This window comes from Drosophila nasuta, chromosome 3 (genome assembly GCF_023558535.2).
Source record: "Drosophila nasuta strain 15112-1781.00 chromosome 3, ASM2355853v1, whole genome shotgun sequence".
NCBI classification, from domain to species: domain Eukaryota; kingdom Metazoa; phylum Arthropoda; class Insecta; order Diptera; family Drosophilidae; genus Drosophila; species Drosophila nasuta.
This window is the reverse complement of record NC_083457.1, coordinates 35,036,537-35,097,781: the sequence shown is the minus strand read 5'-3', so window position 1 is coordinate 35,097,781 and position 61,245 is coordinate 35,036,537. Positions and strand designations below refer to the sequence as shown.

The window sequence follows — 61,245 nt, the reverse complement described above, 5'->3', positions numbered from 1 at the left end:
ATGTTCAAAATTATCAACAATGGGGACTAACTGCAGGCAACACGGCGAATACGCAATACGCTAAAGTAACTAATTAAAATTGGTGCATGCTTTTAGGCGCACATTTTTGTTATAGTTTATCAAATTCATTTTATTAAAGCCTCTTTTGGTTTACAACTCCGTCACAAAGAGCATACTTTAACTAGAGTACCCTGCTAGCCATTCTTCACATTTTTGGCGCAATGAAATTGCGTTGCTCACGCACACAGAGACCGTGAGTTCGAGAGCTGCGTGTGCTTGCTTTCTACTCGATTGTATAGCACATTTTTAGGGGCGTTCCGTCTGCGCCTTTTTTTGGAAGAGGAATTTTCGCTTTCATTCGCATTGTCTGAAATATGTTTTATTTTCTGGCGCTGTTTACTTTAGCCAAGGGCTGGAAGTTCGAAGAATACGTCGATGCGGCTGCTGGGCCCGCCATGGCATTGTGTTGTTTGACAGTCGGACTCGTTGTAATTAGAAAATCTCAACGGTTCCATTAATAATGTGTCAGTTTTTGAACAACGCAATCGGCGAGGCGCATCACTTGATTTATAGGATGTGTGTGCGAGATGCCTGGATGAAGTCAAGTCGGAGGACAGCGCATTTAATGCCCTGACATTTGATTACTCAATATGGGAAATGGCGTCGACTTTGCCACTTCCGGTTGTCTTGTTAGGCGACCCTTTTGCCATCGTATCTTGACTACTAATTGAGTAATTTATGCGTGTTTGTCGTTGCTCTTCCGTTATCCAAGAGCAAGTCCAAGTCTAATTCCCATTCCATGCTGACTTCAGCTTTTGGGCTCCGAAGAAAGCCAGTTGAGCCTCGTGGCGCGCTATCTAAGCAGACGCCGTTGACAATTTCGAGAGTCAGCTCAATTTTTTTTTTGTTGGGCTCGAAGGCAAAGTCACAGTCTGTGTTTGCCTGTAGGCAAACGCAGCAAATTCATAAAACGTGACAAGAAACGCCAAGCGCTCTTAGCATTCAGCTTAACATAGCCTGGGTGTGTGTCTCTGTCGGTGTCTGTCTGTGCTTACCTTGATTGAAAAGCCAAAAGACGCACGCGGCATTTTCCGGTTGCTTCCAGCGTGCTAAATTAATTTGACATTTCTGGCATTGTTGCGGCGAGCATCCTCTGCGGCAGCCTCAGTCTCGGTCTCTGTTTCTCCGTTTCTCCGTTATCCTAGTCGTGATTTATGCAAAAGAGTTGACTCCGCTCTTCAGCGTGCAACAATGTTGCCATCGCGGTTGAGTTGCTGTCGTCTTCGTCGTGATTTGTGTTCGCTATGCGCGTTAATAAAAGAAATTTGACACAATTTGTGGCATAGTTAATTTAAGATTAAGTAAGTTTTTATTGAGTGCCTTCAACAAACTGGGTTGCTTATTAAATCATATTTTAGTTTAGCAAATATTTCGCAATAAATTTATGCTTATAAATTGTTAGATCTTTCTTGTATACCTTTCATAAATAATTCTCTTTTTCAAAATTTAGGCTGAAAGGGTTGAAATTTCATCTACACACATCTTCTAATTTGCATTTGCCTTTGTTACTTGTTTCACTCATGTCAATATAACTCATAAATATTTGAAATCGTTACTTCCAGCAGTTAAATTAATCTATTACCTTATGCCAAGCTGGCACTTTATGGCTCTTTTGAAACTAGGGAATCGGTTTCTGATGATGCCAGCCAACCATCACAAAGTATTTCAACTACTCGACCCACAACTCCCGAAACAATTTCAGTTCTTTTTTTTCTTGCCTGGCAACCTTCCGTTTTATTTTATTTTATTTCGATTCAGCTCTATGCAAATTTTTATGCGTTGTCATTTGTATCATTAGCTGCTCCTTTTTTTGGTCCTTGCTTGTTTTGTTCGTTGTTCTCCTTTTTTTTTTGTTCTTTGCGTGTATGCCAAAGCAAAACAAAGCGCTGACGATGTCGAACTGAGTTCGGGGCTCCGATTTGGACTTTACCCGGGATCTGCTGATGCGTGGCGCGGCTTTATGCTTTGTTATGCATTCAAGTGATTTCTTCTAGCCGCTTGTTGTAGTTGTATTTTGTGTTTTTTCTTTCGGGGGGAGTACCCAAAAATACACTTGGAAACTTTTCTGTTTTTGTTTTATGATCAATAGCGTAAAAAAATTGAAACATTCACCGCCGTTTGTCTGGTCGAATTTTATAGCTCAGCTGACTTTTAGGGCACTTTGAGAAATGGTCATAAAACTCTTTCGAAAAATATAAAAATAAAAGTTGCAGACATCAGTTTTATCAATTTGGAACATTTTGATTTCGATATTTTTGTTTATCATTTTAATACTGAATTTACGAGTAAATCGCTTTTTAAATTGACATTTTATAAAAACACTTTCCAGCTGGCAAACAAAATGCGAGTATTCAAATTCTTGTGAATTGCGTATTTTGTTTGCCATTGTCCTTCGACTCTTGTATTATTTTCACGAATTTTTTTAGCTGAATTTTTTTGCTGGCGATATTTTGGTATTCATAGCATGCTAATGACACTTTTTGTAGCACAACTCACATGCGAATTCTCTCTCTCCTTTTCTCCCTTTTTTTATGTTTATACCCGATATTCATAGGGTAGAAGGGTATTATAACTTTGTGTCTCCAGGAAATGTGTGTCAAAGGCAGAAGGGGAATCTCCAACCCTATATATTATCTTGATCGGCGTCAACAGCCGACTATATTTAGTATTTAATTTTGAATAGTTTTAAATTAAAACCACAGTTCGTCTTTTATTTAAAATGAGTAGCGGGTATTAAACAGTCGAGCACACTCGACTGTAGCTTCCTTACTTGTTTTTGATGTGGTTGCCGATGGCGCTGCTTAGGGGTAAATGCTACTTCATGCTTCTTACTCCTTTGCAAATGACTTTCGTTTGCCAATTTTTTTCTATTGTCATTTTCAGGTGGGGATTTTCTCTCCAACTCTCTCGACTTTTCGTCAGTTCGCAGTTCACGGTCATTTGGCTAATGAGTTGTTTGCAAGTGTGTGAGTGTGTAAATGTGTGTGTGTGCTAATTAGAATGACAGGAAACGCGACATGGCTTTTCGTTGTGGTTAAGTTGAGAGCACGATATTTGCTACATTTTGTTCAATGCTTTTGTGGCGGTGGTAAGTAAAGCAGATTTTCCATTTCCATTAGCTACAGATTTAGCTGAATGGTTTCAATCGAATCTCGTGTCAGGGGAGAGAATCTATAATGGGGTTTTTCACTGGCCACTAAAAAGCAATTTTCAATGTGCATCAAAACGCAATCAATCATGCAATATGCATAATACACTTGCCACAGAGCTTTCGCTTCTTCTCTCAGCCGGGGCAGCAAGTAAACGCTATCCTTTGTCCATTTTGGCCGTGTGGGCCATTAGGGCAAAAAGGTTGGACAGTTGGCAGCCAGTTGTCAGGGCAGACGACGAGTAAATAATAATAAAATATTCTCCAAAGCAGCCACGGCACGTGTGTGTGAAGCCAAGGCGTGCCTCACAGCTTTCAGCTTGCAACTTGCTGCCCTCAGCATTCAGCTTTCAGGTTGCATTGTGTGCTTGCCTCAAGCAATTTGCCAGTTGCCTGCAGCAGCACTTTGGCTATTGGACAATGGACACCAGCGAGCCTTTGGCATTTCGTTTTATGCTGTAAATAAATGGAAACCATTTACAGATGGGAAATCGAATTGGTCTTGACATGGATGATCCAATAATTGTTAAGTATTTCACAATGCTACAAATAAATAATAGTATTTTCATTTCTTACAATTTCTGCATTGAAATTGTTTTACTTTGATTTCGACTTGCGTACAATAATATTTGTCTTCACAAGTGAAACCACTTGTCATCAAAATAAAACTTCATTTAATTTTTAATGGCACTTCTACTACTTATCGTGTATCGTGGATTTAAGATGACGATTAAATAGTATTTCAGAATAGTATTTTCATTTCTTAAAATTTCTTTTTGATTTCAACTTGCACAAGTGAAACAAGTTGTCATCAATATCCATCTTGATTTAATTTTTGATGACACTCGCACTTATCGAGTATCGCAGATGTTGACATCCTATTGTGCAAATTTATTAAAGACAACTCGAGAAGATTTATGCAAAATGTTCATAGCACAAAATGTCAAATATTTGCTAGCAATTTAAATTCTCTTTAAGCTGCTGGCCTCCCACTTCCTCGAACTTGAGTCCGAAGCATTTACATAGCTTATAAAAGTGTCGAATAGACACCATTTGCCATTTCATTTGAAAGCCATAAATCTACAACACATGCCGAGCTAAGGACGCATTAACCGACAGCAAACAACAAACAGCAAACAAATCCAAAAACTACTTTTAAGAACTTGACACGCACCACGCACTAAGAAAACCTTTCACGAAAATTTACATAACCACTCTAAGGGATAAATGTAGGATGGCGTGTGCCTAAAAATCTGACTAATTTTCTATGGCTTGGAATGCTTAATGAACTCTTCCCCTCAAATTGTCATCGGCAGCTGCTTTTCTTGGGTCTTCGCACAGATTTTTTAAAGAAATATTTATTGGCATAACTATGAGTTGTCCCTTTTCAGGCCTTTTTAATTAAAATGTTACTTACAAAAAATTGATTTATTAAATTTTCAAATTAAAATAATTCTTAAGCTGTTGGTTCCAAATTGAATTGATGACATTTTGTTGCGGACAATTTGTGTAATTTCGAAAATAATTACACAAACTTTGCTTGCTCGCATAATGTAAGCACAATGTAATTACAATAAATAAATGAAACCAAGTAAATTCTTTCGCACTTGGATAATAAGATTGACACTGACCAAAATTTCCAGGGATTGTACAAATTCAATTGCTTTGACTGCCAACAGGGAAATGTGTTTGTATTGAAATGAGAACGCAGAGTCGAGTAGAGGAGAGGGAACGTCGTTGCGTTGCTATCGATATTAAATTAAAACGATAACAAATTGTAATTACGCGGCACGACATGCAATTGAGGCCAAGAGCCGAGTCGCAGCAGCTAATGGAGTTTCGGCTGGGACCGGGGCAAGGCTGCTTCAGTTTGTGCTCGCTCTCGCCACATAAATAAACAAATTGACATAAATTAGTAAAGATTGAAAAAATGGCAAACGGTAGTATGGATGACCGGAGCAGCAGTTGGTCCTTAGCCCTGTGGCCAGTGAACAATGGATTCCGTGGACTGCGGCAAATTGCGAGTTGCCATCTGCCTTTGTCTTTGTTGCTGCTGGTTGCTGGTTATAAATGTGGCTTTTATGGCTGGCCACGTGTGTGTGTGTGTGTGTGTAAAACTGTCAGGCTGCATTAAATACACATGTACTTGGGGCTCCATGACTGTGTCTTTTGTGTGTATGGCATAAATTAGGAGCCAAATAAGGTCAAGAAATAAATTTCAATTTGATTGCCCCAGAGACATGAACTGCTGCCAGACTATCAACAAGTGGAGTGCAATCAATACGCTGGCAAAATTCCTTCAACCACACAACATGTAGGACAACAATTTCTCTTATTCTCGACATACTTTTGTGTGCTCAAGAATTAAGCGAAGTAATCCATAAGTATAGACATTTCGTAGTTTGGCTAACAGCTCACTTTATGCTCTGCTGCATCACTTGGCATTTGTTTTAGCCTCTCAGCTAGTACTTAGTCGCTAAGCTTTTTGGTAATATTCTATGACAAGTCAATTGTAAGCGGCAGCTGCATGCGTAATGCGCTTTTCGCATTAACACCAATTAGCAGCTGCTTCAACTAATTGTGCACCACTGAAACCACACGAACTAAGAAACTTGTCTGCATATTTGAAGATATAGATATAGAATTTGCATGGAACTTCTGTCTATGCATATATAATTGGTATTTGCGCAATAACATTTCGATGTCTCATCCAATATTGAAAATTGTGCTGGTGCCTCCTCGTGTTCGCCTGGCAATTAAGTTCAAGCTGCTGTTCTGCCTTGGCATTTGACATTTGATAACACATGCATGCACAAACATACAGAGCGCTAGAGAAATAGAGAAGGGGAGAAGGAAAGAGACAGGGCGTAGGAGCGAGACGAAGGGAGTCGGTTGCTAAGCCGCAGCCACCGGCTTGGCTATATTAGCGGTTATATGACAAACAGCGAAGTCTAAACCAAGGCAAAGCAAACACAAAGTGGCCCGTTTGTGTAAGCCAAAAGCAACAGCTACAGCCAACAACACTCATTAGACGAGATTAAAGCGGTTTTCAGATGCTCTCTTCTAAGGTGTAAAAAGAAGAAATAAAGATTATAAAATGCATTTACAAAATTAAATGTCTATTTAAAAATAAAACATGTAAAACTGAAAAGAATTTTTAATTTAATTTAAGGTGAACAATTTCTATTTTATTTGCGGTCTTTAAAGCAATTTAATATTAAAAAATGTATTTAAAAGATATGCCAAAGGTTAAAATTTGAGAGAAAAATAACTAGTTGAATAAACAGAAATTATTTAAATACTATTTTATTTCTATTTTATTTGAGGTCTTTAAATCAATTTAATATTAAAAAATGTATTTAAAAGATATGCCAAAGGTTAAAATTTGAGAGAAAAATAACTAGTTGAATAAACAGAAATTATTTAAATACATCTAGCATTGAATTAACATGAACATAGAACAAAAATATACGCCGAGTAAACATATTTGAATTGCAACATTTTATACACATTATAAATTTGCAAATCAATGAATATGTTGCACACAAATTACAAAATAAATGACGAAATAACAGCTCAAATGAAAGCATATGAGAGACGCAACACTTTAATATAAGGTATTAGAAAAAATCGAACATTGAATTGGTATGAAAAAAATTAAGTATACGGTGATTACGCATATTAAATGTCAAACTTTTCATATTCATTATAAAACTGCTAATCAAATAATATGATTTACACAAATTACAAATAAATTACAAAATAAGTGAAGAAATAATAAATTTAAAGTACTTATAAAAATCTTACATGGAATTGATATAAACAAAAATCAAATATAGGCTGAGGAAACGTGTTAAATATGAATCTTTTCATATACATACATTATAAAATTGCAAATAAATTAATATGGTTTACAAAAATTGCAAAACAAATAATGAATTATAATGACAACCATGTTAACATATAAGAGACGCAGCACTTAAACTTAAATATTAAGTATACGCAGTAACACGCCCACAACAACTTCTATACTTGTACTGTAGAGTATGACTATCCAAGCCACACACTACATGGCATTATCTCAGCTGAGATGGCGTCGCCATACGTCGCTGCCAATGAGCATTATGCGCTTTTGTGGGTTTTTAAGTTTAATTAGTAAACGTTGCTTCGCTAGCTTCTGTTGCTGCTTCAATTTCTGCTTCGCCTGCGCGCGCGGGGTCACGTGAGTTGACTTTGTGGCGTTGAGATTGCGTTGTCGATTCGGTTTTTGCGGTCTAGCAGAGCAACCCCAATATATGATGCTTAAGTGATTTTTACTTGGATGTTGCACAGCAGGGAGACACACTTTGATGACAGTTATCAAAACGAGGTTTACAATATTTTACTAAAAGTATTTTTGTTTAGTCTGAGAACTGAAGCATATCTTTGTTGTGTCTTCGTTCGAGTTGCACAGCTGCTGCTGCTTTTCTTAGTCTATGAAATTGTCTGGCATTTTTATTATTTTATATTTGCCCCTATCGTCAGACAATTATGGCGCTGACATTGAGCATTTTGGCATTTATTGCGCATTTAATGCAATTAATGTCAATGCTCAACTCTGCAGTCTGATGTCACAGGAAATCCATTTATACGTATTATATGGTGGGAGCTAACACACAGAGTGAGGCAACTTTTGCAGTTTTATGACCAACTCGAGGAAGCTGCAAATGCTGCTAAGGAAACGTGTTTGTTGCCAGGCGGCAGAGCTTTGCGCCAAAATGGCGTCGCTGCTGCTGTGAGAATCCAGCCAGCTTGCATATCCTGTATTCGCTGCAATCGAAATGCACACAGATTGAGAGCAAGTGAGAGAGAGAGAGAGAGAGAGGGGGAAAGAGAGTGGGAGACTGCCTCGTATCCCGTTTCGCTTTATACACAATAGCAAGTGGGGTCCTCTGCACATAAATTTTAAAATATATATTTCTTTTTTGTGCTGCTTGCCGCATGCAAAACATACAAATATAACGTATACGTCGGCAGAAGAAAACATAACTCATACGCCCCCGTTCATACGACTGTGCTGCATGCATTCCATCAGAAAAGTGCTAATCGGGCAAACGAAATGCTGCCTTCAGTGGGCGTGGCAAACAGGATCAGTCATGTGTGTGCACGAGAAGCATCCATGTGCAATTGTTTCGACAATTTTCGCATGGCATTCACAAGTGCGCAATTATTTATAAGTAGTCGAGAAGTAGGAGTACTCATTTATGAACATATATGAACATATGTAAGTACTTCGCCTGCTGAAGTATGTAAGGTATTAGTATTATTTTCCACATCTGAAGTGCTCGTAATTTCTTTAATGTGTGCTGCGTGCGTTGAAAATGTTTAATAAAAATTCTATAATTGCATTTCTACAATATTTATTATTATTATTATTAAATTCTCACTTGTTTTTATAACACAGCAAAAATGAGTGAAACAACAGCCATCGATTTAATTAAAATAGCTGCAATTTTTTCATATGATTTATAATCGTATTTATCATCCATGTATGTGTCTATTAACGGTTTTGGCTTTTGCTCTTTAAGTTAAATTCTCTATTACTCATGCAGACACTCCATTTGGTGTTCATTAATAATACACTGCGAATCGTTAATAAAATTGAGCAAGTAATTAATAATATGAAAGCGTTACGAAAGCATCTAGGTTAAGCACTTGATTTATTTGAATTTAAGTTAAGCTTAAAACTGAGCGGAACAAATAGGCAGACAGCCAAATAGACGAACATCAAACAGGCGCAACAGGAAGCACACTTAAGTATTTGAAGTACAAAGTTAGCTGGCTGCTTCTTGGGTCGAACTGAAACTTTTGGCATTGACAATACTTTCCAGTTTTCCAGTTTTTTGGCCCCAAAAGGTTTTCTCGGGTCTGCCTTTCAAAAATGAATTTCTCTTTTCGCATGCTTGGCTTAATTAGCACGAAAAGGCTGCATACACAAGAAAAAAAAAACAGAAAAGAAAACTCAAACAAATTGGTTTTAAATTTCAACATGAAATAAAGTTGTCCCTTTCACTGCCCTTCCTCATCCTGCTGCACTTAGTTACTCAAGCTTTTCGTTCGACTTGCCCAAATTTAGGCAGAAAAAGTAATTATGCGCATGAAATTAGGCATTGCTTTGTATTCAACCTAAACCGAGTTGTCTGCTCCTGCAAATACTCCTTATTAGTATGAAATTGATTACATTTTAAGTATGCAAAACATATAATAATATTTTAAACATTTCTTTTAATAAATTTGAAGCAATCATCTGTTTAACAACATTAACATTCCAAGAGCATCTTCTAGTCGTTCAATGGCGGGATTTCATACTTTTTTCTCTCAGTTCTGCATTGAAAAGTCAATTTTGGAAATTGAAATATAAATTATTGAAGCGTTAAATGGAGTGGCAAAGGTACGGCAGAAACAGGGAGGATGTGTGACAGGAGCTGGCCATGGTTGCGGAGGCTATGGTTATTGGCCAGTGACAAGTTGAAAGCTTGCAAAAATATTTGTAAATTGTAAGTGGCAAATGCATTGACAAATTTCCCAAAATTACGTTAAAGTTTAAAGTTGAATAATCTAAGCTTATTGGTTGCTGGCTTCAGCAATTGGAAATTGAAATTGGTAAACAAGATTTAAATATTTTAAATTTCAAAATAAATACCGAAATATGGTTTAACGAATATGATGAAAACTAAAGAGAATATGTTAGAAATCAACTACATATATTTAAATACAATTTTGTGTTAGTGTGCGATAAATAACTGAAATTTTAACTAAATATAGTTGAATTTACAATATATTCTCTTTAGTATTCATCACATTTATGAAACCATATTAGAATTTGAACTTTTTGAAATTATTGAATGTAGTGAAAACAGCTTTAAAGATTGCAAAACATAAATGTCAAATTACTTACGTATACTTTACTTTTAACTAGGCTGCCTGCAATTTTCCTCTTTAAATGCTTGAAAATGTCTAGCATTGTAGCATGACTTGAAGCAAGATGAAGTAGATGCGGTAAACATATTAATTATACGACTTCCCACATAAATTGCAAGGAAATATTGAGGCAGACAATAAATCAAAATATTTATTTACGATTTCAGTCTATAGAAAAAGCGTTAGCAATGCGGTGAGGACACTTCTCATTTGCCATCTCTCTCTCTCTCTCTCTCTCTCTTCTTCCTTCTTGCTCTCTTTTTAACACACTGTCTGTGCTCTGTGCAATATTCATAAGCGAAAATGTCTACTCCCTCGACCATTCCCTCTCGCCCCCCCATTTTGCTGACATTTTTGTTTGGGTTTCTGTGTCGCCCGCATGTGGCATAAGCAAATATTTATATTTTGTGTGAAATGTGTTGGCATCGGGGGGATTGTCCCCCTCCCCCTCCCACTTCCACCATTTCCACTCTTTATTGTCGCATAGCTTGTTGTGTGCGTCTGTAGAGCGAGAGAGCAAACAACAAAAACATTCATCCATAAAATGCATAAATTGAAAATTCAATTTCACAAAAGGCATTTCACGCACAATTTTTTGCGCAAGCCGCAAAGTGTAAACCGAAAGACATAAAAAAAAAACTAGACAGTGAATTGTTTAATAAACAATTGAGGCACGATAAAAGAATTATACGAGTAAGTACATAAAATGCTTTCGGGTATTGAGGAAGCTAATTAAAATAAATACACCATTAAAAATTGTCATGCATGTGAGAATAACTTTATCGAAATTTAAAGCTTTCCCGCCTGATTGAGCACACGTGAATAATTGTCAGTCAACAAAATGCTCAACAGCCGTGTCATCATTTTTATGGTTGCCCAAACAAAGCGACAGGTGAGAGGTTTGAGAGATTGAAAGATTGTCAAGTGTGAGTTATGGAAAGGGAAGCTGATTTGTGTAAATATTTGTTGAATCTAATTTCATATGGTTCGCATTTTGATTGCCGATTGCAACTGGCAATTTTATAATATTTTTCGCCATTTTAAATTAACTGTATTTATTATTTTTGTAATAAAAATCGAAATAACTTTGTGCTTTTTTTATAAACAGCATCGATCATCAAAAAGTGTCACATTTTCTCCATTTTTAGTGACTTAATCAGCACTGAATTAATTTATATTTTACGTTTGCACTTTCATCAAGCGAAGATGTCGGAACAAATTTGAGATTTGTCGAATTGATATCAGTTTTTCATTTATCAAAGAAAGTGAAGTTGAAGTAAAAGAAGGCAACAACTGTCAATCAACTGGATGAAATCGGAATTCAATCAATATCGCAATCTGCCGCTGGACATATTCTGTTTGCGCTGCTTTGTTGCCACTTTTGTGCTCTGCTGTCCGAGTTCATAAAATAGAATTAAGTTCAAAAAATGTGAAAGGGAAAGGTAAATGTAAATATTTTGTAAAGGTTCTTGAAGTTTTTTTTTTTTAGCAGACACAGCAGTAAGAGACTTTGACTTTTCTTTGAAGCGAAGTAATTTTGAAACAGAATGAATGTAAGAAACAAATGATTTTTAATAGAAATAAATGCAATTTATTGATAACTAATATTTTAAACAAATCATTTTGCATAATTCATTCTTTTTTTTAGGGTATTTTGAAGCTGTAACTTCTCTTAATACTCTTAAATGTTACCCTTGCGAAAATAATTGATTTGGATATGCAGGCTAAAGTAAAACAGTCAGAACAATTCAAGCGTTTCGTATACTGACAGCTTGCTTGATTGAGCACAGTAGTAGCTGACATATTCTGTGAGACATTGACATTGCTTAGCTTCGGATTGTTGAATGCCCAAAAGGATTTGATTTCTCAACTGTAACAGAGGCAGTGCTCATGATAAAGTAGTTAAAGTGCTGCAAGTATTCATTTCCGGCTTAAAGAAGTTTATTCCCTTGACTGGCCTCTTTTTAGTTCTCCATGTTGGACAAAATAAATGGTCCAAAGGAAGAAACAGCGACAAGCAAACTAACAACACAGAAATCCCGCAAATATGCCGAAATGTTTGCGTTTTCAGTCGACATGGAATTGGAAAGGGATTTGTTTTGGCCTTCTCCTCTTCTGCTCTCTCTCCTTCGATTCCCTCGCTGCTGCGCTGTCTGATGTTTCATTGTCGCCAACATTGTTGTCAAGCGACACTGTAAAACCCAGTTGGGGCTGTGTTCGAGTGGAAGCTAAAGCCAACTAGCTCCACGCACGTCTCGTTCGGGTATCAAATCTGGCAGATTTTCTGTGTTTTTTTTTTTGCATACCCTCCTCCTCTTCGATTGCCTCTTCAGTTTGCCTTTTGCTTCGGTTCGATTTCGAGCCCAAAAAATGTTTGTACATGATGAAGGGTTTCATTTGATTTGGTTGGTTTGCCATTTTTCTGGTTTCACCGCCTGTTACACTTGTTGTACTTGTTTTTGTTGCTGTTGTTGTTGTTGTTTGACATGCACTAGAGTGTAAAAGGGGGCAACTCTATTTAGTCACATGCCCAACGAGCAAATGAAAAATCAACATTAAACATATGCTCATGTTGAACAAATCGCTTAAATTTCCATATGGCAACACGAGAGAAATGGCAAAAGGGCATCATAGAAAAAAATGTGGAGCAACAACCGCTTGGTGAGTCAAGTCAAGTAAATAAATGAATGGCAAATGTTTGACTGAGCACAGACAGAGACAGAAACAGGCCGCGAAAGACAGAGAGAGAGAAAGAGAGAGCTTGGGCCTCGAAGAGTGTGAGGAATAAAGTTCTTTATCTCGATGTGAATCTTTATGAATACATTTCCATTCAACGCTTTTTTTTTTGTTTGTTTCAATCCAATTTCACTTGAAAAAGAGCAACCAAAAAATCTAACAGCTGTTGCGCAGAATGTGCTACAAACTGTGGCTTTTAGTGTTGCAAGTGCGCTTCTGGTTGCATATATGCAAATTTCCTGCCACATTGAAATCAATTTCGCATGAAGGCAAAAAGTCAAACGGCGCCGCCATACGTAAAGCTTCATGCAACTGCCACAATGCAGGGCTCCTTCGTCGGTAGTCGGTTAAATGAACCGGAAGTGTTTTATGCAGCAAAAGATGCAATTACTTATATGTACATACATACGTGTGTGAGCATCCATATTCATGTGCCAGTGGGGGGTGGGAAATGGAAATGGAGATGGGGATGGGGTATGTCTGTGTGCTTTCGCTTGGGCAAGTGCCAACAAACGTGCGCAGCTTTTGGCATTTGTATGCAAACTCGCAAATATGAACGCCGAGTCCAAGTCTCAGTTTACTGGCCAGCTGCCACTTTGCTACCCTGCAACCAAGCAGTGGAAAGGTATATAATAATATAAGTTAATCCAAGAAATATGGAATTAAGAAAGAAACGCTGAATTAAGCCCAATGCGACGTATCGGGATCAAAAATTTTACTTGATTTAAATGAATTACTTAATAATAATGCAATAATTCAAATAATAAAATAGTTGAATTATTAATGAAATATACATTATATAAGTAATGCAATAATTAAAGTAAAAATATAATTGGTTTTTTAATCCCAATAATATAACATTTTTTAAAAACGTAAAAAATATATACATATATTTTTTTATATAATACACTTATCAGCAAACTTCGCTCAAAGAATGATTCGCGAGAACTCCGCTTTACTAACTAAGCCATGAACGAAAATACTGATGAGTGGATTGAAGTTGTAAAAAATTTAATTGATTTAAGAATCTAAATCTAGTATTTGATTAATTTAACGATTTAATCGCGAAGTCATATTTAAAAATCCAAGTTTAAACCGAAAAATCTTTATTTTATTTCTAGTGTTCTTGGTGTTTATTATGTGTTTACACCAATAGTTATTGGTGTTTGAACCTTTCCCCATTTTAATACAGGATATCAGCTTGCCTTGCTACCGCTTTGCTGGCCATGTTATTTGTTAATTCTATATATTTTTTCAGTCTATGTGCATCGTGCCACCATCCGCTGGGATGGTCCGCATTGCACTTAAGTGCTGCACCGCTTTGTGTGTGGCATTGTGTTTGGTTGACAGAGCAGCCCGCCGCCAGAAAGACTCCCGTGGTGGACAGAGGCGTGGCAGCCTCTAGCTAAAAGTCATTAGTTGCAGTAAATGCAAACAGAGCACACGACGATGCTGGCAAAGATGAGAATACATGAGTTCACTTCGTATGCTGCCACAGCTGGCATTTTGCTGTGCTCACGATGACGATGATCGCCATTGTGGCATAACTTTTTATTTTACCATCATGCAATGTCTGCATCTCTAAGAGTGGTGTGCATTTCCCTATTTCATTTGCTAATGTTCCCTATGTTAACCGAGACTCACATCGCTTTGCCGCGAACGAGCAAGATGCATTCTATGTTGCCAGTGATTCCAGTTAATTGATATGAAAACCGAGCTGTCACAGCTTACCACAAAGCGCTTCAAAGAAATGTAATTAACATTCTCAGCATGCGTTTTATAAAATTAGAATTTAAATACATCTAACATACCAACAAAGTTGCAGTGAATTCAGTATCAGCATATACTGCGAATTTCAAAAAGAAAAATTGCCAATACACTCAACATACAAGAAGCTTGTTGATGGAAGCGATAAACCAAAGAAGCAGCAAATTGTTTGTTCTATTCAATTCAAGAAAAAATGCAAATATGCATACAATAGTGATTCGATTGGCAAGAGTATAGAATACAAATGAAAATATAGGAAGCTTCAATTCTCTTAAAAGATTCTTTGAAAATGCAATTAAATTCGTATTGTTGAATTTATAATAATTTTAAGCTGCCTTGTTATTGATAGCAGAATACGAATTTAAGAAGAATTCAAGAAGAAATTCTTTAAATCTAAAATTCTTTTAGTAAAATTGTAGTATCATAACAACACTCGACTGTGATACCTGCAACCCGTTGTGAATAAAAGCAAAGCAGTGAGGTATTTATTAAAAAATAAACCGAATTAATATACCTCAAATATACTAAAAATATACCAAAGGTTGCATATGCAATATTAATATAGTACTGCATTCAAAATATACCATAGTAATTAAAATATACCAGATTGTCAACCAATGAGCTAAATTTCTAGCTTAATTTTAGCTTGAGCTTGCTTGATTTTTTATAGCATGCTTTTCGGCGCACTTGTAGAAATTGGTATTTAGCTTATATTTAGCTGAACCTTGTTCGATTTTTTATAATATTTGGCAACACCAACTATTATTAAACATACCTCTCGCATTACCTTGTTTTGAAAACTAAAAATGAATTAAAGTATCACGCCAATTAGATATGATATTAAAAAGTTTTCTTTATACATTATTTGAAGTGCTTCCGTTCTAAACACTGTTTAATTAGTTGCAAACATATCATATTGTAATTAAGTTAGTGATGCCGTATTGCACTCTCCGTCGATAGTTTTAGTAAAAACTTGTAATTGCAACATGCCACTCTGCCCAATTTGAGATCCGTTAAGTGAGCCCTAGTAACATTCTACAGCAGTGTCAGTCTGAAAAGTTGAACTTTTAACTCTGGCTTCTTAAATAGAGTTAACCCTTGGACTATGTTGCCTCAGTTTGCCACAACTTTTGTTGCTGTTTTTGAGTGACACTTTTCGCACAGAAAAACTTCTGTATACTGTGTGCAACTTTTACAATGTTTAGTTCCAGTTGTTCTTGTTGTTGCTATTGTTGTTGTTACTGAACATTTTGGTTAAGTGGTTTTACGCGCGTTTGCAACTTGCGAAACAGCTTAGCGAATTGCAGCGGTTTACATGTGACAATTTGTTCTTAAATTGAAATTAATTTCATTTGGTCGTCTGACTTTTGTGTTTTACAGTTTCAATTGTCTGTCACTGATTGTCAAAGTAGTTTTTACATTTACTTTTTCCTTTTCAATAACGTTTTTTTGGCAGCAATTAAAATGGAAAGATTTCTCGTTCGTTTCTTTGCTCTATTATTTATTGGGTTTTTAATTTTTTTCTCTATTTATTTGTAAATGGTTGACCACATGAAATAAAATTGAATTCATTTAAATGCCATTTTTAGTTGTTACTCATTTTTAGCTTGAAATAATTTAGTATTCTCGAGCACCCAAAATAGCACAACCAAACAAACACTCTGCTACAAAATGCCAACAACTAAATGATCATTAAATTTAAAATATTTAACAAGCATTTTGGGTGCACACAAAGTACAACTTTGCCATCCGCCCTTTTGCAGTTTATTTCCGAATATATATTTACTCAACTAAATACATTTAGTAAGTTTACTTTTTGTTGGAAAGTGCGATTCATCTTGGCATTGGTTGCATTTGCCACACAGCAGCCACAGCAAAATATCTCTGAAAATGTTGCCATGTGGCAATGCAGCCACACGAAATGCAACAAAACCAGTCGAAAGCAAATAGAGGCACATATTTTAAAGCAACCAGCACATACAGAGATGCCTGCCACATACATACATAGTCGTATATAATGCCCAACTTCTGTGTGTGTGGTAAGGATGGAACGGGAGTGTGCCAATGTGAATCTGGGCATGGTTTGAATTCTTTGCGTTGGCAATATTTGGGACCTCTTGGTATTGGGGAAACCAAATAATGTAACCCAAGCCAACCGTGCAAAAGAAATTTATCCAGTAACAGCTAGAATTTCTCTTCCTGCCTCCCTTCTCGCTCTCGCTTGGTGGTCGTTACGTATACGCATGGATAGAAGCTGTTATGGTTTCCGCACTGAAGAAAAATTGTAATGTACTCGGCAGCTGCTGCTGCTGATGGAGGTTGCCCCACATGAGTTACGGACGCACATTCGTAATGATTATGTTGCAGCAGTTGTCAGACAGATAGTCGCCCACCTGAACGCACAGGCAGCAACAGCAAGAGCAACAGCAGCAGACAACAGGCAAGAGCAAGCAGCCTTTCAATTAGCCGTTGTTCTCGTTTGAGTTCGACTACGAGTACCTATGGGCAAATAAGCCTCGACTACTCGGCTTTTCGGTCCAAAAACAGTTTATTAATTTGGCCTTAAAATTTCAACGGGTCCATTACTCGCTCCCCATACACACACACACACGATTGCCATGGAAATCCGACGTCGAACTGATTGCATAGACCACTAGCCTGGCATTGAGTCAGAGTAGAGAGAGTGACGTGCTGTTTTGTGTTACCAAAGTTACTCAGCTCAGTTCGCCCACAGAAGACACAATCAGTCGTCTGATTGTGGCCAAAAATCGTACAAGGCCAACGACATGACCTTGCCTTCGGCTATTGCCAAATGATGCTTGTTGTTTGTTGGCTTTGGCTTTGCTGTTTGGACTCGACACTCCACCTCTCCTCTGTGTGTGTGTCTCTGATTCGATTTGCATTTTGATGTACAACTCCATGGAGTTGGAGGTGCACTTATGTACATATGTATAGGCATTGTATTAAGCAAAGTCAACAGCACTTTAAGAGCAACAAATATTGTTGAAGATGACACAAAGAATATATTTTAACCAAGTTGAAGCCAAGAATTATTCATCCAATTTAACAATAAAATTATTACTCGAAACATATCAATTTACAATGAAGTTATTAAATTATTTTAACCATGCTGAAATTTAAAAATTTTTCAATAAACTTTAATCTTATATGGAAAATATTACTCTCAAAATCACACTATTTTTTAACCATGTTGAAATTGAAGAATTATTTGTTAAATTTTACGGTGAAATTATTACTCGGTGCCATAAATATAAATAAATCTATTAAGGGCTGCTCGCCTTTGATTTACGCCCTGATTGCATAATTGCAAACTTATCAGGGCTACGGTAGCTGCGGTTGCGGTTGCAATTGCGGTGCGCCAATATTTTAAGCATAAAAGTCACTCAGTAATCAGCATAATCATTGCGCCTATCGGCAAATAATTGTATAATCAATGGATTACACTCGCCAACAAAGCATGCGTTACTTTTTTTCCTTAAAAATAATAAAAACTTGAAAACTTAAAAATTTAACCATTAAATTGCTGAAACTCAAATATATTTTTGCTGATCTTTCATTCAAATAAAATAAAGCATTTTATTTTATTTTCACCTCTACTCTGTTGATCAGTTTAATGGCTAAAAATACAACGATATCTGACGTATTTAATTTGGCTCTTAATGCCGCGCTATTGTTGGCTCATTTATTGCCAATTTGCACAACTTATTTGCTTACCAAAAATTGACAACTCTTGTTCAAATAAAATGGTTTTACTATGTAAGCCTGCTTATGTACTTATTGGCATTTGTTAAATAATGAAATAATTGGTATTAAAAAATACTTTCAGCATGCCGCACAACGATCAGATTGATGTCGAGCTTTAAATATGATACGGCACCGACAACTCTTCCGTTCAAGTTTAACTGGCAAAAAAGGACATTGCAATTGTCAATTTGGCAAATTGCATCAATTTTTGATTGCCCCGTGAATGCAGGCAGCTTCACTCAGCGAGACGCCAAAACTTGTTCCCATTTATTCCCAGTGCTTCGTCAGGCTTTTGTCCCTCAATTCAATGGAATATCAAATAAAATTCCATTGTCATTGCGATGCAATCAAATCGAGCCAAATGTCAGACACTATTTGGCTATTCTTACTGAATTTCAGTGCCTTACATGGCACGGCATTGTCCGTATTTTGGCAGTAATAAAATATAGTCAGCATCACAGAAATTCAAAAGGAAAATAGCATTATTAATACTACATTAGCGTAGAAAGGTAAGAGGAGATGACAACTGAATAGGCAACATATTATATATATTTAGAAAAAGAAAGCAAAAAATGTATATATATATATGTTTTTTTTATAAGAATAAAAGACTAGATTATTTTGTAAACTGACAACTTATATTAAAAATTATTTAACATATTTCCTTCTAATTCTAAGAAATGAATAAACAAAATATATTTAACTAAAGAAAGCAAATATACATATATTTAAAAGTGATATTATTTGCATTTTATTATTAGATTAAGCGATTATTGTAATATATATCTTTTCATTTCTGAGCACTGAATATACCATATATGTATTTAAGAAAAGAAAGCAAATATGTATTAAAAAATGATTTAATTTAATTCTTATTTCTGTTTAAGTTTGGAATAAAGAGATTTGATTTTTTTTTTATATTTCCTTGTAATTCTCCCAAAACTGTTTCCTGATATTCGAAGCGTGTAATCCACAAAACATCTCAGGTGCGGATTTTATGCCAAGGCTAAGCCACAGCAGAGAGCAAATCGATGCTTTCTGTCATTTTAATTAGCCCCAACAAAACATTCCATGCACAAAACTAAGCTGCAGCAAAAACGCCACTCATTAGACAAATAATGAGACCGCAGAACTACACTTTGGGCAATTAAAATCAAATCCCACCTGAGGCAAAAACAGAATTCGCAAAACAGGGCCGCCATAAAGTTGTTGTTGTTGTTGTTGTTGACTGTCATGAAGGATGCTTAAATTGCAGCTGATTAATCGCAAGATTGAACCACCTTTAACCACATCAAATCGCAAGTGTGTGATGCTTGTGGTCGTTCTGGCTTTACAAAATGGATCATTATCATGCCACAAATGCCACAAATTAAACCCGCATCCCATTGCATAACGGTCAAGCGAATGGACCAGCATTCCAGTCTCTGCTCTTGGCAATAAAAGAAAAGTTAATAAAACGAAAGTTTATTGCGGCTGCTTAGCAAAACATATGTGGGAGAAAGCAGAAAGTGTTTTGAAATGGAAAAGCCACTGAAATTGTAATTTAGAAATAATATTATAATTGACTTGAAATTTAATTAAAAGTTACTTAACCACTGCAGTCGTTCTTTATTCACTCTCTCTTAATTCTCTGCATGATAAAGTTAAGTAAGAGTGCTTCGGTAGTTTGTCTTCATTTGCAGTAGCTTATGGAGTATTACATACTTATGCAAACATTTAATAAATAAAACACCAACTGCTGACAACTGCTGAATATGTATGTGTGTGTGCGTTGGCAACATCGCGAAAGAATATGTAATTATTTAATATGGCTTGACAAAGTTATTTCACTTACTTGTCTGGGGCATGTAATTCCGAAAAGTTTCTTTGTTCATTGTTTACTTACTTGCTTGCTGGGGCAAAAGTTTTTCCTCAGTTTGAGCATTGCTCATACGCCGCGTGTTCGGCGCTGTCAAAACTTCTGTTTGCACGCCAACATTTTAATTGAACGCAAAATAACTAGCACACCTAAAAGTCGAGGAGAGACAGATAGTGACTTGTTGCTGCTGCTGCTGATGGTGCTCTTCTTCATTCTCTTGGATGCAACCGACCCAGTTTGAAGTCGCTTTCAGGCACATAAATTACCAAGTGACAAATCGCTTGTCTACACATTTGTCCTACTAGTATGCTGCCGAGTGTACTCCAAGTATGCCACTTGTTTGTTTTCTCTACAAAGTGGCAACATGACAAGCTACAAACACAAACTCATACACATAAAGAATTACAGAATGTACGCTTCGACACGCAACAATTGACACGTGTTGCCATAAAGGCAACATTGTGGACTAAGCTGGGTGCCGATGGGGAACAGACAATGATGAGTGGGAATGCGAATGGGAACGGGAATGTCAACGGAAATGAATGCGAGTATAAAATGCTGGATATGAAGGACAATTACTTAATTGTCACAGTTAATTAATGATGTGTCTAATGTGTCAACAAGATGTTTTTTTCCTCGCTTGTAATCATATTTGAAATACTTCAATTTTAGAGTGCAAACATTTCATGCATTTTGTGGCTTTTTTCAACATTTATTGTTTATTTAATAGTTTCTCTTTATTTTGATAGCTTTAAAACACATTAAATTATAATAATTTAATTATTTGATCAATTTTAATACTCGACTGCGACGGCATTTTTCGTTAATGTTTCCATCAACTCAACAATTCACATTTATCATTGATATAAATAATCTCAATATTGTATAATTACCAATTGATTTACGATTTCACATTCACTTACGACTTAAAGTTCAAACATTTCCATACACATATTGAAATATTATGCACATTTAAATAGTCATTTATATATGTTATTATTTACTGTTTGTTTTTGCTTAATTCTTTTCCTATGAATTTTACATATTTATTGGCCTAAATAATGTTTAACGTACAACGATATTATAGTTTATATTTATATTTTCTAATTTTAATGTATATATTAGGTTGCTTAAATGATAGACTTTTATTTTAATTCGTGTCTGAGACTTTTTACTTGTGAGTTTTTCACCAAGAGTTTTCTATAGTATTTAATATATTTCAATAATGTCTTAAATTTGAGTGCTTAGATTACGTTTCTCTACAGATAATGCTTATGTTAAACCAATAACTTTCAGTGCCATTCAAATACATCATTACATTATTATTACTTTTCAATTTTTAATTTCCGTTCATTTAATTAGATTTTTGGTTTTGTTTTTGCTGAATTCCCTGCTTGCTTGAATGCAATTTATAATTACAACTCGCGTTTCCACCTGGATAAACACAGCGTTTGCCAATGAGTATATCAAATTTCTATTTATCTCAACCATAACAATCATTAAATATGTTAGATATTGTGGTTTTCGTCATTCTAACTTAAAAACTAACAGATTCAGATATTACGTATACGCAGTGAAACTTTTTACACATGACAAACCAAAAGTACACAAAACTTGATGACATTTTTTTGAAAGCTTAATTCCACAAGGCTGCAAGAATGCTTGAGAGACAGGCAATTGGATGAGAGAGAATAACAGTATGTCATCACCGTTTTATGTTTCACTTCGTTCTTCGTTGCAGCATCGCACATGACATAAACTTTCAAAAGAGGGGCTCATGGTCAACAGAATTTTGTATACTTTTGGTTCTTTTTCATTCTCCTCTCCTCCAGCATCGTCAACAGCATTAAATGCGGTTAGCTGGCAAAATTTCGAGTGTGTTTATTTAACTTTGCTAAACTTTATTTTTAGTGCTACAGTCATAAACACTTTACAAGCGCCTACAAGTATTTTTTGCTTTTAAATAAATATAGTTTGATATTTACAATTAGTTGTCTACAATTAGCTTAAATACATTGTTTAAATACATGCCTATAAAACAGTTAGCGATAAAACAGCACACATAATGTTTAATATTGAAATACACACACGTCCGTTTGAATAAATTTTACAACTAAGAAACAGTTAACACTATTTACTTTCATGGAGTGAATGTGACCGAGTCCAGAACTAGAAATTCTTTGTAGAAACCTTGTGTATTTAGCAATAGGCTTAACCTATATCTGTCTGTCAACTATTGTGTTCAAATACTAAAATATTTACAGAAAGCCAGCGGCCTCACGGCAGGTAACTTGTCACTCTTTATCCGGTTGATTAACTCAAGTTCATGGCCATAAAACCAGCAGCTAAATTTCAATTAAATGACTGCAACAACAACTCTGAAATGTCTGTCAATTTTTCAGGGGGGTTTGTTGGCTGGCTGCCTTTCAATTTGTATTCAACCAGCTGTCACTGTAGCTTGAAACATATTTCCCTTGACTTGTTTTGTGGCCTGCACAAATCCCATCAATGTCAGCTTAGGCTTATTTGCTTTGCCCGACAATTCTTCTCAGTTTTCCTTTCGTGTTTTCTCTTTTCTTTTCCCTTTTTTTTGTAGTGGGAGGCTGCGCAAATTATTTTTGTGCTGCCTTGTTGCTATTTTGCTCTTTTCGCTTTTGTTGTGGTTTTGTTTTACAATAGAAAACGACACACACACAAACAGCAAAAAAATGTGTGTGTTTCCACACAATTGAACCAAAAATTGGCACACGGAATTTAATTCCAGCGACAGTTAAGCTCGCAAGTGACGCATTGAGACGACGACCTTGTGCTCCACGATTCACTTGGCTCCCTACAAAGCAAAGTCTAAATATGCAAAATGGCAACAGCAATTGCTGCAAAGTGGTAAGAAAGAACGAAAAAAATTTCAATTGCTTGTCAGCGCGAAGCAGGCTCAGTCACACACCCTCCGATACACTTACACCTCTACACTTACACTTACTTTCTCCCTCACTCTCTCTGTCTCTATCGTAGATATACAAATTTGATATCAAGCGGCTGCTTCAGCCAATTGCTTGGAGGGAAGGCAGAGTTCTTTTTGCCCCTGGCGCCGGAGCGCAGCAATTTTCGCATCGTTGTCACTTTATTTGGCATTTATCAGCACTTTTCGTACTACTCAGTGCGACTGTAAGACTATATAGGTCTAACAGACACGCCCATACGCCCCCCACTCACTAGTAGCTTACACTTTCAGCTTTGTTGTTTATGTCACATTCCCCGACATCTCGTTGTTGCTCTCGATGTTGTCGTTGTCGTTGACGCTGTCGTTGTTATTGGTGACGCCCTCCTCGCGCTCCACAACGACCAGCAACCGTGTCTAGAAATGCGTTTCAAAAATCTGCAAGGCAAAAAAAACGAAAATGGAATATAAAATAGACAGAAACATTTCAAAATATGGAAATATTATAAACGTTGTATTTGACATGACCAAAATGTATGCAAAGCATAGAAATTATTTGTGCAATAAATTTGCTTACATAAATTATTGAATTCGTTTTGCATGTCTTTTGTTTGACACATGCATAAAGTGTGCGAATGTGTGTGTGTGTGTGTGTCGACTAAAGCGGCTTAGGCCAATTTGTCTTGGCAACTTTTGTCGTCTATTTGACAAAGCGCATTGCGTTGCCCCTGACAATCCTTGAGGCATCCAGGCAAATATTCAAATTCACTATTAGGATGCGTTGTCTGGCCTCGACTTGTCGTCGCGTGTTAATCGCCAACATTGGCTAATGAATAACAGACAGACACCATTTTCCCATTGGCGCCCGCTGCTCACAATTAGCATTAGCCACTTGTTGCAGCTTAAGCACGCCATTTGCATGTGGGCGCTCCTTCATCATTCATCGCTGTTTTACTTTTTATATTCGCTTCATTTGCTCTTGACGTATACGTAATAAAATTGCGTTGCGTATACGTGACATTGACATTGGCATTCAGCTGCCAGTGATGACGTTGAACAATTTAATTAATTTGAATATGCTACTACACAGTAGATTAAGTAAAGAAAGTTTGCTTCTGTAGATGTTCAATTTCGTTTTTCATATTAACAAAGCAAGTGCAACCCGAGTGGAGACAAGTACATGTGTGTTATCTGCGCTTTGATTGTATTCTTCCTTTTTAATTTGATTTTCATTTTAAGCAGTTGTACACACACATTCGTCACAAAAATTTTAATTTGGCACATGCCAACACTTTAAATTTGATGTATTCGTTTTTCTTTTTATACCCGCTACCCTTAAAGGAGAAAGGTATTATAACGTTTTTCCAGGAAATGTATACATATAACAGGGAAAAGGAAGCATCTCCGACACTTTATTGGGTATATATATTCTTGATCAGCATCAACAACGTCTGTTTATCTGTCCTAGATATCAGAGACTATAAGAGATAGACAGCACTTGTTATGTTTGCACGAAAATTAAGTTTGTTTTTAAATTTTTGCCACTCACTTAACGCCCCCGCAAATCGTCAAAAACGGAATAACAAGAGTTGGTACATAAATAATAACTGAACGTGATTTTAGGTACACAAAATTATAATATTTTATATTTTTAATGATTCCTTAAAATTTGTTTTCGATCAGATAAAAATTAAAGAATAGAAGAAATAAAAGAAAGAAAGAAATCGGGTCTTCGTTGCTTTGGCTGACAATCTGATATATTATATTTTACACTTTATGGTATATTTTGAGTGTAGTACTATAAAAATATTGTCTTTCGTGTATTTTAAAATTTATGCCGCATTGTTTTGCTTTTACTTAAAATGGGTAGCGGGTATCTCTTAGTCGAGCACACTGACATAATCCAACTTTCTAACTTGTTTACTTTGCTTTGTGCAATTTTTTAATCTGCTTTTGTGAATTTGCCGTGTTATATTTCAGTTGATTCTCATTACGCTAGCATTGACATTTAATTAAAATGCATGTACTCTTAAAAATCACGTTGCGCGATTAATGAAAACACTGCTTAGATAAATATTTGCGGAAATATTATTGACATTGGCATTAATGGCATATTTATGAAATGCCCGAGGTCTGCATTTGGTTGATTGGCTGCAGAAATTATTTGCTGCACATTTTCAATGTAAATATTAACAACAAAGTCTTTGACAATCTAATCAAAAAAGAACAAAAATAAATATTATAAATAAACTTTTTAATTTAAAATGCAATTAGCATATAGACTTTTTTATATTTTCTTTAATTCGCATTTAAATTCAAATATTAATGAAGACAATGAAAAGCATTTTTTACGCTCGCTGACATCATAATGAGAATGGTTGAATATTCATGAGCGTGTATTATTTTTAATCGTTTTACACATTTTAATAAATAATTAATGTGAAAACATTGCCGCTAGCGACAAAATTCCTAAGAGTAATATCTCTCGCATTCAAGCAAATATTAATTAAAATGCCTAGGGCCAATTGCTTTGGAATCTTTAATGACGACTCACAACTCAAATTGGGACGACCCACATTGGTGTTGATAATTGAAATGAAATTTGCTGTCCCACAACAACATAAAGGAACAACCTTATGAGCTACTATAACAACCAAAACTGAGGAGAGCACAGCACAAAGGTAAACTTTGCCCGGAGGCCTCAATCTCAATGGTTTTCAGTCTTTTTGTCGCCTCAGCGTGGCGCACAAAGTGTGCAAAGTCCGGAACTAAATCGAGGCAACTACAAGTACCTTTAACGCCACTTTATTAAGTATTCATTATTGTCAACTTGTATTGTGGGATGTCTCTCAGAGGGCGTGGTCACACTGCGTGAGGTTGTGTGTGTGTGTGAGTCAGTGTTAAATTACTTTAAGCTTTGTTGTGGTTCGTTGAGGAAGAGGACGATGACGAAAACGACGAGTACATCTGCTAGCTGAAACATTAATTGCCAGCGGCACATTGATGTTTATGTAATTAATTTTAATGGCTCTAGTTCGCCACAACTCTCATCTCATCTCGACTCGTCTCGCTTCCTAAAAAGTTTCGTTTTATTGTTCTGTTGTTGTTCTTGTTGGTCGCTTCTACAGTTTCATTATTACCTACTACCTACATTTAGATGGTTGTGTTTGTAGTTGACAAAGTTTTGGGGCACACACACATACACGCACAGAAAACAAAATCAATAACAAGAGCAATAATAACAGTTATAAAATATTTAGCCACCATTGGGGCCTATGAGGCGTATGTGCAATAAATAAATCAATGAGCAGATGGTTAGATACCAAAAGAGCAGGGGCTAAAAGTTGAAACACGTGCGAACACGAAACTTTAGAAGTTTCAGCCTTAAGGCTATTCGAATTTTAGACACCCTTCTACTCAAAATCACCAAAAATAAAGTTGAATATTGAAGGCGACAATAAATTTGTATAACTGCCTATATGGATTAAAGCTCGCAGTTATTTAGATTAACGACTCTGCATGCAGATAAGTTAGCTCAACCTTTTAAGGGTGACCATTATTCAGTAAGCTCACAATTAAATGTGGCTTCCTGCAAATTTATGACCAGATTGACAAGCCAATGCTTGGAGATAACCCACTCTTATGTGATGCTCCCTACGGACTCATCAGACGATGGGCAGCTCAACGTCTTTAGGGTGACCATGCGAGCACATTACTCACTCTCTTAAGTTTTCGTTTTAGATAAGTATGACATACAACCTGTCAGCCCATTCCTGGCTAGCCAAAAACATCATCTAATTTTGCTTTACGTCTTTCTCTCTCTCTCTCTCTCTCTGTCTTCAATCTCTTTTGCTGTCTCGCTCCTTGTGTCACAGTCGCCTTGAGTGTGCTTTAAGTTGCCGCAATTAGAGGCGAGCATAAACAAACTCGTCGAGGATGTGGCTGAGCAAGGTCCTCAGGCTGCCTGTAGGCGCATGGACAATCTGCGACGACGTGTTGGGGAATGTTCTTTTTAATGAATCGCAAGTGGGCTAAATATATGCACAGCAAAACCATCGCAATCTCGAAATGAGAAAACGTAAATGAGAACGTAATTAGGCAGCTGGCTGCCAGGCAAGTAAATAGAATGAAAGCGACAAACACTGCAGGAGCATAGATACATAAAAAGAATTGAATTGGGTGTGGCTGGCGACACACAGTGTAGACTTTCTGACATCATGCTCTAATGTTATTATCAAGCACAACATCGAAATCCAGCGAAAGTCCCTCTCTCACTCTCTACCCAAACCTATTAAACAACTAAAGGGTATCATAAAGTTGTCGTAAGGTCAACAAAACATTTTCGCACTCTATTAATCAGTTTGGCTATTAAGCGAATTTGCAGCAGTTTTAAGTATGGGCAATAAAAACTTATGTGTATTTATAGAAATTTGCAAAATTTGCTGTATAAGTTCGGTAACGGTAGTGTTTAATCGTTAACGAACGAACAAACAAAAATGTTCGGCATTAAAGTTGGATTATGTAAATTTATGTTGTGCTTTTCTCAATTTTAAATTCAAATACAAAACTAAAAATAAATATAATAAAATTGAACTAATAAATGAAACTAAATATAACTAAAGTGTAAATATTTTGGTATTCTTTAAATAAAACAGAGCGGGTTGAAAATAATCAAATGAAGAACGTCAACAAAAGAACAATGAATAGAAATTAACCATCAACGAAAGTTAACGATGAATATTTCTTGGAATCAAAATTTAACGATGTTCACACAAAAATTAAGAAAACTTATTCAGGAAATTAACAATAATGATATTGCTCTTATTGTTTGAAGTTTATACAAAAAAAAACTTACTATAAATAAACTTACAAAAAATAAAATTATATTATATATACATATTTATTTATTTAAACCCTTGACACAAATCAAAAGAGCGGGCATCTCTCAGTCGAGCATTCTCTTTATGAACTTTCAGACTTGTTAATGTTAAAATTATGCGCACACAACAAAATAATTATAATAAAGGCTTTTAAATACAAATGCTAAGCACACAACAGCATGGCAAGGCACAGACACAAGCACACACTCACACACACTCACAAAATATACAACGACAACGCAATGAAATTAAATGAGTTAAAAGAAAAGTGTCGCTTTAAATGCTTGAAAGAGGCGAGGAAGTACGGACACGGAAGAAAAACTGATGTATTTTTAATTGCTGCATACATTACAATAGATTTGCATTACATCATGAGGCGCAAAAGGAAATTTATGTAGTGTGTGTGTGTGTAACGCCACCCACGCAGTCACCAAAATTAAACCAGATCCTCGAGCTCTCAGGCAATTTAATCAGTGTGTGTGCGTGTATGTGTGGGTGTATTTTGGACAGCGCACATGCAAATATTTGTTGTGCTTGTCATCAACGAAAATACAAAAAAAAAAGAAGAAAATAAAACAGGACAAAAGACAAACAAAAAGGCTTCAACAGGCGGCGCCAGCTTGAAGGGACTCGACTCGAAACGCAACGAAAAGCAAAATGAGCTGTAGTTGACTTGAAATAATTCCATCTCATATTTCAAGTTGTTGTCAACGCAGAGAGCAGAGAAAATCATTTGGTAATTAGAGCATCAGTCAACTGATGATCCTGCAGTTGTCAGTCCAAGTGAGCTGAGTACTTGAAGCGTTTTTGTGGCGAGCATTAATTAGAAACTATATTTGTGTTATTTATGTTGGCTAAATATGTATAAACAAGCGAAATAGTCTATATACGACTAGTTTATTGTTATAGATTAGTGTAACATTTGTACATTATAATTATTAATATTAATTTAAAAATCTCTATGCATGTCGTCATCATAATGCCTACGAATTTGGCTAAATTTCCACAGATTAAATGTAATTTCACAGTCAAATTGCTTGGCCAGCCCTGAAGGCTCTTCGTTGTGTCTGGCTAGCCTAATGTGCGTCCTTGAACACACAGAAACAATTTACTCACACTTGACTTGAAGGTATTTCTTTTCACCCTGCATTACTTATAGCATCTTAATTTTGTTCGCATGCGAGATGAAAAATGGCGTGCAATTTGGCTGGCGCTGGAAAGTATGCTATGCTAAATGTAGCGCGTAACTTGAACTTGCGAAACTATTTGCCAGTGCTCTGTGTTTGTAGTTGCTATTGTTGTCATGGTCGCTAAAATATTTGCTCGCATAAATTTGAAGTAGCGAGTTGCTTATGCGTTCAAATTATGTGGCATTATTCAAAATATTAACTTGAATTTGCACAAGGACAGCGAACGAAGCAAACAACAAACAAACGATGAGGAGAAGTCGCCACGCTTGTTGACCTCCGTGTCAATGTTGGCTTTTGCTCCAATTTCCAAGTGGTACTCGGTCATTTTTAGTTGCTGCACGCTCGCACCATTTCAGACAAAATTAAATTCTCAATTTTTTTTATATTCGTTTCTTTTGTTATCATTTTTTTGTGGCTTCGTTTATGGAAGCAGCGCGCAAACACACACACAACACGATACTTGCGGGAATTGAGAGCTAACACCCCGGGCTCTGTGCTCCAGGCTCTACTTAGACCTTGCCTGCGGTTTGTTTGAGAGTTTATAAAATTAATTTACTTGTGGCGAGCACACACTCACTGTGTGTGCATTTACATAGTGGATGTGGAGAGCTTAGCGACGTCAAGCCTCAGTTACAGTTTGTGCTTTCAAAAACGAAAACAATATAAAGGGAATTTTAATTTTAATTCACTCACAGCGATTAAATAATGTATAAGTTACCCAGGCTGGGATTTGTGGAGCGATTTGATTGATATGCCAAGCACGTAGTAGGTGCCAAATGGAATGAGAGCAAGCAGGAAATATAACGACAAATCGAACAAGGAAACGGAAGCGACTGAGGCTACGCCTCTGGCAGAGAGGAATAATAATAACAATATTAATGCCGACACTTCTGGATGCCAAATAAATCGTTAGCCGTAAATTTTTGTGCAAAGTTTTAAGGAAATTTTCTCGCAGTCGTATTTTGAAATAAAGTTAAATTGATCCGGCATTGATCGATTGATTGGCAAGTGAAACTCGCAAGTAATAACCCAGCAAAATGTGAACTTAATAAAATTTGAAGAAAGAACCAAGATTAAAAAGTTTTTGTACAACTTTCGCAGAAAGACTTTTCAGCTGACCATATTGAATTTGATTTATAGTATACAAGAGAGCTTAGCATTGAAGTAGGCCAACGACTTTTTTTGTTTGGAAAGAGAGATTAAGCTAATTAAAGTTTCTTTTGCCTTAAGCTAATTTGATGTACTGTCGCCTGCCAAATTTAATCCACGCTCAACATTCGCAGCCTAATCTTCCGTTCGTTTCGTTTTTTTTGTCGCGAAACAAAACAAATGTCTTAATGCCCTTTTCATTGATGCCTTAACAACTTATTCAAGTTCCAGAGCACGCGTATTTATATCTACATATATGAAGAACATCATCTACTGACGACTTACATAAAAACCTGTTTCATCAACAATCCCCCTCAACGTGCACGACTGATTGTTATTTGTTACTTTGCTTGGAAAAAAGCTTTCGCAAAATGAATGATTATTTCGCACTCATCTGAGTGTGAGTGTGTGAATACATACACACATACACACACCGAGTACTGACAGTTACATGTACTCGTTGGGTATCTAAAAAACCAAAATCCAGACCCAGTCTCTCTCGCTTGAGCCCTAATGACATGCAGGTCGTCTACATGTTGACGAGCTGTCGGTCGTAAAATAAAATATATATACGAATAAAAAAAAGTAAAACATACTTATCGGGGCCAAAGCGAGTGGTGAGCGGGGGTAGATGGTGGATAGAGAGGGACCCTCGTCTGGCGCTGATATCAATCGCAAATCGTGCGCCACGAAGTGCAGCCAACTCTGATTAAAATAATGATAATGTGCAGCTCAGTTTTTGTCATCGTTTCTCTGTTGACTTTGTCTTCATTTTGATGGCATTTTCTCTTCGCTTTTTTTGCGTGTGCTGTTGATTTAATATGATTGAATTTCGGCGTTCGCCATGTGCTGGCTGGCTGTGCCCAACTTTAATTACCACAAAGGCAACGCCTAATGATCATTTCAAAATCTTCTTTAAGCTCTGCACTTGAGTTGCTTATTTTTGGGCTTGGATTGCAAAAAGGTATTGAGAGAGCAAAAAAAAAGGGAAAGTCACGCAATATTTTCTGTATTTTTTTTCCGTAAAAGTTTTTATGCCCTGATACCTTGAGGCACAGTTATGTACGAGTATATGTACCTGGGCCATAAATTATGAGCTGTGCAGCTGTCAGTTTTTTATATCCTCACTTTTCTTTTTTTGTGCGTTTTGCGGACACGCCCACACGCTTACAAATACACAACCATACACGCAAACACGGGCCACAACTGGCCTACCTCAAAAGGAAGCCGCACAGCTGCCGTCGTTCCACATTTATGGTAATATTTTTTAACAGCTTTTGTAATGCTCTTTGCCAAGATTTCTTTGCCTCTCAACTGTATTTCTTTCAAAACTGAAACTGACTTACATGCGAAAGTTTTCACTACTTTTTCGCATAGATTTTCCAGCATTAAGTTTGAAAGACTCTTTAAACTGGCGCACAAATTACATACCCTGTAGTTAATGCAAAGTAAATGAAAGGGCACAACAAAAGGGCATATTAAATGAGCAGACAAGTTAGCTGACATTTTAATGAAATGTTTTCACCTACATTTTGCATTTTATAATTTAGACACATTTAGTTAAGAGGGTGTCTTTGAGTCCATCAGCTCATTGACATTTCATGCAACTGTTTTCTGGCACGTCGAAATTATGGCCGCCATGTCGAGATGTCTTTGTTTGCTTTCCCCCCATTCATATTTTGCGTTTCTTTGCTTTTCCCACATAAATTAAGAAATGACGTTGAAAAGAATAAACACTGAAATCTTTGTTGTTGTTGTTATTTGTTATTCTTCGTGTTGTTGTTGTTGTCACTGCCTAGGCTGACAGCCTCTGAAGAGCCTCTGCTTTGGCTAGGCAACTTTGACGTGCGCAGCACACACCAACGTGTCGACCCCAGGACAGCAGGTTCACCACCTGCTGACAGGTGTTTCGTGCCTCCTCGTCGCAATTACAACGCCTCGCTGCGCTGAACGAAAGTGTGAATGAAAGTACACTGAGCGAAAACACAAACAGAATAACCCAGATTGTTAATTCTTCTTAAAATTTCACTTTTACATTATTTTTATCATTTTCATTTTATAATTTTCATGTTTTCCTTTTTTTTTTTAATGAATATGTTTCTCTCAGTGCAGCTGACTGTTAACTATGTTTGTTTACTTTTTGTCTCCCTGGACTTCGTATTTTTATGTTTTTACAAGCATTTCATTCTATATTCGCCGCTGCATAATTATTTCAGCCACGCATTGACAAAAGCCGAATCCTTGAAGGCGTCTGTGTCTTAAAGTGTCAGACACGCAGTCTTAAGACTTCGCAACAAACGCAAACGCGAATGGTGTTATTAGTCCAGGTACTAAAATTGTATGCATAATCATTTTGTTTGCTTGTCAGCGAAATGGGAATTAAATTAGTCGCATTTATTTTAGATTTTACGGGGGAAGTGAAGAGTGGAAGTTGGAATTTATTCAAAAGTTAAATTACAAATAAAAAGCTACAAGTTGCAATTTATTCAAAAGTAAAATTAGAATAATAAGAATAGACTGTTGAGCTTAATAAAATGGGCTATTGTTGACGGTATAAATTTCATACAAATCAAAATAAATGTTTTAAAGAAATTTTGAAATATTTATTATTTTTTCATTATTAAAAAATCGAGTAATAAGAAGTGAATGCTGAACGTCTTAAAACTGTATTTTTAACAAACCATGTATATGCAATATACATAAATAAATGTTAAGATAAATAAGTAATTACGTGATAGAAAACGAACTAAATGTGATAAAATAATATTAGAATAATAGCAATTCATTCACAAGTTCATCTCTCTATAATTGCCCTTGATTATTAAAGTATTATAGAAATTGGTAAATGCTTAAAGCTTATTCTCGGAATCGATTTAATAATCATTTAAGGCTCTTCAAAGTGAACTGCTGCAATTAAGTGAAACTTAAACTATTTAAAGGAATCTCAACTACAAAGATTTCTCCAAGCAGCAATTGAGTCTAATAGCCCTCGTAAGTAAGTGAGCCAGAAACTGAGTTCGTTTGGTTGGATTGCGGCCTATGGCCGTGGGCTTGGGCTTGGGCAATTAATAAAAGCGTTTTTCGCTTCATTAAACTTGTAATTGTTAAGTTGGCTTGCTCGCTGGCTCACTGTCTGGTTGGCTGGCAACGGACAATGCATAAAACTAACCTCTGTTGGGCTAAGACCTCGTATTGGCTTTTCAACTTTAATAAAAGCCAAGCCGCAAGCATTTTGTATTAGCCAGCTTGATCTTGATGTTCGTTCATCGTCTTGCTATTCTCTTGACTTGAGCTTCATCATCATGCTGCCGCTGTTGGCCAAATCATTAAACACAAAATTTAATTAACTGTTAATAAAGTTGCTAATAAACGCGCCCACCAACGGCCCTCTAAGCCCCTGTCAAGTTGCCCCAAATGCCTGTGGCTCATATTAAGTGGCATTAAGCTCTGCTGTCAACACACACATATACACACACTTGCGCACACACACATTCTGGGAAAAGCAGACTGAAGTGCAGCTTGAATCTTCTACACATATGCTTCCAAAATCTGTCTTCCACATTGTGGCATAATTTATGTATAAGCAGCTTCAATTTTTCTTTTTTTTCTTTTTTTGTGCTGAACCCAGCTGATCCTGGCAATCTCTCACTAGCAGCAAGCATGCTGGTCAGGGCACGTGTTTTCCCAAAAATAAAAGTTTGCTGGTCTGCTGTTTGCTATTTTCTGCCCTGCTATTTGCCATCTACACACACCTGGAGCTGACAGCAGCGACACGTGGCCAGCAGAACCACGTCCGTCACATATAACTCGCATCGATGCCCAGTTACCACATTTAATTGGGCATAAACACTGCTCGCTTTTATAGACATTTTTCATCAATAACAAAGGCGTCTGCAATGGCCCATTAAATGTCCTTCCAAACACACACACTCACACTCAAAGACTGCACAGTTGGTCGCAAATGATAAAAGATATTTTCGCTTGACAAGTTGATCAAATTGTCATTAATTGAGAAGAACATTACACAAAAAAATCATCAAATGAAACTAATTACAAAAGTGATAAAAAATTCAAAATGAAAATGAAAATCAATTAGACCAATTTATGGATGACTTTTAATTGCTTAGGGTGGAAAGAGTTTCACATTGGTGAAAGCTTGATTCTTACAGTATTTTCAGGCAAAATTACTTTAAAATACATTTTTTAATATTACAATTCTAAGACTTTTCTTAAAGCTTTAATCTACTTCTTAATATGTAATGAATAATTCCTTATAAGAACTTTAGCAACCACATAAATATTATTCAAATGATCAAGCCTAATATAAATTGACAAGCAAATGACATGCTGAAGTGATAAGTGACTTTAGCTGTTGCAATCAATTCAATTATCGTAAGCAATCAAATCATACTCGAATACGAGTAAAGTGATTGGGGATTTGTCTTAGTTGTCATCTCATCATTTGCGCCTCCAAAACTAACAGCCAGAATTCGAATTGATTTCTTTTGGTATTTTTCGTTTTTTGTTTAGTTAACTTTGATATGCATCCCAGTGTGTATTGGCGTGTATAAGTCAAATGGAAATACTGTATTGCCATGCTCAGAGGTTCTACGTGCCTGGCATGGCAACGTTCGTAATGCCTTTAAGCCATGGTTACAGTCATCGTCGGGCACATTTGATGAGCGAGTTAAATGCTTCAAATGTTTTGTTTGCATAGCATAAGAGAATGTTCGCTAAATATGTGTTGGGTTAGGGTTATGGGATGGTAGTCAGAAAAACATCTCTTGCGACTGAATTTAATATGTTTGTCGTAATTTTTATGGTTTATTTATGTGATATTCGATAGTTACTGCGGGCCCAGCTCAAGTTTGTAGCCACGACAAGTCAATAGAATTTATGACCATCAATTTTATTTTGATGTGTGCCGAAAAGTTTTTTTTTTTGTTCTTTGTTTTCGTTGGTTTTTTGTGCTTTGTTTGTTATTGTTGTTGTCGATTTCCCAGCTAACTCGTTGTGGGGGGCCTTGGCCTTGTGTGGCTATAATTTATGCCGACAGCTTCTTGAAAACTTTGCGCTCATAAATTGCGGAGGGCGGCGCTTAAACATTCAGTTGGCCCCCCATTTGGGGAGTTAACACCTAATCCCGGACACTTTAAATCCGCTTGCCCGCAGCTACATCCGTTTTATAGTTACCTTGCAGCATTGTTATTGTTGCTGTTTCCTTCCTCAATTCCTTTTAATTGTTTGCTCAACACCTTTGGCTAGCTTCCTGCATTGCCATTGCCACTGCCACAGAAGCGCTGGCCAGGAATTGCTATTGTTGGCCGTTGCGCTCCATGGCCATACAACATAATAAAAGCTTGTTAACGTAATTGCTTAATTGGCCAGCTAGTGCGCTAGTGGCCAGGAATGAGGGGCAGAGAAAGAATTGCTGGCAGAAGAAGCTAAAGCAGCTCTAATGAAAATGTTGTTTTCGCTGCCCAACACATTAGACTGATTAGACACGGGCAGCGGGAATAAAAATAGAGCCATGTGGATATAAGTACCTTACACACACACACACACACACACACACTTGCGTGTGTGTAGACAGACGCACTCACATACGCATATATTGAAATGGAACGTGTTGGGTTTTACATTACATAGCTGACTTTTTCTGCTCACACTCTTTGGCAGGGTGTGAAAGCAAAACGGTAATTGCATTTTTATTTCATTATACTCTTACGCATGCACAGCTCTAAAGCTAAGCCAAGTGACTAAGCAAAATGCGCATATGCAATTAATATTATTATGCTTTATACATTTGCATATATTATGTAAATTTGAATTAACAGCGTGAAAGCTTGCACCTTAAAAAGAACGTCACCTGTTGCTTGAGATCAAGCAAACTTTAGCATTCCTTATGCATTATCTTGAAAGCAAATATTAGTTAACAGAATGGTAAACTGAAGCCTAGTTCACTATATTCTTTAAGCATAGGTCAGTTAGGGTAATCAAGAGTGCAGCTTTGCATCAGTGAGTGAGCATCTAGCTTATGTAATCTGCACTCTGGCCTTGATTGGCCTGTTTACACTAATCTGTCAGCAAAAGGGCGTATCCTCAAATCTCAGAGGCAGCTGTTTTGCCATCGATTTCACCATCTGGCCAGAGCTTGAAGGCAGGCACATGTGCCGCACACAGGAAGAGAGTGAGAGAGAGACAGAGACAGATAGTCCATTTCAATCGTCAATTAGACACTTGGCATTTGTGCGAAAGGAACTTCATTAATCGCTTTTATTTTCACAAATGTCAGGCTGTCAGTCAGTTTGGCTTATAGTGTGTGCCAAGCTGACGTCAACATCAATCCGATGGCCTAATACTCATATATTGATGCTGTTGATGTTGATGTTATAAAATAAATGCGTATCACCCATGAAAGCTCTGCATCAAACGCTGGAAATCATGTGGAAACACATGTTTCATGACACTTCAAAACCAAATGCCACGACTGAGATGATCGCGCGAAAAAAAGCAAAAAAGAAAAAAAATGGAAACGTAAACGCTGAGCAATATTTTTTTTATTGCACGCCAATACCAAAAAACATTTCACGTTGAGTGTAAGTAAGTACATATTGAAATCACGCTAGTCTGTTCGTATGTATGCATATATGTATGTCTGTATGTGTGCATGCATGATAAGCAAACCAAAGAGCATGCTTCTGTAACCATTAAACCCGAGCGAGCACATACAAAGACGACAAATAACGAGCACAACATTTGCCTGGTGGTGGATGGCATTTGATTTTTATATGCTGCGATTTAGTATGGATTTAATCAGGGCCCTTTAGATTTTATAACACACTTTTGCACTTTTAGTGTGATTGATTGGAATTCGGATAGCTAAAATGCTAAAATGCATTCGCTTTCCACTTAAACAGAGTAAATAAAATATTTATATTCAAATCAATACTTAGCCAGGCATTGAACTCCGCTAACAGTTCTGTTTTATGGCGGAGCTGTAAAGTTAACAGTGCGCACAGCCTAAAAGCATGCTATGAATTTAGTAATGAAAATGGAATGCATAGTGAAATGCAATTAAATGTTAATTATTGCTAGAACTCTTAAGAGCAACTTAAACGAGTTTATCTTGCTACTTTCTGCATAAACTTTTTTTTAATTTAAATGTAGTTTGAACATATTTTACCTGGCCAAGTCCAAGACAAAGTTGAACAAGAAACTTTTCAAGGACAATAAAATGCGAAACACTTCAAAGAAACCATGTAGCTTGTATAGAAATCGAAACAAAAATAAAACAATGTGCAATAACAATTCATAATTTCAATGTAGAGAATTCTTGAGTTACGAAACTTCAAGCTATCACGTTTAGCTGGAGCCTTCCCGTTGCTGCCACAGTGGCAAACTTATTGCGGCAAATGTTCGAAATAGTTGTAAAATTGATTAAATAAAACTGGAGCAGGCAGCTACAACTTTTACTTGGAATGATGAGTAACAGCTCTAGCTCTAGCTAGGCACTTTGTCTGGTAAGTTGCCGGGGAATTCTTATCAGGCACAATGGCCACTGAAGCAATTGCATTGTAAGGCACAATTGTGATGGCATTTTAAAACTACAACTAACAAACTGCTGGAAAAAATGATCGCTTGCAATGTAATCGTAAAGTTGCCGTTAGTGCTACGATATCTAGACACAACTGCCCCAATTGCCAGTCCCCGGAGCAGAGTCAAGTTTTGGCCCATTTGCCAGTCGCAGTCGCAGTCGCAATCACAGCACAACCAGACAGCAAACAACAAAATACAATTCAGTTGTAAAAAGTTTTACACTAACTCGCTGGCAAACTTGTTTACAGAGACAGCACACGGCGGAGCTGACACTCCCTTTCAATCCTCCTTCTCCTTTTTTTTTTGGTGTGGGAGTGAAAACTTTGCTGACTGAATCTGAGAGTGAACTGAGTGCGAGACGAGAGTACTGTGAGTCCGACAATTGCTGTTTGCAATTTCAGTTGCAGTTCTCATGCATAATGCATCAAATGTGAAATGTGCTTGGGAGGGGGCCATCAACTATGTTATATCACTTACCGTTCACTCACCGCTCGCTGTGATTTCATACTCGCAAGTCGCAGCGAATCCTAGTGGGAGTTGGTGGAGAGTTTGGCTGGCATTTTTTATGCGAATTTCATAGCTGGGAGCTGTGCATATGGCTTGTTGACTGACATCACCCGTTCCACAACACAGCAGACGGGCAAGCAACCCACATGCCAGTGGGTAATTAGGCTGAACAGCATAGTTTTGTGCCACACTAACGACTGCGCTGAATAAATCATAAATTAAAGGCCTCTCGGACGTTCACATATTTTGTTTGCTTTTGCTGCAAAGCCAACCGCAAACATGGCTAAAATGTAAATAACAACAACGATGCCACAACATGCTTTAGATAGTGTAGGACTCGGTGAGATAAAAAGAAAAGGTATTTAGTGCCCAAAGATATTTGCACAAATACGAATATCAACAGCATATTCCGACAGCAAACGTATCTTAGATTGGCTACTCAAAGGCAGACTAAAACGCATGAATAGTTAACCCAGATATTGCTTTGTGTACATATCCGACATTGGTTTGAGGTTTATGAGAGCGAAATTGAAAAATATTTTGAAAATTTACTTTAAGACAGCAATTATTTTAATTGCTAGTAAAAAAATCATTTGTGGTTCGCTTGGAAATAGTAGACATGAAAATCCATTTTTGTTTATTTACTTATTCAAAAAATTAAAAAAATCAGCTTAGCAAAAGTAAACAAATAACTGTTAGACATTCCAAAACAAAATAAAATTTTGTTTTGATGGAAACTGCATATCGAAATATATCAAACAAAGAGCAAGTTCCAAAATATATCACATTTCTATGTAGAGTATTATTCACTTCGATAAATAAATTGATGGTGAGAATAGCTTTAATTTGACTGCACATCAAATGCGTCAAGTTTGTTATTGTTGCCATTCGACGATTAATATGAGTAGTAAATTTTCATTTAATCAAATAGAATTTCAATGCCAAGCGATATATTTATAAACTTTATGACTTTGGCCATCTCGAGTGGAGATCAAAACTGGGCAGACAGACGGACGGACAGACAGATGGCCCCATAACGTGCTCCCATAAAAAATTATAAATAAATAAGCCAATGTAAATTATTCTGCGTCAAAGCATTATGTTTATGAGGGACTTGCGCCTTATCGTTGGCCCCGGCTGTTGACCATTTTGCAACGCATTTATCTGACAGCTTCAGCTGGTAATTTGTGTACATATATTATGTTGTTATTGCTGTTGGTGTTCTAAGAAATCAACTTGATGTTGTCGTCGTGGTTGTTGCTGTTGTTGTTGGAACACCTGGCCAAAGGGTCGGCACGTGCTAGAAACATTTACCTAATCCATTTGCAGTCCGTTGCCATCTGTCATCTCAGCTTGGTAAAGTTTTTCTTTTTACCAAAGAAACTTGACTTACAGTTGACAACGAATGAATGTCTAAACTTGCATTAAAACTGTTTCTTAATGTCTAAATCTTATTCATTTGTAAATTGAATAACTCTTTTTCCCCCCAAACATTAAATATGCATTGGAAAATTGCTGCACTTGGACAGTTTAATTCATTTTTATTGCCATTTTGGAAAATACAGCTGTGCGAAACTTGCACGATGACAGGCGCAGAGGACTTGTGAGTAGCTGAGACGACAGAGTTAGAGTTGACAGTTGATTTACTGCCCAGCACTGGATGGATGAGCTTCACTTGCCACTCCACTCTCCCCATCTAAAGCTGACGTCTTTTGAGCTTGCCAAATGAAATTTGCTAGCAACAGACAGACAAAGAGAGAGAGAGAAAAAGTAAACGAAATTCTTGCCAGCTGCTGCTTGTCATTTGATTTGCTCTTGTTGCACTCAAGCTATCTCTGTTTCGACAACGAGAGTATGTGAAAAAGTGAAGTGGAAATTCATAAGCATTCATGCAGGTAGCAAACTCAATTTTTATGATTTTTTTCTTTTGGTGAGGAAATGGAATCATTGGCATGGAAAAGGAAAACTCGGCGGCTGCACAATGTGGTAAACCATTTTGCCAAAAATCTGATAGCAGCCGAAGATGAAGATGAAAATGGATATTGCAGATGAGATATGTGAGTTGTGCTAGTCATATTGATGCATCAAATCGTACTTTGTATGCTCACTACATATAGAGTTGAAGGGAATATAACATAGGAGGAAAATGGATCCTTCTCCGACCCAATTGAATTGGATAAATATACATAATGGTATTTTTTTCTCTATGGTATATTTTGAATATAGTATTTTATATATATACGAAGATTTTGGCATATTTTAGTATTTTTTTGGTATATTTTGGATGTAGCAGTTTTTCGATATAGTGAATATAGACTTCGGTATATTTTAGTATTTTTCCCGTTGATTATATATTATTATATTATAGTATTCTTTCTTTATATATGTATTTTGTGCTTTCGTATATTTCAGCTTTGTTTGGAGAGTATCTTATATTCGAGTGTACTCAACTTTCTTACTTACTATATACATAACATATGTATGTATGTTAGTAGTACATTTCTGTTTACTCACCCTGTCTCAGTTATATCGCCTACTGGCATCTGCTGGTCCAATAATAGCAGCGCCCAAATCGGCCAGCATATCCGAGTCCTGACATTGACTACTAGACTCGAGCATGCTGATGCCTGTCGTGTTATCGGAGCTAACAAATGGCGTCTCGCTGAAGCGAACTTCTACCGTCTGCTCATCTCCGGAGTCGATGTAGTCGCCATCGTCATCCGTGCGTCGTCTAATGCGACGCATCAATTCCACCTGCTGCTGTTGTTGTTGTTGCTGCTGCTGTGGCTGCGACTGGCGAGCATGCACGAGGGCAGCATTGATGCCACGCCCACTGAGTATGGGCGACACAGCGCCAGTGCCATTGCCATAGGTTGGCTCTCGCGGTATGATGAGCAGCTTCTCCTTGGGCAAACACGTCTCCTGAGTGATGCCATTGTCATCCTGATCATCAGCATCTAAGCTTCCGCCGCCGCCTCCATCGCCATTGCCATGATGCAGTCGCGGACCGCAGGTGTTGCGATCACTGCGATTGTAGCCTCTGGTTATGTTGATGATGTTGTTGTTGGAGGGATTAAAGCAGGGCAGGACATGCTTAAACTCCTTGCGGAAGTTCTCATTGAGCCAGGCATACAGAAAGGGATTGTAGCACGTCGAGCTCATGGCAATCGAGTGGGCCACAAAGAAGAACAGGATGTAGAAGCGCCAATCCTTTGACTTGTCGTTGAAGTCATCGAATATATTAACCAAATTGATGGGCAACCAGCTGAGTCCAAACACCGCCACCATAGCAATCAACATGCGATTCGTGCGCTTCTTGCGATCCCGATCCGCTTCCTCGCGACGCGACGACTTCGAACCCGGCTTGGCCCGGGCACGCTGATTCAATTTAACGGAGATCCAAACGTAGCAAATCGATATGATGAAAAAGGGCAGCAGAAACTGCAGCACTGTCGTAATGGCTCCGAACACCTTGCGATATTGTTCCGCCGGCCAATTCTCCTCGCAGACCATCAGCGACTCGGTGTCGCTCATCAGCTGCATGTAAGCCTGGGCAGCCATGGTGTCGTTGGGCAAGGCGATTCCCAGACTCGTGCCATTGACCTGGGTGTCATTGTTCGTCACCTCGGACATCTTCATGTACATGCCATAGGGCAGCGTGGCCAGCAGCGAAACAACCCAGATACTCACAATGATTCCAATGCATGTGGAAAGTTTCATGCGTGGATGGAACGGATAGATGATCACAAAGTACCTATCGATGGCAATCGAGGTCAGCGTCAGCGTTGATATATAAATGCTACATCCCTGTGCATACGAAACCAGGTGACACAGCGTTCGACCAAATGCCCAACGGCCCATGAAAGTGTACAGCGGCGTAAAGGGCACGGCGAGCACACACAATAGAATATCGGATAGCGCCAGGTTGGTAATGAATATATTGGTTACGGTTTGCATCGCACGATTACGCAGCACCACGTAGCAGACGAGAACGTTGCCAAACACGCCCAGGACAAACACTGTGGTGTACAGCACATAGAAGAAGATCTGCACGAACTGATTGTGCATAATGTCCGATTTATCCGCATCCGAATCAGAGCCTGCTGCGCTCGCCGTTGTCGTGGTCATCGATGTTGTGGTGGTACTGGTTGTTGTCGAGGTGCTGCTGCTGCTCATGATGGTTGACAGAGTGCTGCCATCGAGGGGGGAAAGGGTTGTGCTCCAGTTGGCGCCCAGCAGTTGAGGCAACTGCGTGCTGGCCGATATTAGCCAAGCATTAACCGTCTCGTTGCTTACATTGGCCATGACTTTGTTTTAGCTGCCTAATGAGTCAACGGTGAGGAATAACTATGTGCACTCTCTGCTGAGTGGGATATGCGGGCCTTGGCTGTTATTCTTGTTGATTCCTGTCCGGTTTCACCGGAAGTCCGCCACTTAAGCAGCCATTTCCGTCGCCTGTGCTCGGGCACACAAGTCTCGTCTCAAGTTTATCTTCAATGTTATATTTAGCCAACAAGTTTACTTTAATATTTGGCTCATTGCTAATTGTGTGGACTCTGCGAACAAAAAAAAAGAGAGAATGCATAAATAGTATAAAAGTATAAAGTACAAAAAATCACAGACAATTTCCATTAGATTTGTTTAAATGTAAAAGTTTTCAGCCCGGAATTACTTCTTAGTTGGAATTTGAAACTAACTTTGCTCTCTTTGTTCTTTCCCCCGAATTTTCCGCGTCTTCTTGTTGCGTTTCGCTTTTGTTTCGGTTTCGGTTTTGTCTTCATTTTCGTCTTTCGTCTGCGCGCTTCCCCCAAGGATTAAGTTGTTGCCTTGACTGGCATTTATTTCATTTGCCATCTCCCTCACTCACACACCAACACAAACACACGCTCAAACACATGCCATCACAGTCTCGCAGCGCTTGAGACGGGTCGAGTCTGAGACTAGAGACGGTGTCGTTTGGCTTTATTAAAAACAATGTTGGCAGCCAAGTGCAGCAAAGCGGAAGTGAAAGTGTGGCATTAGCATCAAGTTTATTTCGGTCGAGGAGGCAGTGTTGGTAAACGCATTGCGACAGTGTTCGCACACATCAGCAAGTCCTTTGATTACGCTCAGCGCAGCACAAATCAAATTAGACACTGCGACTGTGATTTAAAGTATTATTTATCATAGTGAGACAACGTAATTAGAAGTATAAAAATTTAAAAAAAAATTCTTATTTCTAAATAAATATAAATTCTACACTTTATTTAATTCAATTTGCTTAGTTTTTATGTTGCTCTTATTCATATTTAATTAAAGACAAATAAAATAAGGAAATTATCATTCATAAATTCCTTTCAATACATTCTGTCATTTTGTGTGCTACAATAGATGCGAAGTATATATTAGACGTACATTGTCACAATGCACCGAGCTATTCCAAGACTAAATAATTAGTTCACGAAATGTGCGGTCACTTATAGCTCATAAAAACTACTTGACATCTAATATAAAATCGCAAAGTGCATCTACCGCAGTCTATCTTATGACATATATATTTTAAATACTCGAAAAATGCACTTGACATCCCTAGAAAATGTCATGTGCTCTCATGTACTGCGTCATATTAATAATACATATGAGTCTAGAAAATGTTGATATAAACATCAGTTCTTTTCCGGTATAGTTGAAATACTTGAACACGTCGTAATATTTTCACAAGTAGTGTTGCATCTATACATTTATCTGTATAATATCAAAATTTAAGTAAGCATAGCTCATAAACTATGAATACAATATTTTTTTTTAAATTGCACTTAAGTTTAACATGTTTAAAAAGTATTGCGTCTATGCTGCTCATATTGTTAAATAAGCTTTAAATCAAAAAACGATTATGTTATTTAAAACTAAAAGTGATTGAGTCATGAATTTTCACATTTGCCAATCAAATTTGGTAGAATATAATTTACAATAGATGACTTAATTACAAAGCATTTAAGTTCACCACTTCCGTTGACTAATTTAAGCCTTAAAATTTCCAATAAATGATTTGCTGCAATACAGAATTAATCTGATTAAATAATTTCCACTGACTTATGGTTCAGTTTACCAGGAAGTTAACAATGCTATGCATGCTTGAAGCATACAATCAATTTCTATTATTTGCCAATTTCAGAGAACTTTATGGCCAACAGCTTAATTGATGAATCCTTGGGAGACAGAGCAACGCATCATAATCCGCAAGGAGGGGGATTGATTGCATTGTTCGTCTGGGCCAAATCACAAAATACAATTGAATGATTTTCCTGGATTTCAATTTCTATGCTGGGCGCTGTAATTAATTTCATGTTTACAATGAAAGTTTCAAGTTCTGCCAGCCAAATACGAAAGTACGCACGTACTTCAACTGATAGTTTGTCAGGCGATGGAAAACGACACGAAAAACTGACAAAACAGCAACACATCCATAACCCGTATGAGAGAGAATCTAAATCTGAATCCGAGTCCGAATCTGAACTCAACCTCGAACCATAACCTAAAATAGTGAGTACTGGTTACACATGCTGCATGTAAATGCAAATTTAATTGGATTTGGTTTAACAACTCTACCACTCACTCTCTCTTCCTTTCACTCTCTGTGTTTCTGGCTAAAACTTTTGCTGTGTGCAGCTTTATGTTATCCCCCCAGCATGAACAAATGCAACAACAGGTAAATGTACATACATACACATTACGTTAGTTAAGCAGTGTTGGAACATTGCATTTCATAGCATCGTTAACTGAAAGCCACGTCCCCTTGGCAATGAGGTGAACAGTTAAGGCTTAAGCTGTTGCGAACGCAAATGAAAATTGCTAATACTAAGCAAATTTAATAAATTTATAATTAATGCCTTCTACGTGATTACGACAGATTTTTGAAATAGACAAGAAATCTCTGCAGTTAGCTGAGCATTAGCATCAATGGCAGCGTATTTCAAATCCCAATACGAACTATTTTGTGATGGCCGAACGTGAACGGATTATAACTAGTTTAATACATATGTTCGATAGACAAAATAATGAAATATATATTTATACATATAGAAATCCCATTTATATATTCAGTATATAATGGAAGTATAAAGCAACCAAATATAAAGAAAAGTTTTGAAATACTTTACAGTAAAAATGTATATGCAAACAACTAATATATTTATATTGTATGTTTAAAACACGTATGAAATGAAAGTAATCAATTTACATTATCAAATTGAAATTAATCACATTTACCTTGCGAAATTTTCACCTTACAACAGAACTTTATTTTATAAACATTGTCAGATAATAACTTAAGTTTATTGTAAATATGATGATGACAAAAAAAATAAAAAATATACATAAAAATAACTTAATAATTGTATTTACAAATTTATTTCATAATCGAAAGCGAAAACCAACCATAATTTATTTTCAAATATCATTTCAACTTTACATTGTTTCAGAAACCTTTGACAACTTTGCATAATCTGCCAGCATTGTCAATTGTCTTCATGAAAAGAAAATGAGAAAACGAGCCTGATAAACTTGATTACAAGTACAAACAGGTTTAATTACTTGTTTGCCCAAGCCCAAGAACAGGCAATTTGGCAGAAAGGTTACGCATCAAAATAAAGTGTTGCTCCCCAAATATTATGTAATAACAACTCAAGATACACAATCCATAACCTCGACGCGACAGAGACAGAAACACAGAGAGAGTGAGATGTAGGAATGTCAGAAAAGTGCTTTGCGCCGCGGGCCAGGAAAAATATACAAAATAATGTTGATAAATTAATAGGCGGAAGTGTGCCAAACGCTTGTCCGGAACTCGAGCTAGACCCACAGGTTACACAGTACAAAAGTGTGCCCCAGGGGGAGCTGGAGCTAAGCAACAACAGCAACAACAACAACAACGAAAACGGGCTGCGACAGGCGGAAATTGTGTAAAAAATGGCAGTTAACAATTTTTTATTAACGCATTTGCCCCCCAAGAAGGAGGAGGGGAGGGACCACAACAAAAGCCGGCAACTACTCAGGCCATAAACATCATCGAAATCATTATCAGGCAGCCAGGCATCAGGCATCAGCCTCGGCAACATAATCATCAGGCTCACAAGCATCATTATCATCATCTTTATACACTTTGCTACACTGCGCCACGTCGTGTCGCCTTTAGCTCATGCTTATAATCATTACTAACAAGACAGCGCAGCGCAGCACAAAGCAGCTTGAGTGTGTCATCCTGTCGAGTGAGTCTCCGTCTGCTTCTGCGTTTGCAGAGGAGTCGCTACTCGCTTGTCGGATGTCACAGCTTGGGTCCTTCTCGACGATAGCTGAAGCTATGGCTGTGGCTGCGGCTGCTGCTCTGCGGCACTTGGTAATTTTAATTTTGATGCATTTGTCACACCATTTTTGCAGAACAATTTATCTTTGAGCTGGCAATATAATGAAACAAGGCGCTTTGGCTGGCTCTGCCTGGACAGCCGTTCACTTTAATGGGATTTTCCTCGCGCTCTGTTTTTATAGTAGCTGCAAAAACATTCGCCTTCTTTTCCACCTCAACACGCGCTGTCGAATGACAGTCATTTTTTCATTCCTTTTTTTTATAAGTACAACACATATATTGCCTACTTATTGGGGCACGTGAAACATTTTATGGACTTGTGTGTGTGTGTGGGGACCCGTTATGCATAGCTTATTATAGCTAAGGTATTAAAGTACCATTTAATGTCGCATTTATAGCAAATACTCTCTCACCTCATCTCGTCTCTTTCTTATAAACTTTATGTTATTGTTTTTGTTTTTGAACGCTAACTTTTTTCCAGCAGCAGCAAGCAGTCGCTTAAATTTATTACGCTCTAAAATTGGCTTAATCTATTTTGGGTTAACGCAAGTTAAATTGACTGCATGTTGTAAAGATGAGCAAAACACCATTTATAAATTGAATAAAAAATCGAAAATAGAATGAAGCGTATTAAATTTATACAGTCTACCTTAAAATAATTTAAAATTTTTTCAAAGCCTAATATTCATAATAAATTTTTAAAGAGCTTAAGCACAAATTTGGGAATTTGAAACACAGTTTTGTTTTCGGAATTAAAATAAATTTGTAAACGTATTCACAATATATTCACTCAACTTTTTTTAATTTTAGTAAATTATTGTTTTTTTGGATTTGTGAAAAGCGGAAATTCAAATACTATTTTGCAATATAATGTTACCAATGTCAATAACGTTCGAACCGTAATAAATATATATCTTATTTAAAAGATTTTGTACAATTTTCAAAGTGTTTAAACATAACTTTTAGGAATTTGAGTAAATTTCTATTTTCTTTGACAAATTTGTTAAAAATTTAGCTGCAATTCTGCAATATAACATTTCTAAAACAGAAATTTTGCCTTGCAAAACAATCAAAGCAAAAGCATTTGGCTTTAGCTAAAAATGATTTATTTGTGCTTTGGCTGAATAAATTGCACACAAATGAATGCCGAGTATGTGAATTACAAAAATAACTTTGTTTCAAATTAGTAACCACATCCCACTTATGTTTTATTTGCTTATTTGATTGCGTGTTTGACTTGAGAAGAGAAAGAGAAAGAAGGATAAACGAGCAAGAGAGAGGAAGAGGGGAAGAGCATGCGAAGTATGTAAATAAAAATAAAGTTGACCACAACAAAGAGCCCTCTTGTTGGCTTAAATACATTTTAAGCTATTTCTCACACACAGACAGTTGAGGAAACTATGCCATTAACTTGGCCATAAATTTCACTAATGATGCCAGTAGCGTTATTGCCACAGTCAGTTGCTAGTTAAGCCATTACAAATGATCAATGCCCAGCTGCAGTTGTTCGTAATGATGATGGTGATGAAGTTAATGGCAGCACACGCCTTTCAGCATTTCTACTAATTAACATGGCTATTTTTATGATAATCAATTACAAAGTTTTCACAGCAAACTTTTGCGATAGTTTCTTTCCGCCACGCATCAAAGAAATTACTCGACCCAACTGACAGATGGACGGACAGACGGCAAATAGATAGACAGACAGCTGAGAGAGGCTGAATGAAGAACATGTGTTCAGTATCAGAATATATTTGGAATTGGCTTGAATTTAATTAAAGAAATTCACTGGAACACTTAAAAACTGTTGCCGAGCACTTTATAAATTGTTGAAATGTCGAACATTATTCATCACACATACACACATATATGTAGATATAATCACATAAGTGTAATTTATATCTACTACATATACTATGCATATACACATTCAGTCAATCATTCATTCGCATCCACATGGCGCACTTATTTATTTGCTGATTTATGTGGCCAACAACTAATTAGAGAATTTATTTCCATTTAAGCGCACAATGCACTTGAAGCGGAGCCAAGTCGTTAAACATTTGAGTCATTCACTATTTGCATTTATTTTTCTGTTTTTATTATTATAGACACATAAATTTCATACTTATATGAGTCTGACTAAAACAATAATGGGAGTGAATTAAGTGAGCAACGAATCATCAATACACTTGAAATAGTTTATTTTTATTCAAGTGCAATTCAGTATCGATTACCAAAGAAACAAAAAAACTACAAATAAAGTTCTGATATTCATCAACATAAAATATATATTGAGTGCTCTGTGAAACTTTTTGTAGCCACAAAGTATCACTCCAAAGAATATATATATTTTTAAATATTATATTGCAGAATAATTAAACAGTAATTGAATTGTAAATGAAATGAATCGATTTAAGAACATTGACATATATCGTACACAATAAATCTAAGCTAGAAGCATTATTTATTGTATAATCTATTAAATACGAATGCAAAGTGGCACAAGAGTTGGAATACCCCTAGTTAAAATATCAGAGATATTACCGCTTTGACATGCTGGAGTCACTTTGATCCCGGGGGCTATCGCATTATGTGATAAATGTTGCGCCCACAGTGCGAGGGGGCTTTGGCTTGGGGCGCTATGAGCTAAGCCCATTACTGTCTATATATGTCGGGGAACGATAAGCGACAGCACATAAAGATAACACTCAAATCAAACTAAATGGCTAAAATTGGCAAACAACAACGACAGCGAGACAGCAATAGCAACAGGAAATCCAGGCGCTGATAAAACAAAAAATAGAAATACTCGTACTCGTACTCGTATAAAAATCGCAGTTAAACATTATTAACACAAACAGCAATCTGAGTGTGCGAGCACAGACAATCGGATGGACGGCCCTTATAGCCATTAATAAGATTGTTTTTGCATGAATTTACGGCCAAGGGCGGGCCATCGAGTGACCCTAGCCCCCTGCCACTTATCCCAAAAGGCCAAACAAACAGAGCCAGAGAAAATGCAGAAAAAATGTTGAAGCCAAAAGTAAATAAGAGCAGCTAAGGCCTATATGGTATGCCTCTTCGTTGCGCTATTTCATTGTGTTCCATATATTATTTTACGTGCTTTTTTTTGCCATTCTACATTTATATTTGATTCGAAAATTGAAATGTTTGCCAACTGCGGAAGAGCACTTCAAGTGCTCGAGTCGAAACGGCGAATTGTATACAAATTACACAGGCCACTTTGGACTAAAGTTCAACGAGGCATGCAGACAAGCGGCAGGCAACTTCGCAGCTATAGAGACAGACAGATACGATATGGGCAACCCAAACCCAAACCACCAAGTTCCCACCCAATCCATTCTTTTATGCTTTTCAAGTTGTTTTGCCTCAAATCTCTTTCAAATATAATTTGAATATGGCCAGCAATTACGGCCACTACACACGGCAAGTGCTCGGGCCAATTATAAGTCATCAAATTTGTTGACTTTGCAACGCAAGAGAGAGAGAGATATAGCGGGAGAGAGAGAGATAGAAAAAACACGGGCTTTTGGCAAAAAAAGAAATTTATGAAAAACAATTTTGATGCCATTTTTTATGAAAAATATTTATATGGAATTCGCGTTTCAGCAAAGTAAACACAAAAATTCGTAAGAGCTCGCTGAACAAGCAATTATGTATTGTTGATGTCATCAGCAAATAGGAAATGAGATACTCAGGTTGTTTATGTTCAGAGACCGAGTATAATGGAGAGCCAACGCAACGCATCAGTTTTAAGTGTTATTTGCTTGGAATTTTCGCTTTTTTATCTGCTCAAAGTTTAACATTGTATTTAATTTAAAAAGCAAACGAATTGTATTTATTTTAAGTTTATCATTTTATCTTAAAATACTGCGAGTGGTTTGAAAGTCACAGATGAAAGATAAGATACTTATTTTTCATTTTTGGCAATTTCTTTATTTAGTTTTTGCTGAAGTAAACACAATGTACAGAGAGAAAAAAGATTGGAAAGTAGACTGCAATTTTAATCATCAATTATTTAAGAATTTACCTTCTTAATTCTATTTTGACATCTTACCATCAGGATTCAAAATTTTATTTTTTATTTTCATTGCATTTTCTTGTTAAGCCAAACTTTTTCTGAATGTGATATTATAGAGAAAATATTCAAATGCAATTCTATGTATATTTTATAGACCAACTTAGTCTTCGAGTTGATCCATTAAGACAGTTTATTTTAGGCATCATGAGCCATAAAGTGGCATCAGTTTTTGCCAGTCGTAACTGCTGCCTGCAGGCGATGCGCTTCTTTGCACGACTAAGCAAAAAACAGTTTGGAAATTATTCTCATTCGCATTCACATTCACAATTTTGATGTGTCAGTTTGTGTCGAGAGTTGTGTGTGTGATGACCTCGTTGAGCAAGTAATAAGCAAAACGCAAGCCATTGCTAAAATAAAATGCCAAGGACACACGATGGCAGCTTTGAACTTTGAGTGTCATATGCCTGGCCAGAGGGGCAAGAGCTGCTGCTCCTCTCTTCCCCCACAGCATGGAAGTGGAGAGTGAGAGCAGTCATACATGCAGAAGAATGAGTAATTTACCAAATGGCAACCGGTCTGCTTAACGAGTAGACTTGACGGGTCTGCACATGTCTACAAACCCGAAAGCACACTCTTACACACTTGCGTTCCATATATCCGACTGTCTATCGCTACGTCTCTATCTGTTTGTCCGACTGACAGTCTTTTGCCAGCTGCGTGTGTCTTTTGGATTGTGTATGTGCGTGTGGGTGTGTTTTTGCCTCTACCATAATGTGTGGATAACAATTGAATTTTACAGTTGTTGAAAGTCTTTTGATTCATTTTCAATTGTACTTTATATTGGGTTGAGCAAGGCAGACGAACTGTCTGCCTTGAGAACTCAAGTTTAGATCAGTTAAGAGCTGCACAATTAAAGGTAGCTTAATAATAATTTAAGTTCTTTAATATGGAGTAGCATGCAGTAAAAAAATGCTAAGCTTCTTCTTTCTTTATTCTTATGTGTTACACTTAAATGGCAATTGACAAATAATGAAAGTAATGTGCGACTTTAATAATTAAAACTTCGTTCAAGTAAAGTCTCAAAGTATACACAAAGCGTTTCCTCAAAGTATACACAGAATCCTTAAACTATTCAATCATTAAATGATCACAATAAAATAAAGAATATATCAAATAATGCAAGTAAGCAGTAAGTAATTTTAATAATTGAAGTTTTATTTAAGCACTCTTTATTGCATAGCATTCTTTTAAGACTCTCTTTAAAGTGTACAGAGAATTCTTAAACTTCTTAGGCATAAAATTAATACTATAGAATTATGCAAATAATATGTAACTTCAACAACATAAACTTTACTTAAGTACTCAGTCTAGCAATGCATTTCTCTAAGACTTGTGACCAAAGTGCAAGTATTCACAGAATATACGTTGACCTTAAACCTCATAAAGTGATTACTATAAAATAAATCAAATGACAAATAAGGAAAATAATATGTGACTTTAATGATTGAAATTTTACTTAAGAGCTCTTGAATTTTCTAAGAGCTTCCACAAAGTAGGCCCAAAACCTCTTAATCATAAAATGATTATACTTGAAAGACAGCACATGTGAGATTTCAAGTCGAGACCACAGAACTTTTGGTAATCTGGCAATTCTATATGCTTAACCCAGTCAAAGCAAGTCTTTTATCTGTTTGAATTTTATGTCATTTCATTGTTTATATTGCTCACTTGTTTAGGCGTTTAACCTTTTTTGTAGCTGGCACCAATATGAGCAAGTCAAAGGACCTTCCTGCCTGCTGCCAGCCCAGGCATTCAGCCAGCGATTTTCCCTTGTCTTTTGACGCCATTTGTTTGCTCAACCTTTGTCAGTTTCTCTCAGTTGCTCATTGTTTTTGTTGGTCTTGCTCTTTTTTGCTATAGCCTTGCATAACAGCAACACATACGGTACAAGGCAATAGTCGAAGTGAGTGGGTAAAACCAATATTAATACAACTAAAACTTTCGCATACAAACACGTATCGCACTCGCTCCCTGAACTCGTTCTCTTCCTCTGTTGCCCTGCCCACGCAAATGAAAATCAATGAATTTTATTGCGAAAACCGTTCCAGTCGCTGTCGCATGTCGTTGCCTACTTTTTTGCGCCAACACGTCGACATGGCTTAAAGTAACTTTCACTTTCTACAGCAGAAGAGTGTGTGGGGGAGTACTGCACTCAGACAATGTGCGATTCAAGGGCCAGTGACCATTATTAATTGACCATTTGCTGCAGCCCGCAAAGCTGCCATGTCAACCATTGCAACTATTTTGCGGTTAAGCAGGAGACAATGGCAAACATAAATTTTCTACACACACTCGCACTCTCACACACACAAGCGAACATTCACGCAAGGGTTTATTGTACTCAGCGTTCAACCTTTTTCGCTGCCATTGAGCTTATCATTGTCTTCAGGCTGCTTATCAAAGGCAACGCACTGTGAAAATGTCTTCACTTGGCCGCAAAAGATAGTCAGGCTCACAATCATAATGAGTGCCCATTTGCCTGGGTTTAACGAAGGGGTTGAAGACAAGCCATGACTTTGGGTGTGGCCATTTTAAAGATGTATCTATCACAATGTCTTGCTTTCGGGTTTCCTTGAAACTCTGTGCTATGGCTGATAACAAACTCTAATTGTGGCGTAACCATGACAAGCTCTCGCATCTGATACTGATGAGCACTTTTATGCTTATTACCAAGAAGAGAAAAAGTAATTAATTTGCATTTGGCTAACCTTCAGCAAGGCATCTCGATTACCATTCGTCTTTGTGCATTGCCTGCAACTAGCTCATTTATCTATCTAGAGTGCAGGCTGCTCTTGCTGCATAAATATATTGAATGACTAACACTACTTGGCAGCTTTTCCGGTCTGCTCTCTATACAAATTAATGAGCATCTAACTTCTTTTGGCTTAAATACTGGCAAAAATATTGTAAATGGCGTTTTAATCAACGCGCCAAGCCAACAAGCAAAATTAATTAAATGTTCACTTGAAGCGCCCACCAACATCGACCATAGAAACATAGCAAAACCCAACAGCAACAGTAGAAGCAGCAGAAGCAGGTGCAGAAGTTGGGAAGCAACCACACGGCTCACCAGCCACTTTCCCAACTGAAAACCTCACTCTCTCGCCTTCTGTCTGCCTGCCCTGAACTTGCTTGGCTGTCGACAGTCCCTAAGCTCACAAGTTGACCTGCTGTCGTCGCTGCGCTCATCAATTTTTGCATTTTAATGATGTTTGAACCGCGCGTTTCAACCGCGTTCGCTCGCTTGCTGCTGCCAGCTCGATATCGACATCTCACAACGCACACGTTGATTATGATGGCCACGAACATGACCGAAATCCATCTAGTTTATCACAAGAAAGTCTTGGCCGAATTTAATACACCCTGAAGTCTAGTTTAGGAATTTGATTTAAACTTTTTGCGAAAGCATTCTGTCTACTTTTTGTTTGAAGACCTAATCGATTGTGCCAAAAAAAGTGAAGCATACTTTTGGGCTGCCAAAAGTCAGCTCCAAATAAGCTTAGAAGTGAATGTGTATTTTAATTACTCAAATAAATATTTTAGAATATTTAATATTTATGATAACGTTTGATACTTAAATGTGTTATGCTTAACTTAAAATTTAAATTATTTTTCCTTCTCAGTTAGAGCATTCAGTCTGTCGCCTGCGAAGTGCAAACAATGCGCTTTTGTGTCTAATTTGAGTCGTGGTACCAATCTTTTGACCACGTTGCTCCGTTGTGTGATTCTCGTTTAATTGAAATATAATTAATTTTCGTTATGCATTAAGGTCTTTCAGGCCAGGCAACACGATGATTCCCCCGTGCAATGTATGAATTATTGAATAAAGGCGAATGGGAAGCCACGAGGTAAAGGGCAAAGCACCGAAATATACAGAGTGCCTGCTGGATGGATAGTAAATTGAAAAGGCATAACCTATCCCAATGCTCATTCTGTATGAGTGCGGGTAACTATGAGCATGAGCTGCTGCCGATCCCTAGAGAAATTTTCAAATCCTCTGACCTCAGACCTGATTGTGCCAATGCGACTGTTTGACTCGCTGACTGACTCACTGGCTGGTTGTTAATGTTGTTGCGAGGCAAGTAGATTAGATTGCGCCAGATGTTGTTGACTGCGGGTTGCGTACCTAGCCTTGGGGCTATGCGCCTTGAAAACGGCAATCGTTTTATTGCCAGCACAGATTGGCCATAAAAATGTCACCTGTGACTTCAGACTGTCTGCGAGAAATCAAATGAATTCAAGTGGCGGGTTTGCTCATGTAACTCCACCAACAACCCATTTACACACACACGTCACACAATCACACACACAACATACACATTGAAATGCATAATTTATGCAAAACTTAGAAAGCAATAAAAAGACGCAATAAAAGAGACGAGTAAGTGGGGAAGACACAATGTTTAGCATATGAAATGTGAGTTACTCTTAAAAGCATGCTATGTAAATTCGTCGGTTGGATAGACCCTTTATCATTGTTTATTTTTACAGAGTATTGCAGCAGACGCAGCATGAAATGTTTTGCCTGTCAATGCAAACATCAACGCACTTAGCCACACCCACATCGCCCGCTTTAAGAGAACTTCTTTGATTTAAATGCAAATAGACATCAGCTGGGAACTGCGACTACTTCGCTGGACATCTCAACACATTCCTCAACTCTGCTTAGTTCTCAAAACAACATCAGTGTCAACGTCAGCTACAACGTCATAGTCGCCGTCAACGTTAACGGGAATGTCGACGCCCATCGCGCACATCTTTCATTTCTCATCTTTCATCTTCGTCTTGGCTTTCGTTTTACTCGTTTCGTGGTTTTCACAAAATTCGCTGCTATCAACGACCATTTGCCCATTTGGCCGTTTAGCATTTACCCCATTTTCTCATTGCGTGTTGATATGCAAATTGAAATGCGTTTTGGCTTTCTCTCGCTTTTTTTTCTTATTACCCTTTCCTTTTCCTATCGTGCTACGGCTTCAATTCATGGACAGCAGAATGGCCACAAATGTTTCGGTTATCGCTTTGCATTGGCTCAACTTCATTTCTATGCTTGTTACACATTCGATTGAGGCTCTTGGCAAATGCTTAAATGCCATGAATTTCGGATTTGGGTTTATTGAAATGTCTAGTTGGAAAATCCAAGACAAGCGTCGAGATTTATCTACAAGTTTTCTGTGTTAAGCCTTAAGGAAACCTCCATACAAATTGACAAGACTAGCATGGAAAATAAGCCATTAAATTTCAACAATTGCTTTTAATTTGCAAGGAATATTTAATTTGCAAGGAATATTTTTTTTATATTAAATTCAATCTATTTTCTGCTTAAAATTTAAATTTTCTAGTATTTCTATATGTTTTTGTTTTAATATTAAAATTATTTAATTATTGTTAACAATATGTTTTGTATTATATGGATTATTATTTCATTTCAAATTTTGTGCACTTCATTTTCTCATACTCTAGCCTACTTTATTGCATTCAGCTCTTAAACTAATTCTAATTTCTAATAGGGTTTCTCAAATTGGAATTCTATTAAGTCTTTGAATCCTTAATTCAATATTTATTAAATTACTTTATCAAGACAAAAAAAATTGTGTGTAGTTTTAGATTGAATTACTTGAATTACTTAGCTTAAATACATTAGGCATTTAATCAGCTTTAAATACAATTGAAATAAGTAATCTTGTAATATATATTCTAAAGCGCATTTTTAATCTTTCATTTTTCATCTCATCTCGTTGATTACGTTTTATACTATATGCTGCTAAAAACAACAAATTTTAAATAAAATTTGTCGCATCTTGAGAACGAATAATCTAATTCTGCAACTATCTTGAATCATACTGTTATCACAACAACTTAATAATGCAGTTTAACACCCAGACAATAATTCAACTGTCATTGTATAATATAATATGCATTAATTATATTACGTATACGCATCAAGTCACATGGCTATTGCTTGACCCAAGACAATAAGCCGTAGAATTAAGCACATGCGAATCCACGGAGACACACCCACACAGACAAATATAAATGCAGAATGTCATAACGATGACCAGCTGAGCATCGAGTTCCAGCCCGTATTCATTAAGCTGCAAATCGAGGCAGAGCAATCAAAGTCTTTGTCTCAATCTGTGTCAATGTGTGTTCGTGTGTTGATAAATTATCAAATCTACAATTGACGAGAAGCAGCCCTGTCAGTTGAGTCCAATTAAAATCAATAGTTAGCCTAACAATCATTGTCATCAATCTAAAGATGACATTGCCATTGTCGCATAGACATCGTCAAGGTGTCGAATGGCTCTCGCTTTCGCTCTATATAAATATTTGTATTAATCGCCATCGAGTGTGCCCATTAAAATTAGCATTTGCAGTTTTAATTAAGAAAGGGCAAACAACAGTTGGGCGTGGAAGTCGTGAAGGTCCAGCTTGCGGGTCATAAAAACCAACAGAGAGCATAAAAATTTTCTCATTTCTTTCGCATTTATTTTGTTTGTTCGGCCGAAATGCATTCGACTTTTTATACTTGTAACATGGGACTGTGGAACTGTGTTTTTCTTATTCATCGCCCGTTTCGTTTTCTTCATCTTCATCTTTGCTTTTATTTTGTATTTTTTTTTTGTATTTGGCATTCTTGGTTTCTTTCTAACTTATTTGTTATGTATTCGTTGAGTACAAATAAAACTTTTTGTTCTTGTTTATGGGGTTAACTCAAAAAAGTTGTCTGAAAATTCAATTCACTCTGGGATCTGGAATCTGGGATCAGGCATCCCAAATATGTCGAACTTATTAGCAAGTGGGGAGTTTCGAGGATTACCCACCTGCTGACAATTGATTTAATTTCCCAGTCTGCGTTCAAGTTGCCTGTTTATCTTGCACTTGAAGTTGAAGTCTCCGTGTCAGGCCGTTAAACAAAAGCGAAAGCCAGAATTTTATGACAACGGCAACGGAACTCACAACAGTATAGAACGGAACACGAGACACAAACCGCAAACGCAAACGCAGCCGCAACTGTGGACCGTAACGTTAAGTTACGGATGCTACTTGAGCACGCTTCGCTACTTAGGATTTGTCTTTACCGGTTCCGCAGACACAGAAACGAGAGAAACACAACAAACACGCACGCTAAAAATCACGCGCGTTTTACACTTTTTGACTAGACAAGACAATGATTATACGCTACGTATACGGCGCGTATACGCAACGCAACGCGTCAAATATTCTGTTTATTTAGATATTGTGAAGATGTTTATATTTCATTTAGATTTATTTCACATTTGCCGCTTCGCGTCTAGCGCCAACGAGGAAACACAAGCAACTGACGACAGCCTCGCACTCGGCCCTCGTTGCCTTCGTTCGCATTCGCATTCACGATTCCCGATTTCTGTTTTGTCATACGCCGTGTGTGACGCTGCGCCGTCGACGTCGACGTCGTCGCCAGCAGCGACGCCAACGCTTGGCGATGCTCGTGTTAGCTTTGAAGTTAACCAACAGGTTAGCCGCTGATAAGCGCCCGAGTCCAAGTCAATCGTCAAATGTTGTCGGTACACAGGCGAGAGTCCATTGCAATTTCCCAACCCCTTAGACGACCGAACGAAGTCTTTTAAGGTTTCCCCACGCAGCTGCAGCAAAGCGAAAACATCGCACAATTGAGTGGAGTGAAATTCCGTTTTGAGTGGCAATTTTGAGTGAGTTTTGTGTTTGACTGAATGTTTTTGCTTGACAGGCACTGTGGCTGTGGTTTTTGTTGTGGTTCTTGTGAAACCACAACCAGAGCTATGAATAATTCATTGGTTCTTGATCGCTTACAATTGAAAAATGTATAAAGAATATTATAAATTAAAATTTAAAAACTTTATTAGTTTTTGCTAAAATATAAATATTCCAAATTTATTTTCATTATTTATTAAGTTGGTTTAAAGCATTCTACATTACAATATAAGACAATATAAATGAAAACATATAATTAAAAAACAAATAAAAGAGAATTTATACTTACAGAAACAAACAAATAATATTGATGTCTTAAATTGAAATAAGTAATAAGTAATTATATTTACACATCAAAAAATTAATTGTGCAATTAAATTAAAAACTAAAACTATAAATTTTAAATTTTATTGAGAAATTATTTCTGGTGGAAAATTTAATGCATTAAATTTCTACTTATTTAAATTATTCTTTGTAATAAATAAAATAAAATAATTGACATAATTTGTTTGAGGCATATTAAAGCTAAGCTCTTATTTTATAGTTAATTTTAATATGACTCAAATTATGGCAATCATTTTTCTTTCATTTATCCCTAATAATAACTTGAAACAAAGAAGTTATCTTGACTACAGCTCAACTATATTATGCCTACGCTAAAATCATCTTAAATCTTTGTTTATTATATTTGTCAGTGTCAATCAAAACATTCTTTAAATTTTGCAATAATAAAGTGGCTCCATTGACTAAACGGTTTGCTGCGTTTAAATCGAATTTCTTGGAATCCTTACAGCATTCCTTGGCCAAGCCGTTGTTGAGACCCAAGTGACTTGTCTAACCAGTCGGCTGCCCAGCATTTTGCTTGATTGTATTGGCACTGGGATGAGCCGAGCCGAGTATTCAATCTAAGCTATTAGCCTGCTTACTTATTCATCTGGCACTTAACACATGCCGCAAGCGTCTTGCCGTCAGTTGTGCGCGTACTTACTTACTTAATTTTTGTTATCTGCTTTTCCGCGTTCCACAGCAAATCACAAGATGTCAGGGGCATTGTCAAGAGGCCCACGGCTACGACTCTGTCAACTGATGCAGCTGCGATTTATTTATTAAGGCGCGTCGACATGCCATCATCTTACTCCGCCTACTCCTCCTCTTACTCCCACTCCTTCATCAGTTTACAGCACTTGAGCTCGTTTTCAACTTACACGGAGTAAGAGTCGAAGTCGAGTCGAGCGAGGACTGACTTTCGTGTAGGTTCGCTCTGTTAAGTGCGCACGTATCCTCACTTCCTTGGCATTATGCTTCATACTTTTTAAGCACATGACATGACACATTTTATGCGCTGCAAAGTGAAGTGAATAGTGGCCGTTCGTTTACTTCATCCCGCTTCGCCTCCTCTGTCAGCACCCCTTTGCAATACCCATATGACCGTAAACAAAGGCCATTTTCTTACCTGTGCCTGCGCCTGTGCTTGAGCCCGAGCCTGAGCCTCTTGCCAATTTCCCTTCTTTTACGCTCGCATTCTCGCACTCATCCTTAAAGTATGAAACAAATTCTGTAAAATTTTTCAAGCCTCGCTTCGCTTGTATACATTTTTATTTACTTTGCAGGCATAACTTGGAGTTTGCCAATGTGCGGGTGTGTGTGTGTAAAGAGATGTGTGTGTGACATATGAGCAGCCATCCAACCAGTCTGCTGACACTGTTGACATTGTAAAGTAAATTCGCGTTGCGTTGTGTTGCGTTGCGCATACGCCGCATGTGCCGCCTGCCTGGCAGGCAACTGCTTCTCTGCTTTCGACATCAACTTAGCCAAAGTCATTGCGGCTTTTTTTGTGCCTAAACTCGAGCTAAAACCAGGCAGGCTAATTCGCATGTGTTGCTGTTTATATTCGACTATTTACACATCATTTAAAGCTGTCTAACTTGAGTTTAACTTTTGACATTAAGACCGCACAACTCAAATGAGCAAAAAGGGAATCAAATGAATGTGCATACAAGCTAAAACCTTCCGCTACTAATTTGTTTATTTTATTAATTGATGACAAAAATCAAAATATTGTTGCATTTTAATTTATTGAGAATATTATACATAACTGTTTTACATTCACAGAATAACAGCTGCAGAATTATATTCATGCAAACATATTTCTATATATAATCAAATGAAAATTTAATGTATATCCTAATTAATATTATTGAATTTCTGTTGGTTGCATTCTTTAATATCTAACGAAGAATAGTGACAATTATATTTTTGCTGACGATTCGGTGAAATGATTTCTATTCTGAATGCTCAATTATTTTTTCCTTCAATATTATGCACCACAAAATGTAAATAAATTTCTGAATGCTCAATTATTTTTAATAGACAAAAAAATTTATATAAACGTGATGCTCATTATTTAACAGTGCGCATTTGATATTGAGATAATTAAAATCTAATTAATTACATACGAGTGTGTTTGCCACGCAATAGTTTTATTTTTTTGTCAACACAGCAAATCAATTATTAACTAAATAATAGCTTATG

At 37.0% G+C, this 61,245-nt stretch overlaps 1 protein-coding gene across 1 annotated transcript; it reads right to left on the bottom strand.

The window, feature by feature from the left end:
• Positions 1-20,997: 20,997 nt before the first annotated feature.
• LOC132791606 (prolactin-releasing peptide receptor) lies at positions 20,998-58,701 on the bottom strand. Its single transcript, XM_060800607.1, has 3 exons — positions 57,825-58,701; positions 41,072-43,113; positions 20,998-23,670 (listed from the first exon to the last, which is right to left on the bottom strand). The coding sequence occupies exon 2, from the start codon at positions 42,860-42,862 to the stop codon at positions 41,078-41,080; it is 1,785 nt and encodes a 594-aa protein (XP_060656590.1). The 5' UTR covers positions 42,863-43,113; positions 57,825-58,701; the 3' UTR covers positions 20,998-23,670; positions 41,072-41,077.
• Positions 58,702-61,245: the final 2,544 nt, after the last annotated feature.

Bases quoted from the DNA above. Each gene is read 5' to 3' on its own strand.
- LOC132791606 (XM_060800607.1), bottom strand. From the start codon at position 42,862: ATGGCCAATGTAAGCAACGAGACGGTTAATGCTTGGCTAATATCGGCC.